The following is a 69,236-nucleotide window of genomic DNA, read 5'->3' as shown; positions in this document are numbered from 1 at the left end:
TATGGTTACGTACGTTAAACTAAATTATATGGTAAATATTATTTACATTGAAAAAATCAACTAAATGAACTGAAGGGACCCAGAAAACTGAACTAGAAATGTCTTCACAAAATGCAGTAACTTCTGTGCCTGTTTGAAATATGCTCAACTAATGTTTAATTGTCTTAATACTAAATTTCTAAATGCTGAATGTCTAACAACAATTGGGCTCAAGAAACTAAGACAATCACGATACTGTCAACACAAGTTTTCACCTTTGAGATTTTAAGACCCAACTATCTAACTGACCACATGTGCAAGCTGTCCCCTGTCTCTATCCCATGTGGATCCCGTGCATTTTTTGATATGCATGCCTTTTTAGCGTTTGGGTGTCACGTTATGATATGTACATGAACAGTTTCAAACATGGATGCATTTTGGCGAATCCTTCTGAACATATCCCCTCCATGATAACATACTGTTTATCATGAGACAACATTTTTAACTAACAAAACCATTTTACATTTCAGATTATTTACAACCTGAGAATGTTCACTGAAATTTGTCATGATTCTTTATTCACCATTCCATTCTAATGGGATTAAAGATTTGGTGGGATTGTCTGGTGAATTTCGTCCTTCCCACCTGACATCCACCACTCCTGACGCGACCATCTGCACCAGGATGAGTTCCAAATAACCTTCAAGTGGCCAACATCCTCGCGTTGAGTTTCGGGCGACACTACAATTACAACATCACCAACTTGATAATTCTGCTGGACTTGCACCATTTTCGGCGCAGATTTAATGTTGGTGAACCACTCACGCATCCATCTTCTCCAAAAGTGTCTGAGAAGTTCTTGAATGCGGCGCCAACGTTCCTTTGGGTTGTATGGAGAACAATCAATGTCAGGGAGCCAAACTTCCTCCAAGCAATCCATGAAGGAAATGACTTGGCGTGGGGAACATTGTCATCTGGATGAGAGCTCTGATAAGTCAGAGGTCTTGAATTGAGAAGATCCTCCGCACCAATAAATGCAGTCATAAGCTCCTCATCTGAAAGGTCTCCTTTGCTAAAATTCCACATATGGCTCGCTTTGCTGATTTGATAAGGATTAGTGTACCTCCACCAAAATGAGGAGCTGAAGGTGGATTGAATTTCCAATTGATACCTCTGTTAGCCAAGAACCCTTCACCTTATCAAAGTCCAGATTGCTTTGAACCAATGCTTTTAGTTCTTTGCAGCTTTAACAAAGTTGGTGCCATTGTCTGAAAGTACCTCTTTAGGTATTCCTCGTCGACTTGTCATTCGAAAGAATGCGTTAGAAAAGAATCTGCATCCAAGCCAAAAGCAATTTCTAGGTGGACTGCCCTTGTTGTGAAGGCAAGTAAATAAACATAAATATCTCTTTGTACGACGTTTGCCTCTCCCTTGAGATGGTAATGAAGGGACCAGCAAAGAATCTACAGCTACTTGTTCAAAAAGCTTTGGACGATCTTACTCGAACCTTGGGAAGATTTGCCATTATCTGAGTAGATTTGGCTTGGTGTACCTCCGTTTACACCAGGCACATTCACGTTCCCACTCGGGGATCTCCTCACGAGCAGAGATTACCCAAAATCTAGCTGCCAAAGCTGCCAAAAGTGCCATTGGTGCCCAAATGACAATTCTTTTCATGGTGGTGTTTGACAATCAACTTTGTTGTCCAGTGTCTCCTTGGAAGGATGATGGGACATCGCGGCTTCATAAGGCATATCATCAGAAAACTGCAGTCTCCCACTTGATCTAATCAGACCATTTTTCATCAAACGAAATGGTTTGAGACTGAGTAACTTGCTTTTTGCTGATACAGACCTTCCCTTTGACAAAGCTGCATACTCATCAGGAAATGATTGTTTCTGACAATCTAACAAAATCAGAGTCTCTGCATCCTGTAATTCCTCAACATCTAATTCTCCAAATGTTCTTTTGGGAGCTGGTCAAACGAACATTGTTGAGGAATCTACATGTCCAAGCCATTATGCGGCAAAGTCTCTTCCAGTCTGAAAAATTGGAAGAGTCTAATTTCGAATTTGATCTGTCAATCTCTGTCAAAAACGTAATAGAGACAGGCAAACTGGGTAGTTTGCTTTCAGAAGTTTCAGTGTTGTGAAACCTTTCTGGTTGTTCAGGCCATTCATCTTCACAATGGCTAATGAAATCTGGTCCATTTTGCCAAGTTTTGCTGTTCAAAAATTGAAGTATTGAACCTCTAGAGAGACATCTGCTGGGTTGATACTTGTTGGAATATATTTCCACTGGGAAGGCATTGTGTTCTCATGAATAAAACCAACCCGATTAGCAACAAATTGCTTAAAGCATCTGCTTTGGTTTCTTATCCAACTCAGGACGTTCTGGCTATCTGACCAGAAGACCATAGATGATAGCTCACATTTCAAAGCATCAGCCACTGCCAAAGCCAACTTAACTCAAGAACAGCTGCTAGTAGTTCCATTCGTGGTATGCTAAGAGCTTTTAAAGGTGCTACTCGACCTTTTGAAGCAACAAGATGACCACAAATGTTTTTTCGTTTGCATCAACACTATACACCACAGCCATATGCTTTCTCTGAGGCATCGACAAAAACATGAAATTTTACATCATCAATGTTGTTTCTTGTCAAGATGCACCTTTGAATGATAAAGATGTCAAGTCTTTCATTTCATCGCGTACCACTGACAACATCTGCTGTCAATGTCTTGGTCAAGGCTTTGATCCCAATCAACACCCAGTAGCCACATATCTTGCAACAGCATTTTGCTCGGACAGTAAAAGGAGCAAAGAAGGCCTAAAGGTCAAACACAGCCGAGCTGTCTCTCTAAGAAACTTCTCTTTGTAAATGATTGCACTTCTGTAGTGCTACTTTGAGCAAATCTGAAAAGATCCCGTTCAGGATCCCAAATAAGACCCAGTGTCTTTAGTTGAGGCAGCTTGACATGCAAATATTGACTTCTTTGAGTCTATCTTCAATAGGAATGTTTTCCATGACAATCAAGCAATTGGATACCCATTTTCTTGCGTGCATGCCTGCCAAATTCCAAAGTTCCATGAGTTCGTGATACAGTTTGACCCACGCTTTGCTATCTGTCCAACTGAATCTAAACTATCATCCATGTACGTTGAGGCATTAACAGTCTCTGTTGCAAGAGGAAACTCAGTTACATGATGTTTTGTATGTCTCTGTTACATACTGAGCTAAGAATGGTGAACAGTTCATTCCGAAAATGACCCTAGAAAATTCGTGATACATCGTGGTGGTCTACTTTTATCTTTTCGCCAAAGAAACCTACAGAATTTTCGATCTTCTTCCGAAATTTCAATCTGCAAATACATTTCGCAATGTAATGTCGCAATAATTATACTGCATGTTTACTAAATCTAAGCAAATGGCGTGAACAAATCGTTTTGTAGTTTTGGCCCAGCGTGTATAACATCATTCAATGACACACCTTTCTTTTTTGCAGAAGCATCAAAGACTATTCTAACTTTTGTTGTATCCCTATCAAGCTTTACTACAGGGAAATGAGGTAAGTACCATTGTGTTTCAGCTTTCTCTTTTTTCAGACACCTTCCCTGATGTACCCTTTAGCTTCATACTGCTCTATCACATCTGAATAAGCCTCTGCAATAGCCTCATCTTGACTCAATTTCTTCTCGTGTGAATCAAGCGGTTCTTGTGCCATGTTAAAATTGTTATGAAGAGTGTGAACATTGTCACGCCATGGTATACTCACCTGATACCGGCCATTGCTGTAACAAAGACTGTTTTCTACAGATTTTACTACCTTTTCATCCTCAATGCTGATATTTTTTACCTGGATGTGGAAGTGAGTCAACCTCCCAAAATGTATGCATAAGTTCTTCTAAAGAACTCTCTTGTTTATCTTCATTTCTTTGGACAAAGAAGGAGTTCGATGTTGATCCAGCTAACTGATTTATGCTGCCAATGCAACACCAACCCAGTGGCGTATGTCTGGCTATAGGCTCACCTGGACGTCCGCTGACGTCTTTTGGGGAACAATGCAGGACTGCATAATCAACGCCTATCAAAATATCTACCTTTGGACGTGAAGGGAGTTTTGGAAATGGTATGTCGTTCAAGTGAGGGTAATGTGTTTTGTACTGCTGTACAATCAATCACTTCTAATGAACCAGTGACCTTGGAAGCTGTCAAGCCTGTCATCATCATGTCAACAGAGCCATCAACACTCTCCAAACCAAACTCAACTAAACAAATATCAAAGGTTTGTTTCCGGTTGTTTAACACATTAACACATACCTTTTCCTGAGTTCCATGAAGACCTAATTCTGCAGCTATGTCATCGTTGATGTATGTCTGCGTACTTGCATCATCTAACAATGCATTTACAGTTATTCTTCTGTTACCATTCTTCAGTACAACTGGAATTGTTCTCAAAGCACAGAAATGCCGATTTACATTGCTGGTTGACATGGTGACAGTATCCTGTTTTTGATCACTCTCCTTTTTAAGCAAAGTACTGTCGTTGTTTTCCAATATTTGATCATATGACTTTCTATTGAAAGCATGCAACAAATGATGATGGTTAGCTTTACATCCATCAATACCACAAGTCTCATTCATACTGCATGCTTTCCCTACATGATTTGGCCCCAAACAACGAAAAACAGAGTCTTAGTTGTTTGGCCTTAGCCAAACGACTGGCAACATCTAAATTTTTAATTTCATACAGTTTTGTGCAGTATGATTTGTGCCCTGGCATATGTGACAACGAAAGGTGACAACCTTTGGATCAGCACCAAAGAATGAATCAGATTTTGACCAACCCCTTATTCTCAGATCGTGACTTGTCAGATAATCCATGTTTTGTTTCACTGGCAATTGTGAAAAACTCAAATTCCTGCAACACCCATTCCCTGAGGGTTTCAACAGACTCTTGTCTTTGTTGTTCAAAATGAACCGTTGGTACTGCACGAGCATCGACTCAGTCATCTTTGCTTTAAAATTTCATACAAACAGCCGTCACTGAGTTCCTCCACCTTGTCATTTTCCCTAAGGTTAACAACCACAACATCTAACATGTCTGCAAATCTCTCAAAGTCTTTAATCTTACCTGGACGTATTGGTCTGAAATTTGCAATTTCCTCCAGCTGCAAAGATATCTGCCTACGTTTACCCCCATACTTTCTGTCAAGTTTTCCAGGGCAATATTATAAGCAGAAGAACTATGACCTAATTTTGAGATGAGTTGTGCTGCTTCACCTGACAAATACTGTTTTAATTGGAGGAGTTTGTACTCATTTGTGACAGGTGCACTGTCTACACATGCTATAAATGCAGCACGCCAACTGTCATACATCTGAACCTTACCTGAGAAAGTCGGGATAGAAAACCCGCTTTAATTGACGCCATAAGTCCTGCCCAATCTGTGGATCTCTTGTTGCCAATACCTACTTCTTGGTCTAATTGAACAGGAGCAGAGGTATTCTCGTGAGTTACTTTTGTGGTTTTTACATTTGCAGTATCTACATTGTTTAATACAGACTGACTGCCTTGCTTCACTTGCTTTGAAACTGCTTTATCCTTGAACAAGTTTGTAACACCTGAATAGCCACTGTGTGACGACGCAGTAGAACTAAAAGTGTTGTTTAAAAACACTTGCGCTTTAGTAACCACTTCATCAATCGTCTCAATTGTGTCTATTTCTTTGTTTGTTTCTCTTACAGTTTTCAAGTTCTCCAGCTGAGTGGTAGACAAGTGCTAGGTCACAGATAATGTTTTACGACTTTACTTTGTAATGAACAAACCTGATCTATTGCTCCTCTAATAGTCTTGCGACTGGGATACTCTTGTTCCAACAAATCTGACAATTTGTTTGTTGCCTTCTGTTAAAGCCGTTTTGAGCAGCCCTTTTTTCTTTTTAAGGTCGGCTATCTTTGAATCAGATTCAAGTTTACTAACTGGCACTTCTTCTTTGACTAAAGACATTGCTATATTGTTTCACAACCTAATGTGCTATGTGATCTAAACACCTAAATATACGGGCTAAAATGAGTTTCAAACCACGCTCTGCTACCAAAAATGTAGCGGAGGAATGCACAGTGGAAGTCTTTATTGAAAAAATAGACTAAAAGGAAACACACCAAACTAAACGAACTGAAAGGGTCCTAGAAAAACTATGTGCAAGTAAAATTAAACTGGGTGGCTTTAGGTAGTATTTCAACCTTAGGCCAAAACTAAATTATGGTAAATATTATTTACATTGAAAATCAACTAAATGGAACTGAAGGGACCCAGAAAACTGAACTAGAAATGTCTTCACAAAATGCAGTAAATTTCAGGCCTGTTTGAAATATGCTCAACTAATGTTTAATTGTCTTAATACTAAATTTCTAAATGCTGAATGTCTAACAATTGGGCTCAAGAAACTAAGACAATCACGATACTGTCAACACAAGTTTTCACCTTGAGATTTTAAGACCCAACTAACTAACTGACCACATGTGTTTGTCCCCTGTCCTATCCCATGTGGATCCCGTGCATTTTTTGATATGCATGCCTTTTGGTGCGTTTGGGTGTCACGTTATGATATGTACATGAACAGTTTCAAACATGGATGCATTTTGGCGAATCCCTTCTGAACAACTACATTTCATGAGTTTATTCATATTTTTATGTATTTTATTTGGAAAGGAAATATTATAATTTTATCCTCTGAAGCAAAAAAGAAGTATCTATATATTCTTACCATGTTAAAGGTTGGTGCTGTCAACGAGATGTCGCTGTTAGTCGTTCACACGCAGAGGAGTGTGTTGGCAGAGCCTCGATTCAGCGACGCGCATATTTATCAAGTACATGCGCAGATGGGCGGGCTGGTTTTAGAGGAAGGCGTGGCTTCGGCTGACCAATCAGAGCCTCGAAATCATGTTTACACCTGTTCGAGTGATGACGGTGGCAAAACATTTTAATATGATCATCAAATACCATTTCGGTCATCTTGTGAAACAAAACCTCCAATTTAATGACTTGTTACTTGGTTAGATTCAGTTTGAAATGTTTTAACATTTAACTTTTAAACTAAAATTTATCAAATGGTGAGAATTTATGGATGTAATAATAATAATAATAATAATAATACTTTATTGCCCAAGAAGGGAATTTGTCTTGCGTTAACTTGTATATGTCAACTTGTATATTATGAGGAACACAACGTTTCTAACTCCTTAACCAGGTAATTTCTCACCTTTGTGTGTTTGACTTCTAACTACTGTTCAAAGCTTAGAACAAAGTAGAAGGTGCAGTCGCCGGGAAACGTCACCGACAGTTGTGCCCGTTGGTCGAGCCAGGATCCGCTTTTTCTGGATTCTCATCCAACAATTATAAGTTAACGTCTGAAATTGTCCGGATTAAGAAGGTTCCATTGTTTGTGTGTACTAGTCAACAACAGTGAACAATTAAAACCTAAACACGACCTAAAACTAAATTTTAGCTATTGGCAGTGGTGTTTTTTATGTTTTTCACGTAGTCACCACGATCTAAAGTTACATTACATTCTTGTGAAGTTTCACTTGTCATCTCCCTACAGGTTTATCCCAGCACGGACAGGGGAAGAAAACAATTAAATTAGCAGTCGGCAGCCAATCGGTCGGCAATGAGAGTGTGTGAGTGAGTTTAGTTTTACGCCGCTTTCAGCAATATGTCCGGGGCATACACCAGAAATGGGTTTCATGCATTGTTTCCATGTGGGGAATTTAACCCGGGTCTTCAGCTTTAACCATTAGTCTACCCCACCGCCCGGGGGATGTGAAATACAGAAACAAAAAATGTAGTCCTACACGCTTGCATGGGTGGCATTGTCATCTTGGAATCCGCAGTTGGGTTTGCAGGGAATAGTCCTTTTGCCAGAAGTTTATGCTCGTGGGTTCGAATCCCATTTCCCCCTGATCATGTTTATATGTCTGTCAAACCCATAACCTTTCCTGGTGGGTTTCGCTAAATTTGGTTGTTTAACGCCGCAGTTAGCAATATGCCAGGTAACCCGGCCGGCCTTCAAACCAGTGATCAACAGCATGAGCATCGACCTACGCAACTGGGATACGATCACATGTGAGTGAGTGAGTTCAGTTTTACGCTCAGCAATATTCCAGCTATATGGCGGCGGTCTGTAAATAATCGAGTCTGGACCAGACAATCCAGTGATCAACAGCATAAGCATCGATCTACGCAAATTGGATACGATGACATGTGTCAACCAAGTCAGCGAGCCTGTCCACCCGATCCCGTTAGTTGCCTCTTACGACAAGCATGGGTTGCTAAAGATGAATTCTAACCTGGATCTTCACGGGTATTTTCACTAAATATAGTGACATAAGTCTAAGACCTATTGCACTCATGATCTATTTATATTAAGCGAATGAGTGGGTGAGTGAGTTTAGTTTTAAGCCGCTTTAGCATAATTTCAGCGATATCATGGCGGGGGACACCAGAAGTGGTCTTCACACATTGTACCCATGCGGAGAATCGAACCGGGGACTTCGGTGTGACGGCCGAACGCTTTAAGCACTGGGCTACTTTTCACACACACACACACACACACACACACACACACACACACACACACACACACACACACACACACACACACACACACACACACACACACACACACACACACACACACACACACACACACACACACACACACACACACCTAGGATTCGAACCCAAGACTAGTGAAGCAACAACACCCACCGCTGAGCCATCGATCTGCCTATAGACACCAAGAACTAGAGAAGTGTTTCATGACAGTGATGATAAGCTGAATAATTTTTCTGAGCACATTTAATGTGCTTTGGATGAAGGGTGTCTCAGGACGCCGACCTGCGGTTTCCTTTGAAGGTTAGGTTCTGATTAGGCGTAATTAGGGTTGCGGATAATCTACTCTAGATGTTTTGATAAGGTGAACTCGTTGCACTAGGTCAACATATCGCAGCGGAACGCAATGGAACCACCACAACTCAGAGAACCAACAATCACCTGGAAGGATGGCATTCACGTCAGCAAGGCTCACCCAAACATCTTCCAGATCGTGCCGATCCTGTCACGAGAACAGACCAACACGGAAACCAAGCTGGTCCAGTACGCTGCTGGCCAGAAGCGTCCGTCCATTAAATACAGGGACCTAGAGCGACGACTGGATGACATCCGTCACCAGCTCAGACAAGGAACAGTGTCCGTGAGACAGTTTGCTGATTCAGCATTCAACCTGTTGCATTTGGGTTAAAATCTGTGGATGAAACCGGACGAAGACCATTCTCTCAAATGATGCACTAAAGCTCAAAATGTCAAAATCTCGACTCAAAAGCTATTTCGAAAAAAAAAATGTGGAGGGTTGAAACCGGATGAAGGAATACTAAATGCCGTGTGTCTGTTTTCCAAGAAGACATCTAAATGTTTCTGCACCTAAACTGAAAGGTCGCAGTGCAGTAAAGGTTTGAATAAGCTTAACAATAGGAGCTTTGTTCACGTTAAGTTCTTGGAGAATCCTCGACGAGGAGAACAATACGACAATGCGCATGCGAGACAAAGTACTGACCCGGAAGACAAATAGTGAGTTCCAATGGTGTCGTTGAATATGTCCCTGAATAGCAAACAGATGGGGCAGCATAGATATCATTCAACTGATATTAGCTCGAAGGCATCTGACGAATATTTGATTAAACAGAGGGTGCGTGAATGTTGAAGTATATCTCTTTTTTAAGTGTACTATCAAACATGAATGATCAAAGCAACGCTTGCTTCTGATACACACACGGGTGTATGTCCAATGTATAATACTAACTTGTACAGCACAGGAAAATACTGTTCAACTTAGCAAGAAGTGAAACCGTTTGCACATTTTTTACATAGATGTACCCGGAAGAAAGGTCATTATTGACGAATCCGAACACAGCAATGACCATCCTAAAGGTGTGTTGATAAACACTTATCGCATTCCTTCCAATGGAATATTGACACAAGAATTTATAACCTCCCCGAACCTTTGTCTTTTTTCAAACAGGATTCCAAGCACTCATCCTAAAATCCGCTCAGGCAACAGATAAAGCATACTTGCTCAATAAAACCTCTTATTGCTAAATACTTGTCATGTGGACTGTTTGGCAAAATTAAAATTAAAACGTTGAACTGAGTATTTGTTAAATTATTAAATATGTAAACAAACGATTGCAAACCAGGTTACAAATATTAGCAAGCATGGATAGAGTTTCAAAATTTAAACGTAACTTTTAAATGTGATATTATGTCAGAAAAATTAATAATGTTTGCCTCCTTGAACGTATTTACACTTGTTGTGAGCCTAGTGTGAGCTGTTTGCAGACTAAAGATTGGTGCGGTGACCTTATGGATATAGCGTTCTCTCGTCACTCCGAGGGCCTTAGGTTTGACTCCCCAAGTGTGAGTGGTATTCATTGTAGAACGTAAATCGTAAAATTGCATTACACTGTATCTGTCGGCAGTCTATAGTAATTGTGTGACGATTCATCGATACGCATTGATGCATCGATCCATCGCCCGCCGATACAGTGAATCGATACAAAGTTTTACATTGTCGTATATCCCGATACGATATTTGGAATGGTCCACGATACATCGATGTTTAACTTTGAATATTGCCGACCCGTGAAGATCCGGGTAGAATAGGTCTTCAGCAACCCATGCTTCCCACAAAAGGCGACTATGCTTGTCGTAAGAGGCGACTAACGGGATTGGGTGGTCAGGCTCGCTGACTTGGTTGACACATGTCATCGGTTCCCTATTGCGTAGATCGATGCTTATGCTGTTGATCACTGGATTGTCTGGTCCAGACTCGATTATTTACAGACCGCCGCCATATAGCTGGAATATTGCTGAGCGTAAAACAGAACTCACTCACTCACTCACATGTGATCGTATCCCAGTAGCGTAGGTCGATGCTCATGCTGTTGGTCACTGGTTTGCAGGCCGGGTTACCTGGCATATTGCTAAATGCGGCGTTAAAAACAGCCTAATTTAGTGAAACCCAGCAGGAAAGGTATTGGTTTGACAGACATATAAACATGATCAGGGGAAAATGGGATTCGAACCCACGAGCATAAACCTCTGGCAAAAGGACTATTCCCTGCAAACCCAAATGCGGAGTCAACATTGAAAAACGCTGGCAAAATTTGACGAAATACTTTAAAATGGTTTTGTTTTGATCTTAAGGTGTTTATAGTTGGTGTTAGAATTAAAGATTTTAGTATCGTGATACGTATCGTATCGCCACCCGTATTCGGGATTCGTATCGTATCGCAGCTGTAGTGCACAATACTTTGGAAATATACCGTCATGACTAAAATTTGTGTATCGTGATGCATCGTATCTCAGGTTGTATGCCAATACCAGCACTAGTAAAAGGGGGGAAGCTGTGAGCTGGTATAAATATTCGGACCGGGAGTAAAGGCATATCTGGAAGCTTCTAGAACATCCAGAATAGTAATGCGTTGTGACCCAGAGAGTTAGAAAAGGTTCCGAACAGAAACTTCCGGAAGCTGTGCATATCTTTTCACAGCGGGAACACGAGTATTCTCTCGGTAAAATTAATTCCTCTATGCTTGAAAAAGACAATATGACACTTGGACAGTTGGAGTGGAATATAAACATTCGTAAAACTATGTGCGCATGCCTGTGAACTTTGAACCCGGAAGACACGTGACACGTATTTTTGTTAAATGTCTGCAGCCGTGGAAGTGGATGTAAACAATGCCCGTCTCTTTACAACACAATCAAGCGGTTTAACCTCAGCTAATGATGGCACACTTGAAAGACCACGTAATCAAAGTCTGCCTATTTACAAACCAATCACGAAAGTGCTCTCGCTCTTCAAACATTTGGCTAATTCGCTCTTCAACCAATCCGAGGAAAAAGGTGTATCCTACCTTTTTTGTTAAACCGGTAGTACCTTTCACATCTTAAAATACCATAGGACAAAATAAACGTACCTCTAATGTGAGTACTGCCTTTTGCTTGGCAGTTCAAAAGGGAATTAAGATTTCTTTGTGATGGACACAAAATAAAAAACGTACCTGGAATGTTGTATTTGTTCACTCGGGATGGCACCCGATCTTGTATTAGATCTTGATAAAGGCCTACGGTTTGATGGTAGTTATGTTGTATATCGAAAGAATAAGGTGCTCATTTTTCACACTTTGGCAGAAAGCGTTGGGTGATATCAAGCCAATCTGTCCCGTTGTGATTGTCTTTATGGTTAAATTGTTTGGGTATTTCCATGATGCTATCGGTACAGATACTGGGTAAGGAAATATACTGACGTATAAAAGTTAGTATACTCAAGGGCCTAGATTTTCGAAGCTCTCTTAGCGTTTAGATAGCCGTAAGTGTCACACATTAACATTAACTTACGACTATCTTAGCGCTAAGAGAGCTTCGAAAATCTAGGCCCTGGAATCTTTATTAAAAAATAAAATATTTTGAAAAACTTTTTGATTTTGACTTACAAGTCACAAACATTGTGTACGTGTTGTCAAGACACCACATATATATCATAGTTACTCAAATGCAACGTTGCAACCGCCTCACTTTCCTCACCAAACGTGGACGATTTAGTCGATGCTGCCGGGTTCATGACTTGCCCCGTAATGACGGAAAGGCCCGGATGCCAACAGCATGCAGTCGTATCATCACTGTAGTCCTGCTGGTGCGGTGTTGATGACGCTAATGTGATCGCCATCTTGCGGGTGAGTCACACTCGTTCTCCTAGTTTTTGGTTTTTTTTATAATATTTTTATTCATTTCAGATAGGTATACAGAGACGGGGAGTACACAACTCCATGTTGGGACTGGTTACATATTGGTGACAGAAAGTTACAAATTTTCAAAGTGAGAGAGTATAGTTACAAGTATACAAAGTCAGGGAAAGCACAACTCCAGCAGCAAACTTCATGGGTTACAGGCATGTTCCAGCTAGTTATACATCGACAATAAAATTACTTATTTCGAAGTATGAAAACATCGGTACATAAAGTCAGGGAGTGAACCACTCAAACAACAGAATCCATGGGTTACAGGCATGTTCTAACTAGTTATATATCAGCAACAAAGTTACTAATTTCGAAGTATGAAAACATAGGTACACAAAGTCAGGGAGTGCATCCCTCCAGCAACAGACTCTCTGGGTTACAGGCATGTAAGAGCTGGTTATACATCAGCAACAAATAGTTCAAATTTTCAAAGTGTGATAATATAGGTATACAAAATCAGGGAGTACACTACTCCAGTAGCAAACTCCATGGATAAGGCACTTGGAGCTGGTTATACCTTGGCAACAACAAATTACAAGTTTTCAGAGTGTGAAAGTATAGGTACATAAGTCGGGGAGTACATGACTGCAGCGACAAGCTCATGGGTTACCTGCTTGTTGAGTAATTAATATTCTTGTCATTGTTCTTCTTATTATTATAGGATATTTATATGATGTTAAAACCTGGTTATCGCTGACAGAAGCGTGATTAATTTCAAAGTGTAAAAGGATGAGTATAAAAAGACAGCGTGCAAACCTCTAACAGTCAACTCATGGGTCGTAGGCATGTTGGAGCTGGTTATTTATTGGCCCAGAGACTTGCAGATTTTCAAAGTTCGAAACAAAGCTATGAGGCCATTTTTTGTGAAATTTGTTAAGCCTGTAGTTTTTCTTAGCTATGTATTTTTCGACAAATACAATATTCTGTATTATTTTCAGAAATCCTGACATTTGCAGCCGTCTGTTGTTTATACTTGAGATATATATGAATCGTTTCCCAGCGAGAATAATGTTGTTAATAAAATCATAGCCAGTGTTAAGTCCCAATAGGATTTTGAAATCTGAGAGTTCAATGTCAATGCTAAAGGTGTTGTTAATAAAAATCCTTAGTTCACTCCAGAACATCTGTACATGTTCACACGATACGAAAACATGGATAATATCTTCTGGTTCTGATTTGCAAAATGTACAAATATTTTTGTCAATCAATTTCATCTTCAACAATTCTTTTTTAGTATATATAATCTTGTGGATGAATCTAAATTGAAAATCCAATAATTTAACATCCCGAGTACACTTTCTATAGTTTGTAAAAACAATACTCCAAGGCAATGTAATCTGAGTCATACTTTCCCACTTCTTACACACCTCAGGTAGCTCACATGTTTTAATCAATTTGTCATAGAACCTTCTACAACCTTTTGAAGGTGTAATAAGTTCATAAGTTCTCCTAGTTGGGACTGTGACGTCATGGGAGGCAGGGATGGGATGGAGCTGAGGCCGTTGCAGGTGATGGAGGTGGTGATGCAGGTATTTCCGGTCTGACACTGGTCAGCAGAAGACGGAAAGACTGTGTCAAGTTGCGTGAATGAAATGAAAGAAAGAACAAGTGCCTACAGATCCTACAAACAGTCGGGGCGGTGGGGTAGCCTAGTGGTTAAAGCGTTGGCTCGTCACGCCGAAGACCCGGGTTCGAATCCCACCATGGGTACAATGTGTGAAGCCGATTTCTGGTGTCCCCGCCGTGATGTTGCTGGAATATTGCTAAAAGCGGCGTAAAACCAGACTCAGTCAGTCAGTACAAACAGTCATGACGTTATGTCAGTGTCTTCCTTAAGCCATGGGACGTGTAGTAGCCTAGTGGTCACCCGAAAACCCGGATTCGATTCCCCACATGGATACTTTGTGTGAAGCCCATTTCTTTTGTCCCCCGTCGTGATATTGCTGGAATAATGATAAAAGCGGCACAAAACTAAACTCGCTCACTCCGCCAGCTAACCTTGTTTGATCGTTCTTTGCTCATCTTGATAAAGGCCTACGGTTTGATGGTAGTTATGCTGTATATCGAAAGAATAAGGTGCTCATTTTTCACACTTTGGCAGAAAGCGTTAGGTGAGATCAAACTAATCTGTCCCTTTGTGATTGTCGTTATGGTTTCATTGTTTGGGTATTTGAAGGTCCATGAAGCTATCGATATGGATTCTGGGAAGCAAATATACCGGGTCAATGGCCGTTACAAATCAAACAAACGAGGAAAGGTTCTCCGAAGGTGATGTACTTGATACGGTCACCATATCCATTGGTTTGGACGTTACGTTTCGAAACCAATAAATAATAATATGCATTTTCCCTTCCCACCACCAAGTCACTGGACTTTACCACCATACCTTTTACGAACATCATACTTTGGCGGGCACACATTATAACCGGGACGATAATGTTACGTCTACAATGTCTGACAGGAATCCAATGAACAGGATCAGATACACACGAGAACGAAATACACTGAACAGCAAAAGAAACGCAAGTTTCGTAAAAATTAAATATCATACAAGTAAGCGTTCATGTTTATGTCTTTTGTCTAAAGACCGCCTCCGTGGTGTAGTGGTTAGAGCGTCCGCCCGGAGAGCGGAAGGTCGCGGGTTCGATCCCCGACCGCGCCATACCAAAATACGTTAAAATACGGTACTTGTTGGTCCCTGCCTGGCGCTCGGCATTTATGGGTACAACAAAGACTGGTCGGCTTGGAGTCAGTATAATGTGTCTGACTTGGGTATTTATGCTTCACTGCGGCATGGTATCTAAGTGGGCAAGCACTATAAAACCAGCTTAAGTCTGGGCTAGTACAGGCAGCCGCACATACACATACACACGCATGCACGTCGTCATATGAGCGAAATATTCTCAAGCACGACGTTAAACCCAATTCACCTCACCTCACCTTCTAGTTAAAAACTTGACAAAAAACAGAGTTGCGTTTCTTTTGCTGTTCAGTATATTTAGATTTCAATAGTAAGCTGAAATAACCCCCAACTGATCGGCACTGCTTTCGTGTTTCAATGTATGATGTATGAAAGTCTATAATACTCAATTAGGCATGAGACAAACATTTCGTCTAAGTTATTGCGATATCATTTAATGTTTAAAAAAACGTGCCTCCGATAAGGTCTACTGTAAACACGTGCTTATTGTTGAGATCCCGTGTATCCGGAAGATCTAGAATGGCCGCGGGGTTCAGACAATCTTGTTGGAAAATCCTGGGAAAAGTAACCATCACAGGTACGAACGACATAACACTGGTTTAAGTATGGATGGTATGTGTTCGCTCACACCCGTTCCTGTCACACAGTATGAAGACTTCATGAATTATAGTTTTAAAAAAACATTTTATGCCTTTGACAATGCGATTAAAAGGCAGATATTTACCTAACGTTTCTTTGAAATTCGTATAATCGCTCCATAAACACATTTGCTGTTTGTGATGTTATCATTCTCGAACAATAAACACGTTCTCGAGAACACGAGACATCACCATGTTCTCCACAACAGACACCCGACTGTCAATGTCCATGGACTTGACCACCCGAGTCATTATCTATACTCTTGACCACTCCAGTCCCTTTCCTTGTTCTTGAACACCCTGGTCATTGTCAATGCTCTTGACCATATCAGTCCCCTTCGCTGTTCTTGAACACCCGAGTCATTGTCTATGCTCTTGACCACACGAGTAAATGTCTATGCTTTGACCCCATGAGTAGAGGTCTATGCTTTGACCACAAGAGTAAATGTCTATGCTCTTGACCACACGAGTAAATGTATATGCTCTTGACCACATGAGTAGATGTTTATGCTCTTCACCACATGAGTACATGTCTATGGCCTTGAACACCCGAGTCATTGTCTATGCTCCTGACTACATGAATAAATTTCTATGCTCTTGACCACACGAGTAAATGTCTATCCTTTGACCACAAGAGTAAATGTCTATGCTCTTGACGACATGAGTACATGTCTATGCTCTTGACCACAAGGGTATATGTTTATGCTCTTCACCACATGAGTAGATGTCTATGCTCTTGACCACATGAGTAGATGTCTATGCTCTCCACCACATGAGTAGATGTCTATGCTCTTAACGACAGGAGTAAATGTCTATGCTCTTGACCACATGAGTAGATGTCTATGCTCTTGACCTCAAGGGTAAATGCCTATGCTCTTGACCACACGAGCAGATGTCTATGCTCTTGACATCAAGTGTAGATGCCTATGCTCTTGACCACATGAGTAAATGTCTATGCTCTTGACCTCAAGAGTAAATGTCTATGCTTTTGACCACATGAGTAAATGTCTATGCTCTTGACCACATGAGCAGATGTCTATGCTCTTGACATCAAGAGTAGATGTATATGCTCTTGACCACATGAGTAAATGTCTATGCTTTGACCACATGAGTTAATGTCTATGCTCTTGACAACATGAGTAGATGTCTATGCTCTTGACCACATGAGTTAATGTCTATGCTCTTGACCTCAAGAGTAAATGTCTATGCTCTTGACAACATGAGTAGATGTCTATGCTCTTGACCACATGAGTAGATGGCTATACTCTTGACCACATGAGTAGATGTCTATGCTCTTGACCACATGAGTACATGTCTATGCTCTTGACCACATTAGTAGATGTCTATGCTCTCCACCACATGAGTAGATGTCTATGCCCTTGAAATCAAGAGTAGATGCCTATGCTCTTGACCACATGAGTAAATGTCTATGCTCTTGACCACATGAGTAAATGTCTATGCTCTTGACCTCAAGAGTAAATGTCTATGCTCTTGACCACATGAGTAGATGTTTATGTTCTTGACCACATGATTAGATGTCTATGCTCTTGACCACATGAGTACATGTCTATGCTCTTAACCTCAATAGTAAATGTCTATGCTCTTGATCACATGAGTAAATGTCTATGCTCTTGACCACATGAGTAGATATCTATGCTCTTGACCTCACGAGTAATTGTCTATGCTCTTGACCACACGAGCAGATGTCTATGCTCTTGACCTCAAGAGTAAATGTCTATGCTCTTGACCACATGAGTTAATGTCTTTGCTCTTGACATCAAGAGTAAATGTCTATGCTCTTGACCACATTAGTAGATGTCTATGCTCTTGACCACATGAGTAGATGTCTATGCTCTGGACATCAAGATTAGATGCCTATGCTCTTGATCACATGAATAAATGTCTATGCTCTTGACCTGATGAGTAAACGTATATGCTCTTGACCACATGAGTAGATGTCTATGCTCTTGACCACAAGAGTAAATGTCTATGCTCTTGACCACATGAGTAAATGTCTATGCTCTTGACCACATGAGTACATGTCTATGCTCTTGACCATATGAGTAGATATCTATGCTCTTGACTAAATGAGTAAATGTCTATGCTCTTGACCACATCAGTCCCTTTCGCTGTTCTTGATCACACCAGTCATTGTCTATGCTCTTGACCACATCAGTCCCCTTCGCTGTTCTTGAACACCCGAGTCATTGTATATGCTCTTGACCACACGAGTAAATGTCTATGCTCTTGACCACATGAGTAGATGTTTATGCTCTTCACCACATGAGTACATGTCTATGGACTTGAACACCCGAGTCATTGTCTATGCTCCTGTCCACATGAATAAATTTCTATGCTCTTGACCACACGAGTAAATGTCTATGCTTTGACCACAAGAGTAAATGTCTATGCTCTTGACCACATGAGTAGATGTCTATGCTCTTGACCACATGAGTAGATGTCTATGCTCTTGACCACATGAGTAGATGTCTATGCTCTTGACCACATGAGTACATGTCTATGCTCTTGACCTCAAGAGTAAATGTCTATGCTCTTGACCACATGAGTAAATGTCTATGCTCTCCACCACATGAGTATATGATGCTCCTGATGCTCTTGACATCAAGAGTAGATGCCTATGCTCTTGACCACATGAGTAAATGTCTATGCTCTTGACCACATGAGTAAATGTCTATGCTCTTGACCTCAAGAGTAAATGTCTATGCTCTTGACCACATGAGTAGATGTTTATGCTCTTGACCACATGAGTAGATGTCTATGCTCTTGACCACATGAGTAGATGTCTATGCTCTTGACCACATGAGTAGATGTCTATGCTCTTGACCTCAATAGTAAATGTCTATTCTCTTGACCACATGAGTAGATATCTATGCTCTTGACCTCACGAGTAAATGTCTATGCTCTTGACCACACGAGCAGATGTCTATGCTCTTGACCTCAAGAGTAAATGTCTATGCTCTTGACCACATGGGTTAATGTCTATGCTCTTGACATCAAGAGTAAATGTCTATGCTCTTGACCACATTAGTAGATGTCTATGCTCTTGACCACATGAGTAGATGTCTATGCTCTGGACATCAAGATTAGATGCCTATGCTCTTGACCACATGAGTAGATGTCTATGCTCTTGACCACATGAGTAGATGTCTATGCTCTGGACATCAAGATTAGATGCCTATGCTCTTGACCACATGAGTAAATGTCTATGCTCTTGACCACATGAGTAGATGTCTATGCTCTTGACCACATGAGTAGATGTCTATGCTCTTGACCACATGAGTAGATGTCTATGCTCTTGACCACATGAGTACATGTCTATGCTCTTGACCTCAAGAGTAAATGTCTATGCTCTTGACAACATGAGTAGATGTCTATGCTCTTGACCACATGAGTTAATGTCTATGCTCTTGACAACATGAGTAGATGTCTATGCTCTTGACCACATGAGTTAATGTCTATGCTCTTGACCTCAAGAGTAAATGTCTATGCTCTTGACAACATGAGTAGATGTCTATGCTCTTGACCACATGAGTAGATGGCTATACTCTTGACCACATGAGTAGATGTCTATGCTCTTGACCACATGAGTACATGTCTATGCTCTTGACCACATGAGTAGATGTCTATGCTCTCCACCACATGAGTAGATGTCTATGCCCTTGAAATCAAGAGTAGATGCCTATGCTCTTGACCACATGAGTAAATGTCTATGCTCTTGACCACATGAGTAAATGTCTATGCTCTTGACCTCAAGAGTAAATGTCTATGCTCTTGACCACATGAGTAGATGTTTATGTTCTTGACCACATGATTAGATGTCTATGCTCTTGACCACATGAGTACATGTCTATGCTCTTAACCTCAATAGTAAATGTCTATGCTCTTGATCACATGAGTAAATGTCTATGCTCTTGACCACATGAGTAGATATCTATGCTCTTGACCTCACGAGTAATTGTCTATGCTCTTGACCACACGAGCAGATGTCTATGCTCTTGACCTCAAGAGTAAATGTCTATGCTCTTGACCACATGAGTTAATGTCTATGCTCTTGACATCAAGAGTAAATGTCTATGCTCTTGACCACATTAGTAGATGTCTATGCTCTTGACCACATGAGTAGATGTCTATGCTCTGGACATCAAGATTAGATGCCTATGCTCTTGATCACATGAATAAATGTCTATGCTCTTGACCTGATGAGTAAATGTATATGCTCTTGACCACATGAGTAGATGTCTATGCTCTTGACCACAAGAGTAAATGTCTATGCTCTTGACCACATGAGTAAATGTCTATGCTCTTGACCACATGAGTACATGTCTATGCTCTTGACCATATGAGTAGATATCTATGCTCTTGACTAAATGAGTAAATGTCTATGCTCTTGACCACATCAGTCCCTTTCGCTGTTCTTGATCACACCAGTCATTGTCTATGCTCTTGGCCACATCAGTCCCCTTCGCTGTTCTTGAACACCCGAGTCATTGTATATGCTCTTGACCACACGAGTAAATGTCTATGCTCTTGACCACATGAGTAGATGTTTATGCTCTTCACCACATGAGTACATGTCTATGGACTTGAACACCCGAGTCATTGTCTATGCTCCTGTCCACATGAATAAATTTCTATGCTCTTGACCACACGAGTAAATGTCTATGCTTTGACCACAAGAGTAAATGTCTATGCTCTTGACCACATGAGTAGATGTCTATGCTCTTGACCACATGAGTAGATGTCTATGCTCTTGACCACATGAGTAGATGTCTATGCTCTTGACCACATGAGTACATGTCTATGCTCTTGACCTCAAGAGTAAATGTCTATGCTCTTGACCACATGAGTAAATGTCTATGCTCTCCACCACATGAGTAAATGACTATGCTCTTGACATCAAGAGTAGATGCCTATGCTCTTGACCACATGAGTAAATGTCTATGCTCTTGACCACATGAGTAAATGTCTATGCTCTTGACCTCAAGAGTAAATGTCTATGCTCTTGACCACATGAGTAGATGTTTATGCTCTTGACCACATGAGTAGATGTCTATGCTCTTGACCACATGAGTAGATGTCTATGCTCTTGACCACATGAGTAGATGTCTATGCTCTTGACCTCAATAGTAAATGTCTATTCTCTTGACCACATGAGTAGATATCTATGCTCTTGACCTCACGAGTAAATGTCTATGCTCTTGACCACACGAGCAGATGTCTATGCTCTTGACCTCAAGAGTAAATGTCTATGCTCTTGACCACATGGGTTAATGTCTATGCTCTTGACATCAAGAGTAAATGTCTATGCTCTTGACCACATTAGTAGATGTCTATGCTCTTGACCACATGAGTAGATGTCTATGCTCTGGACATCAAGATTAGATGCCTATGCTCTTGACCACATGAGTAAATGTCTATGCTCTTGACCACATGAGTAGATGTCTATGCTCTTGACCACATGAGTAGATGTCTATGCTCTTGACCACATGAGTAGATGTCTATGCTCTTGACCACATGAGTACATGTCTATGCTCTTGACCTCAAGAGTAAATGTCTATGCTCTTGACCACATGAGTAAATGTCTATGCTCTTGACCACATGAGTAGATATCTATGCTCTTGACTAAATGAGTAAATGTCTATGCTCTTGACCACATCAGTCCCTTTCGCTGTTCTTGATCACACCAGTCATTGTCTATGCTCTTGGCCACCTCAGTCCCCTTCGCTGTTCTTGAAAACCCGAGTCATTGTCTATGCTCTTGACCACACGAGTAAATGTCTATGCTCTTGACCACATGAGTAGATGTTTATGCTCTTCACCACATGAGTACATGTCTATGGCCTTGAACACCCGAGTCATTGTCTATGCTCCTGTCCACATGAATAAATTTCTATGCTCTTGACCACACGAGTAAATGTCTATGCTTTGACCACAAGAGTAAATGTTTATGCTCTTGACGACATGAGTAGATGTCTATGCTCTTGACCACATGAGTAAATGTCTATGCTCTTGACCACATGAGTAAATGTCTATGCTCTTGACCTCACGAGTAAATGTCTATGCTCTCCACCACATGAGTAGATGTCTATGCTCTTGACCACATGAGTAGATGTCTCTGCTCTTGACCACATGAGTAGATGTCTCTGCTCTTGACCGCGTCACTGTCCATGATCTGGACCATGTTGTGACACGCATAATGGCTAGTTTGGTTTTTGTTTGTCCCCGACAGACGTGTCTTGACAATCTTTACGCCGTAGTTGATTTGAAAAGGAAAACACGAAAAACTAAATTTGTAAAACGACGAGTATCAAGGAAAACGTAAATCAGCCGTTACCGTTAAACTAGATGACAGAAACTGTGTTTGTCACCACAATTAAACAGCCTCTATATATTGTGCAAATATGTACATGTATAATTGTATGACATAACTTTAAGTTCTGTTTTGTATCACATTGAGTGAATTGTTGTCATAATGCATAGATGAAATATTAACAATTTTACATGTGAACACCTTACTCATTGGATACATGTACGTACACTACTGCAGGTACGGACACAGCTGTTTACAATATAGGTGTAGGTACATTCCAGTACATCGGGTGTTCACAAGATACGTGTATGTAAACTCTACTGCAGGAACGGACACAGCTGTTTACAATATAGGTGTAGGTACATTCCAGTACACCGGGTGTTCACAAGATACGTGTACGTACTCTTTACTGCAGGAACGGACACAGCTGTTTACAATATAGGTGTTCGTACATTCCAGTACATCGGGTGTTCACAAGATACGTGTACGTACACTCTACTACAGGAACGGACACAGCTGTTTACAATCTAGGTGTACGTACATTCCAGTACACCGTGTGTTCACAAGATACGTGTATGTAAACTCTACTGCAGGAACGGACACAGCTGTTTACAATATAGGTGTACGTACATTCCAATACATCGGGTGTTCACAAGATACGTGTACGTACTATCTACTACAGGAACGGACACAGCTTTTCATTATATTCTGTTTTGTATCACGTTGTGTGGTGAATTGTTGTCATAATGAATGGATGAAATATTAACAATGAGTACATGTGAACACCTTACTCATTGGACACGCTGTATTACGAGAATGACATCAGGTGTTCACAAGATACGTGTACGTACAAACCTGTAGGAATGGACACAGCTGTTTACAGTAAAGGTGTACGTATATTTCAGTACAATCATAAATAAAAGGGAATAGGGTAGGATCCAGGAATTTTCGGGGTGGTGGGGGTGGGGGTGGGGGTGGTGTAACTACTTTAACAGTAACTACTTTTATAATTCTGAAAAGGTAAACTACGTCCTTTCGTGGAGTACACTTTAAAAAGTTAAAAGTTATAGAAGTAATCATACGGACTTTCATGGTCTGCTTCCGTATGAAGAAGTACTATCAGTCCTGCAACAATTTAACACATTCATAAACTCAAAGGGATTCACTCGCATCAATACACGATTTGGCAACAACTGCAAACGTCATCAAAACTTAGTAAAAAGGAAGTAATGAAACTAACGGACTCATTTTAAGAAAATTTCCCCTGTTAACTCAAATGCCTGGTTATGACTGAAAGATAGGTACGGGTACTCGAGGTTGTGGTGTTTGCCGAGGGCGGCGGGCCGTGAGATCACATGTACACAGTTTACATACATAAATATTCTACGCAATCCCTGTGTAGGTCGTTGGTATAAACCAGGAAGTTAGACGTTGTGGATGAAGATGGCACGATATCTGACAATGCCTGTGTACTCGTTATTGAACGACGAGCGTGAAGCACTCATTGACATTGAATAGTTGAAGCAGCGCGAAAATAGTTACAGCAACGAGAATATATAATCTTAACAGCAAGAAAATAGTTGACCAATTCGAATTACCGTGTGTTTTATTGTAAATAAACAACGAGCATGTGGAATGATCTTATCTGTTTATGAACTCGATTTTGTTTCTACAAAATCCGTTTCAAACATAAATATTTTGAAAGTTTTCTACAGTATCTACATGAAAAAATACTGTCGACACGAATCATACTAATCTAACATGTTGAATAATTTTAAATGGCTCTATGGTGCAAACAAAGATAAAATTTGTATTCTCTATCGAATACCAGGCAGAAAGTCATTTTAAAGATAGTAAAGAAAAAAGCCGAAAAAAAGAATGCCTCGAAGCCACTCATGACGTGAATGACCACCCATCAAGGCCGTGGAAGCACGTGACCGCTAGTGAACGATCAGGGTACAACAGCTCTGCCCTGACGTATGAGATTGACAGTTTGACAGCTGCGTGTACCCATATATAACGTCGGGTTTATATGTGAGCCGTGCGTCTTCACAGAGATTGTGATCCTATACTGGTGTGTCGGCTACAACACCCAAAATGGTATGTTTTCACTTTTTTTACAATATCCGTTTATTATTTTCCTTATGTGTCTTAAATATCAGGACTACATATGAATCTTTGTTTTAATTACCACTCTTCAAAACCATTGATGTACGTACATGTCAACTTTAGGGTTGTAATTTTCCTACCCACATAGCGTTAGTCTCGTGTAAAAGATACAAGCACAAAAAATCCTTAGTAAAACATACAACCATTGTTAGTTGTTAGCACAAACAGCCACACATTACACATACGCACGAACGCACGAACGCACAAACGCCCGCACATACATAGCCTGAACAAGCAGCATCATTCACCTGAAAGAGCAAGACTTACCTCCGAAAAATCGTGTTCAACAATAAAGAAGAAGTTGATATCCAAAATACTTCATAGTTCATCTCCTTAAATGCCGTTTAAAGAAATGGGGCGGTGTGATAGCCTAGTGGTTAAAGCGTTCACGCCGACGATCCGGGTTCGATTCCCCATATGGGCACAATGTGTGAAGCCCATTTATGGCATCCCCTGGCGTAATATTGCTGGAATATTGCTAAAAGCGGCATAAAGCCCAACTCACTCACTCACTCACGTTAAAGACGTAAAAACATCAATACGTTTTGTTTTTAAGTGTATTTTTACGAATCATTTTTCACAGATGTCCTCAGGCAACCTCGTGCTCCTACTGTGTGTCTGTCTGTGTGTCCAGTTGGCAGCTGGCCAGGTCGCGTGTCCACCCGGATGCAGATGCACCACCTCCAACAACAACATGAACTGCCAGCGCCTCTCCATCTTTCCCACTTACATTCCCCTCCTACATAACCACGGCCTATTTCTATTATTCAAACTTCAGGGAGATCCCCAGCGGAAGATTCTATGGAAGCCCCAATCTGAAATCTATAAGATTTAGTTATGGATCCCTGGGCACAATACAGAGCTGCGCGTTCTCCGATATCCAAGCTTCAGTGTCCTTCACCCGAGTAAACATCACCAACATCAGGGGAGGCGCCTTTAGCAACCTGGACAAAAAACATCTACCGTCAAATCACATTTTCCTATTCCAACATCACCACCATCGATTCCTACGCATTCCACAACCTGACTGGTTTGAACTCACTTACCTTCAGCTATGCCAAGATCTTCACCATCCAACCGTATGCTTTTAAGGACATCATCTACAGTCGGTCCTTGAGGATTCAGTACACCAACATCACAAATCTTCAGAGCTACGCCTTTGATCTACCTTCCAACAGCATCCAATCGTCCCAGATCTCCAGAGGCTCCGTCATGAACATCGGCTGCAACACCCTTGAGGAACTGACGTTGGTGCAGTACCTGACAACGCCGTGCAACTGTGACAACGTCGAGCTGTACAGACGCGGAACCAGGTTCTCCGGCAGACAGCACTGCTTTGCCCCCAACCAGACCCAGAACCTCACCCCAGGCAGCATCAACCGCTGTCAGCGTCCTGATGTCAGTGTGCCGAGTGCGTGCCCCGGGAGTTTCAATAATGTTGACACTGGCGCCACACCGACCGTCAGAGTGAGTATATTTTCGTGCCGTTCACGAATGTTTTGGTAGGTGTCAAATGTAAATGGTTAAGTTGCTGTTATATCCTTCGAGTGACGTCATACTATAGTTTTATGAGGAGAAGCATATTCCAGTTATGTTCTATATAAAGACGCAATTTCTCAAGAACACTCAGACTGTAGACAGTCATTGTCTCGGGAACAGTCTGTAAATACTCCTTCTGTCCCAGGGAGCTCCACAGACCATCCCTTTGTCCCAGGGATGGGCAAAAGAAAGTCCCCATGTCTCGGGAACAGTCTGTAGATACTCCTTCTGTCCCAGGGAACTCCACAGAACATCCCTTTGTCCCAGGCATAGGTAAAAGAAAGTCCTCATGTCTCGGGAACAGTCTGTAGAGATCCCTTCTGTCCCAGGGAGCTCCACAGAACATCCCTTTGTCCCAGGCATAGGCAAAAGAAAGTCATCATGTATCGGGAACAGTCTGTAGAGATCCCTTCTGTCCCAGGGAGCTCCACAGAACATCCCTTTGTCCCAGGGATAAGCAAAAGAAAGTCCTCATGTCTCGGGAACAGTCTGTAGACATCCCTTCCCCCCCAGGGAACTCCACAGAACATCCCTTTGTCCGAGGGATAGACTAAAGAAAGTCCTTTTGTCTCGGGAACAGTCTGTATACATTCTTTTTGTCTCAGGGAACTCCACATAACATCCCTATGTCCCAGGGATAGACTAAAGAAAGTCCTTTTGTCTCGGGAACAGTCTGTAGACATTCTTTTTGTCTCAGGGAGACTCCACAGAACATCCCTATGTCCCAGGGATAGGCAAAAGAAAGTCCTCATCTCTCGGGAACAGTCTGTAGATACTCCTTCTATCCGAGGGAACTCCACAGACCATCCCTATGTCCCAGGCATAGGCAAAAGAAAGACCCCATGTCTCGGGAACAGTCTGTAGATACTCCTTCTGTCCCAGGGAACTTCACAGACCATCCTTATGTCCCAGGGATAGGCAAATGAAAGTTCTCATGTCTCGGGAACAGTCTGTAGATATCCCTTCTGTCCCAGGGAACTCCACAGAACATCCCTTTGTCCCAGGGACAGGCAAAAGAAAGTCCTCATGTCTCGGGAACAGTCTGTAGATACTCCTTCTGTCCCAGGGAACTTCACAGACCATCCCCATGTCCGAGGGATAGGCAAAAGAAAGTCCCCATGTCTCGGGAACAGTCTGTAGATATCCCTTCTGTCCCAGAGAACTCCACAGAACATCCCTTTGTCCCAGGGATAGGCAAAAGAAAGTCCTCATGTCTCGGGAACAGTCTGTAGGGATCCCTTCTGTCCCAGGGAGCTCCACAGAACATCCCTTTGTCCCAGGGATAGGCAAAAGAAAGTCCTCATGTCTCGGGAACAGTCTGTAGAGATCCCTTCTGTCCCAGGGAACTCCACAGAGCATCCCTATGTCCGAGGGATAGGCAAAAGAAAGACACCATGTCTTGGGAACAGTCTGTAGATACTCCTTCTATCCCAGGGAACTCCACAGACCATCCCTATGTCCGAGGGATAGGCAAATGAAAGTTCTCATGTCTCGGGAACAGTCTGTAGATATCCCTTCTGTCCCAGGGAACTCCACAGAACATCCCTTTGTCCCAGGGACAGGCAAAAGAAAGTCCTCATGTCTCGGGAACAGTCTGTAGATACTCCTTCTGTCCCAGGGAACTTCACAGACCAACCCCATGTCCCAGGGATAGGCAAAAGAAAGTCCCCATGTCTCGGGAACAGTCTGTAGATATCCCTTCTGTCCCAGAGAACTCCACAGAACACCCCTTTGTCCCAGGGATAGGCAAAAGAAAGTCCCCGTGTCTCGGGAACAGTCTGTAGGGATCCCTTCTGTCCCAGGGAGCTCCACAGAACATCCCTTTGTCCCAGGGATAGGCAAAAGAAAGTCCTCATGTCTCGGAACAGTCTGTAGATACTCCTTCTGTCCCAGGGAACTTCACAGACCATCCCCATGTCCGAGGGATAGGCAAAGAAAGTCCCCATGTCTCGGGAACAGTCTGTAGATATCCCTTCTGTCCAAGGGAACTCCACAGAACATCCCTTTGTCCCAGGGATAGACAAAAGAAAGTCCCCATGTCTCGGAAACAGTCTGTAGGGATCCCTTCTGTCCCAGGGAGCTCCACAGAACATCCCTTTGTCCCAGGGATAGGCAAAAGAAAGTCCTCATGTCTCGGGAACAGTCTGTAGAGATCCCTTCTGTCCCAGGGAACTCCACAGAGCATCCCCATGTCCGAGGGATAGGCAAAAGAAAGTCCTCATGTCTCGGGAACAGTCTGTAGATATTCCTTCTGTCCCAGGGAGCTCCACAGAACATCAATATGTCCGAGGGATAGGCTAAAGAAAGTCCTTTTGTCTCGGGAACAGTCTGTAGACATTCTTTTTGTCTCAGGGACCTCCACAGAACATCCCTATGTCCCAGGGATAGACTTAAGAAAGTCCCCATGTCTCGGGAACAGTCTGTAGACATTAATTCTGTCTCAGGGATCTCCACAGAACACCCCTATGTCTCAGGGATAGACTAAAAGAAAGTCCTTATGTCTCGGGAACAGTCTGTAGACATTCTCATTGTCTCAGGGAACTCCACAGAACATCCCTTTGTCCCAGGGATAGGCAAACGAAAGTCCCCATGTCTCGGGAACAGTCTGTAGATATTCCTTCTGTCCCAGGCAACTCCACAGAACATCCCTATGTCCCAGGGATAGGCAAAGAAAAGTCCTTCTGTTTCGGGAACAGTCTGTAGACATCCCTTCTGTCCCAGGGAACTCCACAGAACATCCCTTTGTCCGAGGGATAGACTAAAGAAAGTCCCCATGTCTCGGGAACAGTCTGTATACATTCTTTTTGTCTCAGGGACCTCCACAGAACATCCCTATGTCCCAGGGATAGACTAAAGAAAGTCCCCATGTCTCGGGAACAGTCTGTAGACATTCCTTCTGTCCCAGGGAGCTCCACAGAACACCCCTATGTCCCAGGGATAGACTAAAGAAAGTCCTTATGTCTCGGGAACAGTCTGTAGACATTCTTTTTGTCTCAGGGAACTCCACAGAACATCCCTTTGTCCCAGGGATAGGCAAAAGAAAGACACCATGTCTTGGGAACAGTCTGTAGATACTCCTTCTATCCCAGGGAACTCCACAGACCATCCCTATGTCCGAGGGATAGGCAAATGAAAGTTCTCATGTCTCGGGAACAGTCTGTAGATATCCCTTCTGTCCCAGGGAACTTCACAGAACATCCCTTTGTCCCAGGGACAGGCAAAAGAAAGTCCTCATGTCTCGGGAACAGTCTGTAGATACTCCTTCTGTCCCAGGGAACTTCACAGACCAACCCCATGTCCGAGGGATAGGCAAAAGAAAGTCCCCATGTCTCGGGAACAGTCTGTAGATATCCCTTCTGTCCCAGAGAACTCCACAGAACACCCCTTTGTCCCAGGGATAGGCAAAAGAAAGTCCCCGTGTCTCGGGAACAGTCTGTAGGGATCCCTTCTGTCCCAGGGAGCTCCACAGAACATCCCTTTGTCCCAGGGATAGGCAAAAGAAAGTCCTCATGTCTCGGGAACAGTCTGTAGATACTCCTTCTGTCCCAGGGAACTTCACAGACCATCCCCATGTCCGAGGGATAGGCAAAAGAAAGTCCCCATGTCTCGGGAACAGTCTGTAGATATCCCTTCTGTCCAAGGGAACTCCACAGAACATCCCTTTGTCCCAGGGATAGGCAAAAGAAAGTCCCCATGTCTCGGAAACAGTCTGTAGGGATCCCTTCTGTCCCAGGGAGCTCCACAGAACATCCCTTTGTCCCAGGGATAGGCAAAAGAAAGTCCTCATGTCTCGGGAACAGTCTGTAGAGATCCCTTCTGTCCCAGGGAACTCCACAGAGCATCCCCATGTCCGAGGGATAGGCAAAAGAAAGTCCTCATGTCTCGGGAACAGTCTGTAGATATTCCTTCTGTCCCAGGGAGCTCCACAGAACATCAATATGTCCGAGGGATAGGCTAAAGAAAGTCCTTTTGTCTCGGGAACAGTCTGTAGACATTCTTTTTGTCTCAGGGACCTCCACAGAACATCCCTATGTCCCAGGGATAGACTTAAGAAAGTCCCCATGTCTCGGGAACAGTCTGTAGACATTAATTCTGTCTCAGGGATCTCCACAGAACACCCCTATATCTCAGGGATAGACTAAAGAAAGTCCTTATGTCTCGGGAACAGTCTGTAGACATTCTCATTGTCTCAGGGAACTCCACAGAACATCCCTTTGTCCCAGGGATAGGCAAACGAAAGTCCCCATGTCTCGGGAACAGTCTGTAGATATTCCTTCTGTCCCAGGCAACTCCACAGAACATCCCTATGTCCCAGGGATAGGCAAAAGAAAGTCCTTCTGTTTCGGGAACAGTCTGTAGACATCCCTTCTGTCCCAGGGAACTCCACAGAACATCCCTTTGTCCGAGGGATAGACTAAAGAAAGTCCCCATGTCTCGGGAACAGTCTGTATACATTCTTTTTGTCTCAGGGACCTCCACAGAACATCCCTATGTCCCAGGGATAGACTAAAGAAAGTCCCCATGTCTCGGGAACAGTCTGTAGACATTCCTTCTGTCCCAGGGAGCTCCACAGAACACCCCTATGTCCCAGGGATAGACTAAAGAAAGTCCTTATGTCTCCTGGAACAGTCTGTAGACATTCTTTTTGTCTCAGGGAACTCCACAGAACATCCCTTTGTCCCAGGGATAGGCAAAAGAAAGTCCTCATGTCTCGGGAACAGTCTGTAGATACTCCATCTGTCCCAGGGAACTCCACAGAACATCCCTTTGTCCGAGGGATAGGCAAAAGAAAGTCCCCATGTCTCGGTAACAGTCTGTAGATACTCCTTCTATCCCAGGGAACTCCACAGACCATCCCTATATCCGAGGGATAGGCAAATGAAAGTCCTCATGTCTCGGGAACAGTCTGTAGATATCCCTTCTGTCCCAGGGAGCTCCACAGAACATCCCTTTGTCCCAGGGATAGGCATGGAAAGTCCTCATGTCTCGGGAACAGTCTGTAGATACTCCATCTGCCCCAGGGAACTCCACAGACCATCCCTTTGTCCGAGGGATAGGCAAAAGAAAGTCCTCATGTCTCGGGAACAGTCTGTAGATACTCCTTCTATTCCAGGGAACTCCACAGACCATCCCTATGTCTGAGGGATAGGCAAATGAAAGTCCTCATGTCTCGGGAACAGTCTGTAGATATCCCTTCTGTCCCAGGGAACTCCACAGAACATCCCTTTGTCCCAGGGATAGGCAAAAGAAAGTCATCATGTCTCGGGAACAGTCTGTAGATACTCCTTCTGTCCCAGGGAACTTCACAGACCATCCCTATGTCCCAGGGATAGGCAAAAGAAAGTCCCCATGTCTCGGAAACAGTCTGTAGATATCCCTTCTGTCCCAGGGAACTCCACAGAACATCCCTTTGTCCCAGGCATAGGCAAAAGAAAGTCCTCATGTCTCGGGAACAGTCTGTAGAGATCCCTTCTGTCCCAGGGAGCTCCACAGAACATCCCTTTGTCCCAGGGATAGGCAAAAGAAAGTCCTCATGTCTCGGGAACAGTCTGTAGATACTCCTTCTGTCCCAGGGAACTCCACAGAACATCCCTATGTCCCAGGGATAGGCTAAAGAAAGTCCTTTTGTCTCGGGAACAGTCTGTAGACATTCTTTTTGTCTCAGGGACCTCCACAGAACATCCCTTTGTCCCAGGCATAGGCAAAAGAAAGTCCTCATGTATCGGGAACAGTCTGTAGATATCCCTTCTGTCCCAGGGAGTTCCACAGAACATCCCTTTGTCCCAGGGATAGGCAAAAGAAAGTCCTCATGTCTCGGGAACAGTCTGTAGACATCCCTTCTGTCCCAGGGAACTCCACAGAACATCCCTTTGTCCCAGGGATAGGCAAAAGAAAGTCCTCATGTCTCGGGAACAGTCTGTAGATATTCCTTCTGTCCCAGGGAACTCCACAGAACATCCCTATGTGCCAGGGATAGGCTAAAGAAAGTCCTTTTGTCTCGGGAACAGTCTGTAGACATTCTTTTTGTCTCAGGGACCTCCACAGAACATCCCTATGTCCCAGGGATAGACTAAAGAAAGTCCTTTTGTCTCGGGAACAGTCTGTAGACATTCCTTCTGTCCCAGGGAGCTCCACAGAAGACCCCTATGTCCCAGGGATAGACTAAAGAAAGTCCTCATGTCTCGGGAACAGTCTGTAGACATTCTTATTGTCTCAGGGAACTCCACAGAACATCCCTTTGTCCCAGGTATAGGCTAAAGAAAGTCCCCATGTCTCGGGAGCAGTCTGTAGATACTCCTTCTGTCCCAGGGAACTCCACAGACCATCCCTTTGTCCGAGGGATAGGCAAATGAAAGTCCTCATGTCTCGGGAACAGTCTGTAGATATCCCTTCTGTCCCAGGGAAATCCACAGAACATCCCTTTGTCCCAGGGATAGGCAAAAGAAAGTCCTCATGTCTCGGGAACAGTCTGTAGATATTCCTTCTCTCCCAGGGAACTCCACAGAGCATCAATATGTCCCAGGGATAGGCTAAAGAAAGTCCTTTTGTCTCGGGAACAGTCTGTAGACATTCTTTTTGTCTCAGGGACCTCCACAGAACATCCCTGTGTCCCAGGGATAGACTAGACAAAGTCCCCATGTCTCGGGAACAGTCTGTAGACATTCCTTCTGTCCCAGGGAACTCCACAGAACACCCCTATGTCTCAGGGATAGACTAAAGAAAGTCCTCATGTCTCGGGAACAGTCTGTAGACATTCTTATTGTCTCAGGGAACTCCACAGAACATCCCTTTGTCCCAGGTATAGGCTAAAGAAAGTCCCCATGTCTCGGGAACAGTCTGTAGATACTCCTTCTGTCCCAGGGAACTCCACAGACCATCCCTATGTCCGAGGGATAGGCAAAAGAAAGTCCCCATGTCTCGGGAACAGTCTGTAGAGATCCCTTCTGTCCCATGGAACTCCACAGAACATCCCTTTGTCCCAGGGATAGGCAAAAGAAAGTCCTCATGTCTCGAGAACAGTCTGTAGACATTCCTTCTGTCCCAGGGAACTCCACAGAACACCCCTATGTCCCAGGGATAGACTAAAGAAGGTCCTTATGTCTCGGGGACAGTCTGTAGACATTCTTTTTGTCTCAGGGAGCTCAACAGAACATCCCTTTGTCCCAGGGATAGGCTAAAGAAAGTCCTTCTGTTTCGGGAACAGTCTGTAGATACTCCTTCTGTCCCAGGGAACTCCACAGAACATCCCTTTGTCCCAGGGATAGGCTAAAGAAAGTCCTTTTGTCTCGGGAACAGTCCCAGGGAGACTGTGTAGAAAGTCCAGGGATAGGCTAAGCTAGTCCCGCTGCCTCACAAACAGTAAGCAGCAAGTCCTTCTGTCCAAGGATGCTTTGTAAAGAGACCCTCTGGCCAAGTGATAGGGTACGAAAACGTCCCAGCGTCTCAAGAATAGTCTGTAGAAGTGCTCCTGTCACTGGAATATTCTGTGAAGAGTCTGTCTGTCACAGGGACATTGACCATGTCGCTCGTTAGATGTAATTTCCATTAGAACACACTGTCCGAAAAATTATAAAGAGAAACATCAAATCAGTAGGGCTGTAACGAGGCATCGAACTATCGGTGGATTGCAATTGTTGAGTCTCCGATAGCACTTAATCGAGGGTAGAAACGAAAACTGTGACTATAGATAATTGGCTTTCGTTGATAAACGTGCAGCGCAAAATAGAGGATGTTTGGGTGCAGACTTGCTGCTTCATTGAGGTCATGTGCTAACTGTTTACTTGATCTGGGTTTCAAGTTTCTTGTCAGTTATTAAAAGAGACTGAAACGACTTCAACTTGTTCTCATTTCACATAAACCATACATTTATTTAGAAAATGACTTCAATTGAGACAATTCAATGATAAAAAAAGCTATTGCAATGGTATTGCAATAGTTGGTCGCTATCGCAATGGTTGTTTCCCTTTCAGTAAACCCCTTGACAATTAAGGAATCGATACTCTATGTTTTTTTCACATGTAAATATTTTAACTAGGGCTACCAATGTATTTCACTGTTCTGATTCTTTCAGCCTCCTATCCCAACAAGTGGCAACTGCACCCGTGAACAGATCCGCCTCCAGTTGGCCAATCAAAACTACAGGGAGGCGCTGGCCTGCTTCCGGTTCAACTTCGACATGTCGGACAACAACCTCAGCTTCAAATTCGACATGTTCCTTAATTGAAGTAGGGCTTAATCTTTGGCCTGTTTCATAAACGTATCATGCTGATATGAAGAAACAATAAATATAAAACAATAAATATGAATTTGGTTGTGTTTTGTCAACTTGTAATACAAAACAGTGCAGCAGGAGAAGCAGTAGCAGTAGCAGCAGCAGCAGCAGAAGCAATAGTAGCTGCAGTAGTTGTACAAGCTGTAGTAGTAGTGAGGAATCGAACCCGGGTCTTCGGTGTGACGATCGAACGCTTTAACCACGCCCCCCACTCCCCCAGCTACATGGTGGCAGTGTGTAAATAATCGATTTGGGTGATCCTCATTTTTATTGTTTTACGACAAGCAGGAGAGACGTCTCCTAAACAGTATTGGTGGGTGGGTGGGTGAGTGAGTGAGTAACGCCAAGAAACCCTGTACGTGAAACGCTGGGCTGTGTGCTAGAGTGAGTGAGTTTAGTTTTACACAGCACTCAGCAATATTCCTGATATATGGCGGCGGCCTGTAGATAATCGAGTCAGGATCAGACAATCCAGTGATCAACAGCATGAGCACCGATCTACGATACGATGACAGCGAGCCTGACCACCCGATCCCGTTAGTCGCCACTTACGAGAAGCATGGGTTAGTCATTAATTCTAACCCGGATCTTTACGGTGCTGTGCACTAAAAATTTGCCAATGACATGTGATTGTTTTCAAATTAATGGAAAAAAACAACTAGGCTTCATTAACAAAGAGGCAAATAAAAATAGCACATGTTAAGAAAAGTTCCTTAGAAATAATAGAACTAAGAGTGTCATCATAATGTTTAGTGTGTTGACAAACGTGACACATCGAGACATACAGACAAAAGTTCAAACAGCACTAGCAAACATCAGCTGTATAGACCAGACACCCTAAAAATGAAAATGACATGACCTCCTCGCGCGCCTAAGACACAGCTGGTCATTTTGTTCTCGTGCTCCTTATCAAGTTCATAAAGGAAGCTTGCGGAATCGCATTCCATTCCTTCTACTAGAGCTCTGTGGAGTCCTGGGAGATCCACTGGTGCTGGGTGACGTTTGTACGAGTTCATCTCAGGCATGGTTAATTGGGTTGAGGTCTGGCGAGCATGCTGACTACTCCATTCACTCTACACCCTGCTGCCTAAGGAATTCCGTGACAATCTTGGCCCTATGAGGCCTAGCGTTGTCGTCTTGCTGTATAGAAGGTCGACCATGAAAAACCATGCATAGCTTGCAACAATGGTACTGCTATAGGAGCCAGAATCTCGTCCCGATAACGCTGTCCAATACGATTACTGTCGACCACGTGCAGTGGAGTACGTCCGGTAGGCGTTATCCCTGCCCAAACCATGACCGACCCAACCCCCCCAAACACACACCTGTGTTGCCTAAGTTGACGTTTTCAGTAAGAATAGGGTCATAAGAGATGCAAGACGTTTACACAACGGCTCTCTTGTGTTGCCTAAGTTGACGTTTTCAGTAAGAATAGGGTCATGAGAGATGCAAGACATTTACATGACGGCTCTCTTGCTTCCAACTGAGTGTTTTCTCGGACGATCTTGCGGACTTGTTTTGGAGATTTTACGTGCGCTGTCCACAGTTTTTAGGTAATGAAATTATTAACAGCAACGAGTTTCAGAACAATATATTGACATACAACTAATCAATTTTAAACTTCAACGCTGTGATTACATTTCACTTCACTTGGAATGATTCAGTCTGACGTTTCTAAGGTCCTTCATATTTGCTCAACGTATTCGTTTTAACATTCTTCGGTTTGCTGGAGATATTTTGTTCAACTATTTTGGGACTTATTATAACTGAACTTAAATGTTATTTATTTAATTGCCTATTCAGGAAGTGAGTGAGTGAGTTTGGGTTTACGCCGCTTTTAGCAATATTCCAGCAATGTCACGACAGGGGACACCATTCATTGACTTCACATATTGCACCCATGTGGGGATCGAACCTGGGTCTTCAGCGTCACGAGCAAACGCTTTAACCACTAGGCTACTTATTCAGGAAGTAAAACTCCCATTTACAAATTGACAAGTGCTTGACAACGACATTAGAATCTATGTTGAAACGTCGCCTATACAGAATAAAGAAGTTGTATATCCATAAGAATAGTCCTCATTCTTCATTTACCCAACTTCTAGTATGCCAAAAAGCCAATCAAAGAAGTGATTGATTGACTGAATGGTTGGTTCGTTAGTTGGTTAGATTGGTTGGTTGGTTGATTGGTTGATTGGTTGGTTGATTATTGGTTGGTTGGTTGGTTGATTGGTTGATTGGTTTGGTTGGTTGCTTTAATTTCGGTTGACTGGTTAAATTTGGTTGATTGGTTGGTTGGTTGGTTGATTGGTTGGCTGGCTGGCTGGCTGGTTGGTTGGTTGGTTGGTTGATTGTTTGTTTTGGTTGATTGGTTGGTTGGCTGGCTGGTTTGATTTGTTTGTTTTGTTTGCTGGTTTGGTTTGTTTTGTTGGTTGGTTGGTTGGTTGATAGGTTGGTGGGTTGATTGATCAACTATTAAAGCTATATGACGGCGATATGATAATCGGAGAGTCTGAACCAGTGATGCAGAGGGGCGTAAACAGCGGGTTTATTTCTGTTTGATCAATGTAATTAATTATATCATGACACTGTGATCAGTCGGGCTGTAGCTAGTTATTGACTACATGTATGAAAACGCTACTGCATCACAAGTGCCCGAATGTTTTGAACTCAATAAAATGACATCTAAATCCATACCATACGTTGTTATGACACATGTGTATGAAGTTTCCTTACAAAATTACCACCAATAGTGAGTGAGTTGGGTTTTACGCCCCCTTTTAGCAATATGTCAACAATATGACGGCAGGAGGACACCAGAAAAGGGCTTCTCACATTGCACACATGCGGGGAATCGAACAAACAATTTTACACAAGAGTAAGAACATAAGATAACACAGTTCACGACTGCCTCTTGAAGGAGTCACAGTTGTTTACCAAGCAAATGGGGAGATAGTTTTGAAAGAAATTATTGTGCAATGACTTTCTCTCTCTTTCGTCAATGTCGCAAATTTAAACACTTCGGTGTAAGTTATGTCCCTTTGACCTACGGATTTTGATATTGAAAACTTTGGTGGTTCGTCGAAAATATATAAGTTTTTTGTTGTTTATTCTTTAACACAAGGGGCTGTAAGGGTAGCGTAGTGGTTAATGCGTTCCCTCGTCACGCCGAAGACACGGGTTCGATTCCATACATGGGTACAATGTTTGAAGCCCTTTCTGGTGTTCCTCAGCTGCGTTACTGCTGGAATATTGCTAAAAGCGGCGTAAAATCATACTCATTCACTCATTGTTCAACAAAAACTCATGATTTTTGTTTATTTTCAAAATCAGCAGATTCGTAAATCATGCAAATACACATATAGATCCCAATGTAGCATTAACATTCATTTTGAAGCTAAGGGGCAAAGGAAGAATAACTATAAAATTTGATGTTATAAAAATATTGCAAATGTTATTTTTAACGTACTAAGCTGAAAACCTCAAGAGAAAACTTAAGGTCTCAAACAAAACTGTGATGCCACTATCAAATACATCACCATCGGATTACCATGTCTTGTTTTGCTTCAATTGTAGCCACCACCAAACATAGAAGTGTAGCTTTCTTTATTCCGCCAGTTAAGTTTTTCCGTGACAAGGCTCACTTTAAAGACAGCAAATATTTGTGATAACTATTCAGAAACAATGTTAGTTTACATAACTTGTTTGTTTCTCTGTTGATTAATGCCAACTCAGCAATATTCAAGCCATATGGCGGCGGACTGTAAATAATCGAGTCTGGGCCAGACAATCCAGTGATCAACATCACGAGCATCGGTCTACGTACTTGGGATACGATGACATATGTTAACCAAGTCAGCAAGCCTGACCACCCGATCCCCTTTAGTGACCTCTTTATGACAGGGTATGAGTAGCTGAAGACCAATTTCGTCACCCGGATCTTCACGGGTCTAGTTTACACAATCCAAGGCACCAGCTAATTACAACGACTGGACCTAACATGGAATCGTTGAGCATGTACCTCAAAGAGTGGGTATGTTGGATATATTGGCGCCGCCCTTATGACTACAAACCCGTGAAGATCCGGGTTAGGATTTGTCTTCAGCAACCCGACTACTCGTAAGAGGAGACAAACGGGATCGGGTGGTCAGGTTCGCTGACTTGGTTGACTTATCCCATTTGGGTAGAACGATGCTCATGCTGTTGATCACTGAATCCGATTTCCGATTTGAATTTTAAAACACCCAAGGGATTTTTGTTCAACCCATAACTTGACCACAATTGAATGGATTGTTTTCAAATTTGGGGATCAACCACTATATCTATAGGAGTGATACAGTGCAAAGTTGTATTTTGATATTTTTAATTTATTACAAATTATCACAAATTTCATTTCTTAAACTCGGAAAAACGTCCCTTAAATCTATTCAAACAATAACTTGACCATCAGTTCATGGATTGTTTCAACATTTCAGTAATGGATTCTTTGTTTATAGGAAAGGTGCAGTGCAATACAGATTTTGAGTTCGTCAAGAATAAACATTTGTAATTGTTGTACAGCTGAGGTTGGGCGTCACGGGTCGGTGGTATAAGTGAGGCTTTATTTTTTGGCCTGTTGCTACGTTAAGCAAGGTCCACTAATACCCCGACCGTAACTTCAAACTTCAGCTGAACAACAATTACAAATGTTTATTATTGATAAAACTCCTGTATTATTGATTATTCTTGACAACAATACAATTGGTATTAGTGAACCTGTTTGGGCTTGTTGCTGCGTTAAGGAAGCGGTAGGGCAGCCATGGTTGGCCCGTCGCGCCGAAGACTCGGGTTCGCTTCCCTCATGGATACAATGTATGAATCCCATTTCTGGTGTCCCCCGCCGTGATATTGCTGGAATATTGCTTTCAAAGCGTGAATCTAAATCCCACCGAATAGCTACCACGATACCTTCTCGTCAATGTACGAAATACGCTGGCGGGTTACGTGGGAGCGTGAAAACCTGTCGTGAACTGGTCAGCGACAGCTTCCAAGCACCATTCACTGATTCTGTGACAAAATTCTGATTTTCTTGCTCCACAAGTTAGCTCTAAAGACAAACTTTGCATCGGTGTGCTCATACAATATTTTTCTAACGTGTAAGGGGTGGTGGGTGGGGTAGCCTATTGGTTAAAGCGTTCGCCCGTCACGCCGAGGACCCGGGTTCGATTCTAACATCTGAGCGACGGTTTTCAGACGACCCTTGTATGAATCCCTGTCGTTTGTGACGCAGTGCGGTAGACATTATGTTAAATAGTTCGTTCGTCTCGCCGAAAGCCTGGTTTCGATTCCCACATGTATACATTTTGTAAAGCCATTTCCTGGTGTTTACCGCCGTGATATCTCTGGAATATTACCAAATCGGCATAAAACACAATTCCTTACTCCGATGACACCAGTACCCTAAACAGACGACCTATGACAAAATATATTTTTGTTGTGTATTTGTATACATTTTGTCGGGTTTCAGTTATTGGTGTTTAGTAGCCTAGATGGTTAAAAGCGTTTCACTCGTTTGTTTCGCCAGGGAGAGCCCCGGTTCGTCTACCTCTCCCATGGGTACAATGTGTTAAAGACCATTTCTGGTGTCCCCGCCTATGATATTGCTGGAATATTGCTAAAACCGGCGTAAAACCTAAACTCACTCACTCACTCACTGTATTTGTTTTCATTTGGACAAATCGAAAGCGATGAAGCCAAATTGTTTCAAAAACTGACATCTGATTTGTTCAAAAACAACTTTATTCATATTGTAGAGTTCAACGTTCGCTCAGGCTACACAAGAATTTGGCTCTGGAATAGATGGCGCTGTGCAGTCATCTCTACGCTTGCCGGAAATGCGTCCTTTGGATTCCTTGACTGGCTGAAGTGGACGGACGAAGCCGAGGGAGACCGAAGAAAAACTTTGGATGAGAGGCACCATATGCATCACAGTCACACCTGAGCGTGACATACGATACAGTCTTCAGACCTTCCAGCGCCTTGCAGCCCACGTTCATGATGGATCCCTCGGAAGAGCGCAAGGTGGAGGAGAGGGACGTCGTCTCCAGTGAGGGCAGAAAGCGTAGCCGTTGAGGTTGGTGACGTTGTTGTGTAGAAATAGAAAGGTCTGCTGCTAGATATCCTGCTGAAGGCGTACCCTTGATGGTGGAGAGATGTTGTTGGATTGAATGCTGATGGACGCGAGGTTTGACAATCTGTAGAAAGCGTGGGATGAGATCTGCCAATCTGTCCATTGTTGGATTGAAATCCTCCGGCAACATTTTGTGTAGGTGTTGGAAGGCTCCCCTGATGCGATGTTACCGATCCGAACTCTGGAGATTGAAATTGTCTTTGCGGGAATTCCGCTGAAGCGCATCTAGCAATGGAACTGATATTGCCACTGCTGATCGTGGTCAACTGCAACCTGGGCATTGCTCTGGAAGGCGTTCGGAGGTATATTGCTGTTGATGTTGTTGAGACGGAGGAGTTGTGACGTCGGGGAAGGAGGAGGAAGGTGGGAATGGGGTGGAGACCGTTGCAGGTGACGCTGGTGCTGCTACAGGAACATCCGGTCGGACACTGGGCTGAACACAGACTGACAGCCAGCAACAGCAGTGAAGACGGAGAGCCTGGGGAAAATACATTTGAAATTCTTAGATATCAACGGAAGGATAACCTAATCAACAAATATAATTACAGCGCGAGGATCCAAAAGAGACAGTGCGAAACACATTACGAGGTCTGATCTGCGGTGATCAGGCCTCGGTTAGATAAATGGCATTGCTTGATCCGTGGTGTCAACACCTGCTTCGTTATGGAGTCTCGTCGTATGTTAGTACGAACACAGGCTCACTAGATCATTGGTCTTTGTGCCACGTAACATGCGAGGTAGTCAGTATTGCCCTCGGTTTGATAAATGACATTGTGATCCCGTGGTGTCACTCATAATTGTTCACTCTAGTTCGTTGCTAGGAGTTTATTCGGTCAGAATCATTACGTCTGTGGGTCATTGCGTCACTAGATTGTTCCCTACGATCTAGATCGTTATGTCACCGTATCATTACGTCGGTGATTCATTACTCACTTCTTGCGTGGATCGCTACTTCATCTGTTTATTGCGTAGGTCTGTGGGTCATGGATCATTACATCATTGCGTCAGGAGTTTGTGCGTCAACATTGTGTCAGAGTAAATCAATTGGTTCAGCAGCGTATCATAGCTAATTGGGTCATTGCGTACTGAGTTGTACCGTCACTGGATCCTCCGTTCCTTGACGTGGATCATAACCTCAGTAAATATGTTGAGATCAAGTGGATCATGATGTTGCTGTAGGACTTTGCGTCCGTGGATCGGTCTAAATCACACGAAATCCTTTCGGATTGATGGATCATTACCTCAGCCAGGTCTTTGCGTCATTGGATCGTTGCATGGCCTGCGAGTCAGCCTTCCTGAGATGGATCAAAACACCTCAGTATTCTCCTTGTGTCAGTAGATCATTACGTCACGAGATCCTATTCCCTGGCGGGTCATTACACTCAGTAGGTCATGTGTCAGTGGATCGTTAAGTCACGAGATCCTTCACTGAGTGGGTCATTTACTTCAGTAGGTCTTTGTGTCAGTGGATCGTTTAAATTACGAGATCCTTCACTGAGTGGATCATGGTACGTCTCAGTAGGTCCTTGTGTCAGTAGATCATTAAGTCACGAGATCCTTCGCGGGTGGGTCATTACCTCAGTAGGTCCTTTGTGTCATTGGATCGTTACGTCCCGCAGGGATCCTTCCTGAGCGGGTCATTACCTCCCGTGGGTCCTTGTACGTCAGTAGATCATTAAGTCACGAGATCCTTCACTGGGTGGGTCATTACCTTGGCCGGGTCATTGTGTCAGTAGATCATTAAGTCCGAGAGATCCTTCTGGGTGGGTCGTCATTACCTCCAATTGGGTCCCTTGTGTCAGTAGAGATCATTAAGTCACGAGATCGTTCACTCGAGTGGGTCATTTCCACCTCAGTAGGTCGCTTGTGACAGCAGATCATTAAGTCACGCGAGATCCTTCTACTGGAGTGGGTCATTACCTCAGTAGGTCCTTGTGTCATTGGACCGTTACGTCAATGAGATCCTTCACTGAGTGGGGTCATTTACCTCAGTAGGTCCTTGCTTTATGTCAGTAGATCATTGTCGCCAGGATGATTCACTGACTGGGTGGTCATTACCTCAGGCGTCCTTGTGTCAGATAGTCGTTACGTCACGAGATCTTTCCTTTGAGTAGATCATTTGCGTCAGTAGACCATTGCGTCAGTGGAACGCATATTTGCGGTCATATTTTGGGATTACACGTTTCTCAGTAAAGTACAGATAGATGGTACTTTTCCAACTGAGTTCTCGGGATTCGAACCCACACATTCAGTTATATGGTACCGAATCGCCAGCACACAAAGAAGACAGCGATCCAGCCCACCTCCGCCCTCGCATTTCAAGAGAAAGTGTAATTCCGGCTATGACACGTTAAAGATGGTACTTGTTGTTATTCCCACCTGTCCCTCGACGATATTTCTTCTTTCTTTCTTTATTTGCTGTTATACGCCACACTCGGATATAGTTCAGCTATGACGACGCTCTGTCTATAATCGAGTCTGGACCAGGCGGAATCCAGTGATCGACACATCATGAAAATCGATCTATTCATTGGAGGAACGATGGCATGTGTCAACCAATTTAGCGAGCCTGACCACCCAATCCGCGTTGGTCTCCTCTTTTTATGACAAGCATTGGTTGCTGAACCCGAATCTTCACGGGTCCGCTCGACGTAGGGGCATAGAACACGATGTGGTCAGTTATATGTGCCCATGAATGGGGTATCCACTACAGACTAGTACGAACATACGAACATCCCTTACATACACGCACGCACGCACGCGTTCATTCACGTTCACGTTTCTTGAACGCCGTATTCCAAGCCCGTTTCACCCACTTCACCACACATACCATCAATCCTGCCAATGCCCCTCCACACACACACACACACACACACACTCCCCCAATATATTGCCAAAGTTCTGAAAATGTCATTAAAATTTAAACAAAAGATTCATTTGACTCAAAATGATAAATAACAGTTACTAAATCGTAACAAATGGTTAAAAAGAAAAAACATAGTTAAAAATGTAAACAAAAAATAAAATAATTATTTCACTGAATGATTTAGCCGTCACCTTATTATACGGACGGTTCCCGATTATAATAAAACGTGAACGAGGTTCAGTCAGTGATAAGGGCATTTCATGCTGACTTTCATCATTCAGGAAAAGTATTCCACTTAGCAAATATACGAATAGATACCAACAACTAAATTTCATGAATTTATTCTTTTTACATGTATTTTATTTGGAAAGGAAATATCATAATTTTATCCTCTGAAGAAAAAAAGTATCTATATATTCTTACCATGTTGAGGGTTGGTGCTGTCAACGAAGATGTCGCTGTTAGTCGTTCACACGCAGAGGAGTGTGTTGTCAGAGCCCTCGGTCAGCGACGCGCATATTTATCAAGTACATGCGCAGATGGGCTGGCTGGTTTTAGAGGAAGGCGCGGCTGATGACGGATGACCAATCAGAGGCCATCCTCCCTCAATCATGTTTTACGCCTGTTCGAGTGGATGACGGTGGCAAAACATTTTAATATGATCAGCTCAAATACCTTGTCATTTCGGCCATCTTGTGAAAACCCTCCAATTTAATGACTTGTTACTTGGTTAGATCTCTAGTTTGGAATGTTTTACCGGACACTTAACTGTTAAAGAAGGCTAAAATTTATTAAAAAGTGGGGTGAGAATTTATGGATGTAATAATAATAATAATAATAATGACTCTATTATCACCCGAACCCTCGCTGCTGCAAGAAGGGAATCATATCTTGCACGTTAACTTGTATATGTCAACTTGTATATTATGAGGGAACACAACGTTTCTTACTCCTTAACCAGGTAAATTCTCACCTTTGTGTGTTTGACTTCTAACTACTGTTCAAAGCTTAGAACAAAATTAGAAGTGCAGTCGCGGGGAAACGTTATCGACAGTTGTGACCGTTGGTCGAGCCAGGATCCGCTATTTCTGGATTCGATTCCAACAATTATAAAGTTAACGTCTGAAATTGTCCGGATTAAGAAGGTTCCATTGTTTATGTGTTCTAGTCAACAACGGTGAGCAACTAAAACCTAAACACCACCTAAAACAACAAAACTTTAGCTATGGACAGTGGTGTTTTTATGTGTTTTCACGTAGTCACCACGATCTAAAGTTACATTACATTCTTGTGAAGTTTCACTTGTCATCTCCCTACAGGTTTATCCCAGCACGGACAGGGGAAGAAAACAATTAAATTAGCAGTCGGCAGCCAATCGGTCGGTGGCAATGAGAGTGAGTGAGGAGTTTAGTTTTTACGCCGCTTTCAGCAATATGTCCGGGGCATATACCAGAAATGGGTTTCATGCATTGTATCCATGTGGGGAATTTAACCCGGGTCTTCAGCTTTAACCATTAGTCTACCCCACCGCCCGGGGGATGTGAAATACAGAAACAAAAAATGTAGTCCTACACGCTTGCATGGGTGGCATTGTCATCTTGGAATCCGCAGTTGGGTTTGCAGGAATAGTCCTTTGCCAGAAGTTTATGCTCGTGGGTTCGAATCCCATTTTCCCCTGGATCATGTTTATATGTCTGTCAAACCCATAACCTTTCCTGGGGGTTTCCTTACAAATTTGGTTGTTTAACGCCGCATTTAGCAATATGCCAGGTAACCCGGCCGGCCTTCAAACCAGTGGTCAACAGCATGAGCATCGACCTACGCAACTGGGATACGATCACATGTGAGTGAGTGAGTGAGTTCTGTTTTACGCTCAGCAATATTCCAGCTATATGGCGGCGGTCTTTAAATAATCGAATCTGGACCAGACAAGCCAGTGATCAACAGCATAAGCATCGATCTACGCAAATGGGATACGATGACATAACGATGAATTCTAACCTGATCTTCACGAGTATTTTCACTAAATATAGTGACATAAGTCTAAGACATATTGCACTTCATGATCTATTTATATTAAGTGAATGAGTGGGTGAGTGAGTTTAGTTTTAAGCCGCTTTTAGCATAATTTCAGCGATATCATGGCGGGGACACCAGAAATGGTCTTCACACATTGTACCCATGCGGAGAATCGAACTGGGACTTCTCGTGTGACGACCGAACGCTTTAAGCAGTGGGCTACTTCAATAATAATAATAATAACACACGCACACACACACACAGACCTAGGATTCGAACCCAAGACTAGTGAAGCAACAACACCCACCGCTGAGCCACCGATCTGCCTATAGACACCAAGAACTAGGAGAAGTGTTTCATGACAGTGATGATAAGCTGAATAATTTTTTCTGAGCACATTTGATGTGCTTTGATGAAGGACCTGCGGTTTCCTTTGAACGTTAGGGTTCTGATTAGGCGTAATTAGGGTTGCGGATAATCTCCTCTAGATGTTTTGATAAGGTGAACTCGTCGCACTAGGGTCAACATATCGTAGTGGAACGCAATGGAACCACCCACAACTCAGAGAACCAACAATCACCTGGAAGGGTGGCATTCACGCTCAGCAAGGCTCACAAACATCTTCCAGATCGTGCCGATCCTGTCACGAGAACAGACCAACACGGAAAACAAGCTGGTCCAGTACGCTGCTCGCCAGAAGCGTCCGTCCAAGAAGAAGAAATACAGGGACCTAGAGATGACGACTGGATGACATCCGTCACCAGCTCAGACAAGGAACACCGTGAGACAGTTTGCTGATTCAGCATTCCACCTGTTGCATTTGCGTTAAAATCTGTGGATGAAGCCGGATGAAGACCATTCTCTCAAATGATGCACTAAAGCTCAAAATGTCAAAATCTCGACTCAAAAGCTATTTCGAAAAATGTGGAGGGTTGAAACCGGATAAAGGAATACTAAATGCCGAGTGTCTGTTCCAAATGTTTCTGGGGCGGTGGGCAGCCTAATGGTTAAAGCGTTGGCTCGTCACGCCGAAGACCCGGGTTCGAATCCCCACATGGGTACAATGTGTGAAGCCCATTTCTGGTGTTCCCCGCCGTGATGTTGCTGGAATATTGCTAAAAGCGGCGTAAAACCAAACTCAGTCAGTCAGTCAGTCTAAATGTTTCTGCACCTAAACTGAAAGGTCGCAGTGCAGTAAAGGTTTTGAATAGCTTAACAATAGGGAGCTTTGTTCACGTTAAGTTCTTGGAGAATCCTCGACGAGGAGAACAATACGACAATGCGCATGCGTGACAGTACTGACCCGGAAGACAAATAGTGAGTTCCAATGGTGTCGTTGAATATGTCCCTGAATAGCAAACAGATGGGGCAGCATAGATATCATTCAACTGATATTAGCTCGAAGGCATCTGACGAATATTTGATTAAACAGGGGGTGCGTGAATGTTGAAGTATATCTCTTTTTTAAGTGTACTATCAAACATGAATGATCAAAGCAACGCTTGCTTCTGATACACACACGGGTGTATGTCCAATGTATAATACTAACTTGTACAGCACAGGAAAATACTGTTCAACTTAGCAAGAAGTGAAACCGTTTGCACATTTTTTACATAGATGTACCCGGAAGAAAGGTCATTATTGACGAATCCGAAGACAGCAATGACCATCCTAAAGGTGTGTTGATAAACACTTATCGCATTCCTTCCAATGGAATATTGACACAAGAATTTATAACCTCGCCCGAACCTTTGTCTTTTTTCAAACAGGATTCCAAGCACTCATCCTAAAATCCGCTCAGGCAACAGATAAAGCATACTTGCTCAATAAAACCTCTTATTGCTAAATACTTGTCATGTGGACTGTTTGGCAAAATTAAAATTAAAACGTTGAACTGAGTATTTGTTAAATTATTAAACATGTAAACAAACGATTGCAAACCAGGTTACAAAAAACCTCTTATTGCTAAATACTTGTCATGTGGACTGTTTGTCAAAATTAAAATTAAAACGTTGAACTGAGTATTTGTTAAATTATTAAATATGTAAACAAACGATTGCAAACCAGGTTACAAATATTAGCAAGCATGGATAGGCTTTCAAAATTTAAACGTAACTTTTAAATGTGATATTATGTCAGAAAAATTAATTATGTTTGTCTCCTTGAACTTATTTGCACTTGTTGTGAGCCTAGTGTGAGCTGTTTGCAGACTAAAGATTGGTGCGGTGGCCTTGTGGATATAGCGTTCTCTCGTCACTCCGAGGGCCTTAGGTTTGACTCCCCAAGTGTGAGTGGTATTCATTGTAGAACGTAAATCGTAAAATTGCATTACACTGTATCTGTCGGCAGTCTATAGTAGTTGTGTGACGATTCATCGATACGCATTGATGCATCGATCCATCGCCCGCCGATACAGTGAATCGATACAAAGTTTTACATTGTCGTATATCCCGATACGATATTTCAAATGGGCCACGATACATCGATGTTTAACTTTGAATATGCCGACCCGTGAAGATCCGGGTAGAATAGGTCTTCAGCAACCCATGCTACCCCCAAAAGGCGACTCTGCTTGTCGTAAGAGGCGACTAACGGGATCGGATGGTCAGGCTCGCTGACTTGGTTGACACATGTCATCGGTTCCCAATTGCGCAGATCGATGCTCATGCTGTTGATCACTGGATTGTCTGGTCCAGACTCGATTATTTACAGACCGCCGCCATATAGCTGGAATATTGCTGAGCGTAAAACTGAACTCACTCACTTACTTGTGATCGTATCCCAGTTGCGTAGGTCGATGCTCATGCTGTTGGTCACTGGTTTGCAGGCCGGGTTACCTGGCATATTGCTAACTGCGGCGTTAAACAACCACATTAAGCGAAACCCACCAGGAAAGGTATGGGTTTGACAGACATATAAACATGATCAGGGGGAAATGGGATTCGAACCCACGAGCATAAACTTCTGGCAAAAGGACTATTCCCTGCAAACCCAACTGCGGAGTCAACATTGAAAAACGCTGGCAGAAATTGACGCAATACTTTAAAATGGTTTTGTTTTGATCTTAAGGTGTTTATAGTTGGTGTTAGAATTAAAGATTTTAGTATCGTGATACGTATCGTATCGCAGCTTTAATGCACAATACTTTGGAAATATACCGTCATGACTAAAATTTGTGTATCGTGATGTATCGTATCTCAGGTTGTATGCCAGTACCAGCACTAGTAAAAAGGGGAAAGCTGTGAGCTGGTATAAATATTCGGACCGGAAGTAAAGGCATATCTGGAAGCTTCTAGAACATCCCGAATAGTAATGGGTTGTGACCCAGAGAGTTAGAAAAGGATCCGAACAGAAACTTCCGGAAGCTGTGCATATCTTTTCACAGCGGGAACACGAGTATTCTCTCGGTAAAATTAATTCCTCTATGCTTCAAAGAGACAATATGACACTTGGACAGTTGGAGTGAAATATAAACATTCGTAAAACTATGTGCGCATGCCTGTGAACTTTGAACCCGGAAGACACGTGGCACGTTTTTGGGGTAAATGTCTGCAGCCGTGAAAGTGGATCTAAACAATGCCCGTCTCTTTACAACACAATCAAGCGGTTTAACCTCAGCTAATGATGGCACACTTGAAAGACCAGGTAATCAAAGTCTGCCTATTTAGAAAACAATCACGAAAGTGCTCTCGCTCTTCAAACATTTGGCTAATTCGCTCTTCAAGCAATCAGAGGAAAAAGGTGTATCCTACTTTTTTGTTAAACCGGTAGTTTCTTGCACACCTTAAAATACCATAGGACAAAATAAATGTACCTCTAATGTGAGTACTGCCTTTTGCTTGGCAGTTCAAAAGGGAATTAAGATTTCTTTGTGGTAGACACAAAGTAAAACACGTACCTGGAATCTTGTATTTGTTCACTCGTGATAGCACCCGATTTTGTATTAGATCTTGATAAAGGCCTACGGTTTGATGGTAGTTATGTTGTATATCGAAAGAATAAGGTGCTCATTTTTCACACTTTGGCAGAAAGCGTTGGGTGAGATCAAGCCAATCTGTCCCGTTGTGATTGTCTTTATGGTTAAATTGTTTGGGTATTTCCATGATGCTATCGATACAGATTCTGGGTAAGGAAATATACTGACGTATAAAAGTTAGTATACTCCAGGGCCTAGATTTTCAATGGTCTCTTAGCGCTTAGATAGCCGTAAGTGTCATACATTAACATTAACTTACGACTATCTTAGCGCTAAGAGAGCTTCGAAAATCCAGGCCCTGGAATCTTTTTTAAAAAATCAAATATTTTGAAAACCTTTTTGATTTTGACTTACAAGTCACAAACATTGTGTACGTGTTGTCAAGACACCACATATATCATAGTTACTCAAATGCAACGTTGCAACCGCCTCACTTTCCTCGCCAAACGTAGACGATTTAGTCGATGCTGCCGGGTTCATGACTTGCCCCGTAATGGTGGAAAGGCCCGGATGCCAACAGCATGCAGTCGTATCATCACTGTAGTCCTGCTGGTGCGGTGTTGTTGACGCTAATGTGATCGCCATCTTGCGGGTGAGTCACACTCGTTCTCCTAAATGGGACTGTCAGAACACAAGCTGCTGATGATGTTGAGTCGGCGGGATGTGACGTCATGGGGGGCAGGGATGGGATGGAGGTGAGGCCGTTGCAGGTGATGGAGGTGGCGGTGCAGGTAGTTCCGGTCTGACACTGATCAGCAGAAGACGGAAAGACTGTGTCAAATTGCGTGAATGAAATGAAAGAAAGAACAAGTGCCTACAGATCCTACAAACAGTCATGACGTTATGCCAGTGTCTTCCTTAAGCCATGGGTCGTGTAGCAGCCTAGTGGTCACCCGAAAACCCGGATTCGATTCCCCACATGGATACTTTGTGTGAAGCCCATTTATTTTGTCCCCCGTCGTGATATTGCTGGAATAATGATAATAGCGGCACAAAACTAAACTCGCTCACTCCGCCAGGTAACCTTGTTTGATCGTTCTTTGTTCATCTTGATAAAGGCCTACGGTTTGATGGTAGTTATGTTGTATATCGAAAGAATACGGTGCTGATTTTTCACACTTGGCAGAAAGCGTTGGGTGAGATCAAACTAATCTGTCCCTTTGTGATTGTCGTTATGGTTTCATTGTTTGGGTATTTGAAGGTCCATGATGCTATCGATACGGATTCTGGGTAAGGAAATATACCGGGTCAATGGCCTTTACAAATCAAACAAACGAGGAAAGGTTCTCCGAAAGTGATGTACTTGATACGGTCACCATATCTGTGGTTTGGACGTTACGTTTCGAAATCAATAAATAATAATATGCATTTTCCCTTCCCACCACCAAGTCACTGAACTTTACCACCATACCTTTTACGAACATCATACTTTGGCGGGCACACATTATAACCGGGACGATAATGTTACATCTACAATGTCTGACAGGAATCCAATGAACAGGATCAGATACACATGAGAACGAAATATACTGAACAGCAAAAGAAACGCAAGCTTCGTAAAAATTAAATATCATAAAAGTAAGCGTTCATGTTTATGTCTTTTGTCTAAAGCCCGGCTCCGTGGTGTTGTGGTTAGAGCGTCCGCCCGGAGAGCGGAAGGTCGCGGGTTCGATCCCCGACCGCGTCATACCAAAAGACGTTAAAATATGGTACTTGTTGGTCCCTGCCTGGCGCTAGGCATTTATGGGTACAACAAAGACTGGTCAGCTCGGAGTCAGTATAATGTGTCTGACTTGGGTATTTATGCCTCACTGCGGCATGGTATCTAAGTGGGCAAGCACTATAAAACTAGCTTCAGTCTGGGCTAGTACAGGCAGCCGCACATACACATACACACGCATGTACGTCGTCATATGAGCGAAATATTCTCAAGCACGACGTTAAACCCAATTCACCTCACCTCACCTTCTAGCTAAAAACTTGACAAAAAACAGAGTTGCGTTTCTTTTGCTGTTCAGTATATTTAGATTTCAATAGTAACCTGAAATAACCCCCAACGGATCGGGACTGCTTTCATGTTTCAATGTATGATGTATGAAAGTCTATAATACTCAATTAGGCATGAGACAAACATTTCGTCTAAGTTATTGCGATATCATTTAATGTTTAGAAAACGTGCCTCTGATAAGGTCTACTGTAAACACGTGCTTATTGTTGAGATCCCGTGTATCCGGAAGATCTAGAATGGCCGCGGGGTTCAGACAATCTTGTTGGAAAATCCTGGGAAAAGTAACCATCACAGGTACGAACGACATAACACTGGTTTAAAAGTATGGATGGTATGTGTTCGCTCACACCCGTTCCTGTCACACAGTATGAAGACTTCATGAATTATAGTTTTAAAAAAACATTTTATGCCTTTGACAATGCGATTAAAAGGCAGATATTTACCTAACGTTTCCTTTGAAATTCGTATAATCGCTCCATAAACACATTTGCTGTTTGTGATGTTATCATTCTAGAACAATAAACACGTTCTCGAGAACACGAGACATCACCATGTTCTCCACAACAGACACCTGACTGTCAATGTCCTTGGACTTGACCACCTCGAGTCATTATCTATGCTCTTGACCACTCCAGTCCCTTTCCTTGTTCTTGAACACCCCAGTCATTGTCAATGCTCTTGACCATATCAGTCCCCTTCGCTGTTCTTGAACACCCTGAGTCATTGTCTATGCTCTTGACCACACGAGTAAATGTCTATGCTTTGACCCCATGAGTAGAGGTCTATGCTTTGACCACAAGAGTAAATGTCTATGCTCTTGACCACACGAGTAAATGTATATGCTCTTGACCACATGAGTAGATGTTTATGCTCTTCACCACATGAGTAGTACATGTCTATGGCCTTGAACACCCGAGTCATTGTCTATGCTCCTGACCACATGAATAAATTTCTATGCTCTTGACCACATGAGTAAATGTCTATCCTTTGACCACATGAGTAAATGTCTATGCTCTTGACGACATGAGTACATGTCTATGCTCTTGACCACAAGGGTATATGTCTATGCTCTTGACCACATGAGTAGATGTCTATGCTCTTGACCACATGAGTAGATGTCTATGCTCTCCACCACATGAGTAGATGTCTATGCTCTGGACGACAGGAGTAAATGTCTATGCTCTTGACCACATGAGTAGATGTCTGCGCTCTTGACCTCAAGGAGTAAATGCCTATGCTCTTGACCACACGAGTAGATGTCTATGCTCTTGACCACAAGTGTAGATGCCTATGCTCTTGACCACATGAGTAAATGTCTATGCTCTTGACCACAAGAGTAAATGTCTATGCTCTTGACCACATGAGTAAATGTCTATGCTCTTGACCACATGAGTGTCAGATGTCTATGCTCTTGACATCAAGCTCTTGACCACATGTATATGCTCTTGACCACATGAGTAAATGTCTATGCTCTTGACCTCAAGAGCAAATGTCTATGCTCTTGACCACATGAGTCCCTTTGTCTATGCTCTTGACCACATGAGTAGATGTCTATGCTTTCCACCACATGAGTAAATGTCTATGCCCTTGAAATCAAAGAGTAGATGCCTATGCTCTTGACCACATGAGTAAATGTCTATGCCTTGATCACATGAGTAAATGTCTATGCTCTTGACCACAAGAGTAAATGTCTATGCTCTTGACCACATGAGTAGATGTTTATGCTCTTGGACCACATGAGTAGATGTCTATGCTCTTGACCACATGAGTAGATGTCTATGCTCTTGACCACATGAGTAGATGTCTATGCTCTTGACCTCAATAGTAAATGTCTATTCTCTTGACCACATGAGTAGATATCTATGCTCTTGACCTCACGAGTAGATGTCTATGCTCTTGACCACATGCGAGCAGATGTCTATGCTCTTGACCTCAAGAGTAAATGTCTATGCCTTGACCACATGGGTTAATGTCTATGCCCTTGACATCACATGAGTAAATGTCTATGCTCTTGACCACATTAGTAGATGTCTATGCTCTTGACCACATGAGTAGATGTCTATGCTCTGGACATCAAGATTAGATGCCTCATGCTCTTGACCACATGAGTAAATGTCTATGCTCTTGACCACATGAGTAGATGTCTATGCTCTTGACCACATGAGTAGATGTCTATGCTCTTGACCACATGAGTAGATGTCTATGCTCTTGACCACATGAGTACATGTCTATGCTCTTTGACCTCAAGAGTAAATGTCTATGCTCTTGACCACATGAGTAAATGTCTATGCTCTTGACCACATGAGTAGATATCTATGCTCTTGACTAAATGAGTAAATGTCTATGCTCTTGACCACATCAGTCCCTTTCGCTGTTCTTGATCACACCAGTCATTGTCTATGTTTTGGCCACCTCAGTCCCCTTCGCTGTTCTTGAAAACCCGAGTCATTGTCTATGCTCTTGACCACACGAGTAAATGTCTATGCTCTTGACCACATGAGTAGATGTTTATGCTCTTCACCACATGAGTACATGTCTATGGCCTTGAACTCATGAGTCATTGTCTATGCTCCTGTCCACATGAATAAATTTTCTATGCTCTTGACCACATGAGTAGATGTCTAGTAAACATGTCTATGCTTTGACCACAAAGAGTAAATGTTTATGCCTTGACTGACATGAGTAGATGTCTATGCTCTTGACCACATGAGTAAATGTCTATGCTCTTGACCAGATGAGTAAATGTCTATGCTCTTGACCTCACGAGTAAATGTCTATGCTCTCCACTACATGAGTAGATGTCTATGCTCTTGACCACATGAGTAGATGTCTATGCTCTTGACCACATGAGTACATGTCTATCCTCTTGACCTCAAGAGTAAATGTCTATGCTCTTGACCACATGAGTAAATGTCTATGCTCTTGACCACAGGAGTAGATATCTATGCTCTTGACTAAATGAGTAAATGTCTCTGCTCTTTTGACCACATCAGTCCTTTTCTGTTGTTCTTGATCACACCAGTCATTGTCTATGCTCTTGGCCACATCAGTCCTTCTTCAAAACGTTCTTGAACACCCGAGTCATTGTCTATGCTCTTGACCTCACGAGTAAATGTATATGCTCCTGACCACATGAGTAGATGTTTATGCTCTTCACCACATGAGTACATGTCTATGGCCTTGAACACCCGAGTCATTGTCTATGCTCCTGACCACATGAATAAATTTCTATGCTCTTGCCACACGAGTAAATGTCTATGCTTTGACCACAAGAGTAAATGTTTATGCTCTTGACGACATGAGTAGATGTCTATGCTCTTGACCACATGAGTAAATGTCTATGCTCTTGACCACATGAGTAAATGTCTATGCTCTTGACCTCACGAGTAAATGTCTATGCTCTCCACCACATGAGTAGATGTCTATGCTCTTGACCACATGAGTAGATGTCTCTGCTCTTGACCGCGTCACTGTCCATGATCTGGACCATGTTGTGATCAGACACGCATAATGGCTAGTTTGGTTTTGTTTGTCCCCGACAGACGTGTCTTGACAATCTTTACGCCGTAGTTGATTTTGAAAAGGAAACACGAACAACTAAATTTGTAAAACGACGAGTATCAAGGAAAACGTAAATCAGCCGTAACTGTTAAACTAGATGATGACAGAAACTGTGTTTGTCACCACAATTAAACAGCCTCTATATATTGTGCAACATGTACATGTATAATTGTATGACATAACTTTAAGTTCTGTTTTGTATCACATTGAGTGAATTGTTGTCATAATGCATAGATGAAATATTAACAATTTTACATGTGAACACCTTTACTATTGGATACATGTACGTACACTACTGCAGGTACGGACACAGCCGTTTACAATATAGGTGTAGGTACATTCCAGTACATCGGGTGTTCACAAGATACGTGTATGTAAACTCTACTGCAGGAACGGACACAGCTGTTTACAATATAGGTGTAGGTACACTATAGATCGATCTACTACAGGAACGGACACAGCTGTTTACAATATAGGTGTAGGTACATTCCAGTACACCGGGTGTTCACAAGATACGTGTACGTACTCTTTACTGCAGGAACGGACACAGCTGTTTACTAATATAGGTGTTCGTACATTCCAGTACATCGGGTGTTCACAAGATACGTGTACGTACACTCTACTACAGGAACGGGACACAGCTGTTGATAACTAGGTGTACGTACATTCCAGTACACCGTGTGTTCACAAGATACGTATGTAAACTCTACTGCAGGAAACGGACAAAGCTGTTTACAATAGGTGTACGTACATTCCAGTACATCGGGTGTCACAAGATACGTGTACGTACCATTCTACTACAGGAACGGGACACAGCTTCTTTTCATTATATTCTGTTTTGTATCACGTTGTGTGTGAATTGTTGTCATAATGAATGGATGAAATATTAACAATGAGTACATGTGAACACCTTACCTTATTGGACACGCTGTATTACGAGAATGACATCAGGTGTTCACAAGATACGTATGCACAAAACCTGTAGGAATGGACACAGCTGTTTACAGTAAAGGTGTACGTATATTTCAGTACAATCATAAATAAAAGGAATAGGGTAGGATCCAGGAATTTTCGGGTGGTGGTGGGGGTAGTGGTGGTGTAACTACTTTAACAGTAACTACTTTTATAATTCTGAAAAGGTAAACTACGTCCTTTCGAGCAATACACTTTAAAAGTTAAAAGTTATAGAAGTAATCATACGGACTTTCATGGTCTGCTTCCGTATGAAGAAGTACTATCAGTCCTGCAACAATTTAACACATTCATAAACTCAAAGGGATTCACTCGCATCAATACACGATTTGGCAACAACTGCAAACGTCATCAAAACTTAGTAAAAAGGAAGTAATGAAACTAACGGACTCATTTTAAGAAAATTTCCCCTGTTAACTCAAATGCCTGGTTATGACTGAAAGATAGGTACGGGTACTCGAGGTTGTGGTGTTTGCCGAGGGCGGCGGGCCGTGAGATCACATGTACACAGTTTACATACATAAATATTCTACGCAATCCCTGTGTAGGTCGTTGGTATAAACCAGGAAGTTAGACGTTGTGGATGAAGATGGCACGATATCTGACAATGCCTGTGTACTCGTTATTGAACGACGAGCGTGAAGCACTCACATTGAATAGTTGAAGCAGCGCGAAAATAGTTACAGCAACGAGAATATATAATCTTAACAGCAAGAAAATAGTTGACCAATTCGAATTACCGTGTGTTTTATTGTAAATAAACAACGAGCATGTGGAATGATCTTATCTGTTTATGAACTCGATTTTGTTTCTACAAAATCCGTTTCAAAACATAAATATTTTGAAAGTTTTCTACAGTATCTACATGAAAAAAATACTGTCGACACGAATCATACTAATCTAACATGTTGAATAATTTTAAATGGCTCTATGGTGCAAACAAAGATAAAATTTGTATTCTCTATCGAATACCAGGCAGAAAGTCATTTTTAAAGATAGTAAAGAAAAAAAGCCGAAAGAATGCCTCGAAGCCACTCATGACGTGAATGACCACCCATCAAGGCCGTGGAAGCACGTGACCGCTAGTGAACGATCAGGGTACAACAGCTCTGCCCTGACGTATGAGATTGACAGTTTGACAGCTGCGTGTACCCATATATAACGTCGGGTTTATATGTGAGCCGTGCGTCTTCACAGAGATTGTGATCCTATACTGGTGTGTCGGCTACAACACCCAAAATGGTATGTTTTCACTTTTTTTACAATATCCGTTTATTATTTTCCTTATGTGTCTTAAATATCAGGACTACATATGAATCTTTGTTTTAATTACCACTCTTCAAAACCATTGATGTACGTACATGTCAACTTTAGGGTTGTAATTTTCCTACCCACATAGCGTTAGTCTCGTGTAAAAGATACAAGCACAAAAAAATCCTTAGTAAAACATACAACCATTGTTAGTTGTTAGCACAAACAGCCACACATACACACACGCACGAACGCACGAACGCACAAACGCCCGCACATACATAGCCTGAACAAGCAGCATCATTCACCTGAAAGAGCAAGACTTACCTCCGAAAAATCGTGTTCAACAATAAAGAAGAAGTTGATATCCAAAATACTTCATAGTTCATCTCCTTAAATGCCGTTTAAAGAAATGGGGCGGTGTGATAGCCTAGTGGTTAAAGCGTTCACGCCGACGATCCGGGTTCGATTCCCCATATGGGCACAATGTGTGAAGCCCATTTATGGCATCCCCTGGCGTAATATTGCTGGAATATTGCTAAAAGCGGCATAAAGCCCAACTCACTCACTCACTCACGTTAAAGACGTAAAAAACATCAATACGTTTTGTTTTTAAGTGTATTTTTACGAATCATTTTTCACAGATGTCCTCAGGCAACCTCGTGCTCCTACTGTGTGTCTGTCTGTGTGTCCAGTTGGCAGCTGGCCAGGTCGCGTGTCCACCCGGATGCAGATGCACCACCTCCAACAACAACATGAACTGCCAGCGCCTCTCCATCTTTCCCACTTACATTCCCTCCTACATAACCACGGCCTATTTCTATTATTCAAACTTCAGGGAGATCCCCAGCGGAAGATTCCATGGAAGCCCCAATCTGAAATCTATAAGATTTAGTTATGGATCCCTGGGCACAATACAGAGCTGCGCGTTCTCCGATATCCAAGCTTCAGTGTCCTTCACCCGAGTAAACATCACCAACATCAGGGGAGGCGCCTTTAGCAACCTGGACAAAAACATCTACCGTCAAATCACATTTTCCTATTCCAACATCACCACCATCGATTCCTACGCATTCCACAACCTGACTGGTTTGAACTCACTTACCTTCAGCTATGCCAAGATCTTCACCATCCAACCGTATGCTTTTAAGGACATCATCTACAGTCGGTCCTTGAGGATTCAGTACACCAACATCACAAATCTTCAGAGCTACGCCTTTGATCTACCTTCCAACAGCATCCAATCGTCCCAGATCTCCAGAGGCTCCGTCATGAACATCGGCTGCAACACCCTTGAGGAACTGACGTTGGTGCAGTACCTGACAACGCCGTGCAACTGTGACAACGTCGAGCTGTACAGACGCGGAACCAGGTTCTCCGGCAGACAGCACTGCTTTGCCCCCAACCAGACCCAGAACCTCACCCCAGGCAGCATCAACCGCTGTCAGCGTCCTGATGTCAGTGTGCCGAGTGCGTGCCCCGGGAGTTTCAATAATGTTGACACTGGCGCCACACCGACCGTCAGAGTGAGTATATTTTCGTGCCTTTCACGAATGTTTTGGTAGCTGTCAAATGTAAATGGTTAAGTTGCTGTTATATCCTTCGAGTGACGTCATACTATAGTTTTATGAGGAGAAGCATATTCCAGTTATGTTCTATATAAAGACGCAATTTCTCAAGAACACTCAGACTGTAGACAGTCATTGTCTCGGGAACAGTCTGTAAATACTCCTTCTGTCCCAGGGAGCTCCACAGACCATCCCTTTGTCCCAGGGATGGGCAAAAGAAAGTCCCCATGTCTCGGGAACAGTCTGTAGATACTCCTTCTGTCCCAGGGAACTCCACAGAACATCCCTTTGTCCCAGGCATAGGTAAAAGAAAGTCCTCATGTCTCGGGAACAGTCTGTAGAGATCCCTTCTGTCCCAGGGAGCTCCACAGAACATCCCTTTGTCCCAGGCATAGGCAAAAGAAAGTCATCATGTATCGGGAACAGTCTGTAGAGATCCCTTCTGTCCCAGGGAGCTCCACAGAACATCCCTTTTGTCCCAGGGATAGGCAAAGAAAGTCCCCATGTCTCGGGAACAGTCTGTAGACATCCCTTCCCCCACAGGGAACTCCACAGAACATCCCTTTGTCCGAGGGATAGACTAAAGAAAGTCCTTTTGTCTCGGGAACAGTCTGTATACATTCTTTTTGTCTCAGGGAACTCCACATAACATCCCTATGTCCCAGGGATAGACTAAAGAAAGTCCTTTTGTCTCGGGAACAGTCTGTAGACATTCTTTTTGTCTCAGGGAGACTCCACAGAACATCCCTATGTCCCAGGGATAGGCAAAGAAAGTCCTCATCTCTCGGAAACAGTCTGTAGATACTCCTTCTATCCGAGGGAACTCCACAGACCATCCCTATGTCCCAGGCATAGGCAAAAGAAAGACCCCATGTCTTGGGAACAGTCTGTAGATACTCCTTCTGTCCCAGGGAACTTCACAGACCATCCTTATGTCCCAGGGATAGGCAAATGAAAGTTCTCATGTCTCGGGAACAGTCTGTAGATATCCCTTCTGTCCCAGGGAACTCCACAGAACATCCCTTTGTCCCAGGGACAGGCAAAAGAAAGTCCTCATGTCTCGGGAACAGTCTGTAGATACTCCTTCTGTCCCAGGAAACTTCACAGACCATCCCCATGTCCGAGGGATAGGCAAGAGAAAGTCCCCATGTCTCGGGAACAGTCTGTAGATATCCCTTCTGTCCAAGGGAACTCCACAGAACATCAATTTGTCCCAGGGATAGGCAAAAGAAAGTCCCCATGTCTCGGAAACAGTCTGTAGGGATCCCTTCTGTCCCAGGGAGCTCCACAGAACATCCCTTTGTCCCAGGGATAGGCAAAAGAAAGTCCTCATGTCTCGGGAACAGTCTGTAGATATTCCTTCTGTCCCAGGGAGCTCCACAGAACATCAATATGTCCGAGGGATAGGCTAAAGAAAGTCCTTTTGTCTCGGGAACAGTCTGTAGACATTCTTTTTGTCTCAGGGACCTCCACAGAACATCCCTATGTCCCAGGGATAGACTTAAGAAAGTCCCCATGTCTCGGGAACAGTCTGTAGACATTAATTCTGTCTCAGGGATCTCCACAGAACACCCCTATGTCTCAGGGATAGACTAAAGAAAGTCCTTATGTCTCGGGAACAGTCTGTAGACATTCTCATTGTCTCAGGGAACTCCACAGAACATCCCTTTGTCCCAGGGATAGGCAAAAGAAAGTCCCCATGTCTCGGGAACAGCCTTTAGATATCCATTCTGTCCCAGGGAACTCCACAGACCATCCCTTTGTCACAGGGATAGGCAAAAGAAAGTCCTCATGTCTCGGGAACAGTCTGTTGATATTCCTTCTGTCCCAGGGAACTCCACAGACCATCCCCATGTCCGAGGGATAGGCAAAAGAAAGTCCTCATGTCTCGGGAACAGTCTGTAGATAGTCCTTCTGTCCCAGGGAACTCCACAGACCATCCCCATGTCCGAGGGATAGGCAAAAGAAAGTCCTCATGTCTCGGGAACAGTCTGTAGATATCCCTTCTGTCCCAGGTATCTCCACAGAACATCCCTTTGTCCCAGGGATAGGCAAACGAAAGTCCCCATGTCTCGGGAACAGTCTGTAGATATTCCTTCTGTCCCAGGCAACTCCACAGAACATCCCTATGTCCCAGGGATAGGCAAAAGAAAGTCCTTCTGTTTCGGGAACAGTCTGCAGACATCCCTTCTGTCCCAGGGAACTCCACAGAACATCCCTTTGTCCCAGGGATAGACTAAAGAAAGTCCCCATGTCTCGGGAACAGTCTGTATACATTCTTTTTGTCTCAGGGACCTCCACAGAACATCCCTATGTCCCAGGGATAGACTAAAGAAAGTCCCCATGTCTCGGGAACAGTCTGTAGACATTCCTTCTGTCCCAGGGAGCTCCACAGAACACCCCTATGTCCCAGGGATAGACTAAAGAAAGTCCTTATGTCTCGGGAACAGTCTGTAGACATTCTCATTGTCTCAGGGAACTCCACAGAACATCAATTTGTCCCAGGGATAGGCAAAAGAAAGTCCTCATGTCTCGGGAACAGTCTGTAGATACTCCATCTGTCCCAGGGAACTCCACAGAACATCCCTTTGTCCGAGGGATAGGCAAAAGAAAGTCCCCATGTCTCGGGAACAGTCTGTAGATACTCCTTCTATCCCAGGGAACTCCACAGACCATCCCTATATCCGAGGGATAGGCAAATGAAAGTCCTCATGTCTCGGGAACAGTCTGTAGATATCCCTTCTGTCCCAGGGAGCTCCACAGAACATCCCTTTGTCCCAGGGATAGGCATGGAAAGTCCTCATGTCTCGGGAACAGTCTGTAGATACTCCATCTGCCCCAGGGAACTCCACAGACCATCCCTTTGTCCGAGGGATAGGCAGAAGAAAGTCCTCATGTCTCGGGAACAGTCTGTAGATACTCCTTCTATTCCAGGGAACTCCACAGACCATCCCTATGTCTGAGGGATAGGCAAATGAAAGTCCTCATGTCTCGGGAACAGTCTGTAGATATCCCTTCTGTCCCAGGGAACTCCACAGAACATCCCTTTGTCCCAGGGATAGGCAAAAGAATTTAATCATGTCTCGGGAACAGTCTGTAGATACTCCTTCTGTCCCAGGGAACTTCACAGACCATCCCTATGTCCGAGGGATAGGCAAAAGAAAGTCCCCATGTCTCGGAAACAGTCTGTAGATATCCCTTCTGTCCCAGGGAACTCCACAGAACATCCCTTTGTCCCAGGCATAGGCAAAAGAAAGTCCTCATGTCTCGGGAACAGTCTGTAGAGATCCCTTCTGTCCCAGGGAGCTCCACAGAACATCCCTTTGTCCCAGGGATAGGCAAAGAAAGTCCTCATGTCTCGGGAACAGTCTGTAGATACTCCTTCTGTCCCAGGAACTCCACAGAACATCCCTATGTCTCAGGGATAGGCTAAAGAAAGTCCTTTTGTCTCGGGAACAGTCTGTAGACATTCTTTTTTTGTCTCAGGGACCTCCACAGAACATCCCTTTGTCCCAGGCATAGGCAAAAGAAAGTCCTCATGTATCGGGAACAGTCTGTAGATATCCCTTCTGTCCCAGGGAGCTCCACAGAACATCCCTTTGTCCCAGGGATAGGCAAAAGAAAGTCCTCATGTCTCGGGAACAGTCTGTAGACATCCCTTCTGTCCCAGGGAACTCCACAGAACATCCCTTTGTCCGAGGGATAGGCAAAAGAAAGTCCTCATGTCTCGGGAACAGTCTGTAGATATTCCTTCTGTCCCAGGGAACTCCACAGAACATCCCTATGTCCCAGGGATAGGCTAAAGAAAGTCCTTTTGTCTCGGGAACAGTCTGTAGACATTCTTTTTGTCTCAGGGACCTCCACAGAACATCCCTATGTCCCAGGGATAGACTAAAGAAAGTCCCCATGTCTCGGGAACAGTCTGTAGACATTCCTTCTGTCCCAGGGAGCTCCACAGAAGACCCCTATGTCCCAGGGATAGACTAAGGAAAGTCCTCATGTCTCGGGAACAGTCTGTAGACATTCTTATTGTCTCAGGGAACTCCACAGAACATCCCTTTGTCCCAGGTATAGGCTAAAGAAAGTCCCCATGTCTCGGGAGCAGTCTGTAGATACTCCTTCTGTCCCAGGGAACTCCACAGAACATCCCTTTGTCCGAGGGATAGGCAAATGAAAGTCCTCATGTCTCGGGAACAGTCTGTAGATATCCCTTCTGTCCCAGGGAAATCCACAGAACATCCCTTTGTCCCAGGGATAGGCAAAAGAAAGTCCTCATGTCTCGGGAACAGTCTGTAGACATCCCTTCCCCCCCAGGGAACTCCACAGAACATCCCTTTGTCCGAGGGATAGACTAAAGAAAGTCCTTTTGTCTCGGGAACAGTCTGTATACATTCTTTTTGTCTCAGGGAACTCCACATAACATCCCTATGTCCCAGGGATAGACTAAAGAAAGTCCTTTTGTCTCGGGAACAGTCTGTAGACATTCTTTTTGTCTCAGGGAGACTCCACAGAACATCCCTATGTCCCAGGGATAGGCAAAAGAAAGTCCTCATCTCTCGGGAACAGTCTGTAGATACTCCTTCTATCCGAGGGAACTCCACAGACCATCCCTATGTCCCAGGCATAGGCAAAAGAAAGACCCCATGTCTTGGGAACAGTCTGTAGATACTCCTTCTGTCCCAGGGAACTTCACAGACCATCCTTATGTCCCAGGGATAGGCAAATGAAAGTTCTCATGTCTCGGGAACAGTCTGTAGATATCCCTTCTGTCCCAGGGAACTCCACAGAACATCCCTTTGTCCCAGGGACAGGCAAAAGAAAGTCCTCATGTCTCGGGAACAGTCTGTAGATACTCCTTCTGTCCCAGGAAACTTCACAGACCATCCCCATGTCCGAGGGATAGGCAAGAGAAAGTCCCCATGTCTCGGGAACAGTCTGTAGATATCCCTTCTGTCCAAGGGAACTCCACAGAACATCAATTTGTCCCAGGGATAGGCAAAAGAAAGTCCCCATGTCTCGGAAACAGTCTGTAGGGATCCCTTCTGTCCCAGGGAGCTCCACAGAACATCCCTTTGTCCCAGGGATAGGCAAAAGAAAGTCCTCATGTCTCGGGAACAGTCTGTAGAGATCCCTTCTGTCCCAGGGAACTCCACAGAGCATCCCTTTGTCCGAGGGATAGACTAAAGAAAGTCCTTTTGTCTCGGGAACAGTCTGTATACATTCTTTTTGTCTCAGGGAACTCCACATAACATCCCTATGTCCCAGGGATAGACTAAAGAAAGTCCTTTTGTCTCGGGAACAGTCTGTAGACATTCTTTTTGTCTCAGGGAGACTCCACAGAACATCCCTATGTCCCAGGGATAGGCAAAAGAAAGTCCTCATCTCTCGGGAACAGTCTGTAGATACTCCTTCTATCCCAGGGAACTCCACAGACCATCCCTATGTCCCAGGCATAGGCAAAAGAAAGACCCCATGTCTTGGGAACAGTCTGTAGATACTCCTTCTGTCCCAGGGAACTTCACAGACCATCCTTATGTCCCAGGGATAGGCAAATGAAAGTTCTCATGTCTCGGGAACAGTCTGTAGATATCCCTTCTGTCCCAGGGAACTCCACAGAACATCCCTTTGTCCCAGGGACAGGCAAAAGAAAGTCCTCATGTCTCGGGAACAGTCTGTAGATACTCCTTCTGTCCCAGGAAACTTCACAGACCATCCCCATGTCCGAGGGATAGGCAAGAGAAAGTCCCCATGTCTCGGGAACAGTCTGTAGATATCCCTTCTGTCCAAGGGAACTCCACAGAACATCAATTTGTCCCAGGGATAGGCAAAAGAAAGTCCCCATGTCTCGGAAACAGTCTGTAGGGATCCCTTCTGTCCCAGGGAGCTCCACAGAACATCCCTTTGTCCCAGGGATAGGCAAAAGAAAGTCCTCATGTCTCGGGAACAGTCTGTAGAGATCCCTTCTGTCCCAGGGACCTCCACAGAGCATCCCTTTGTCCGAGGAATAGGCAAAAGAAAGTCCTCATGTCTCGGGAACAGTCTGTAGATATTCCTTCTGTCCCAGGGAGCTCCACAGAACATCAATATGTCCGAGGGATAGGCTAAAGAAAGTCCTTTTGTCTCGGGAACAGTCTGTAGACATTCTTTTTGTCTCAGGGACCTCCACAGAACATCCCTATGTCCCAGGGATAGACTTAAGAAAGTCCCCATGTCTCGGGAACAGTCTGTAGACATTAATTCTGTCTCAGGGATCTCCACAGAACACCCCTATGTCTCAGGGATAGACTAAAGAAAGTCCTTATGTCTCGGGAACAGTCTGTAGACATTCTCATTGTCTCAGGGAACTCCACAGAACATCCCTTTGTCCCAGGGATAGGCAAAAAAGTCCCCATGTCTCGAGACAGCCTTTAGATATCCATTCTGTCCCAGGGAATCCACAGACCATCCCTTTGTCACAGGGATAGGCAAAAGAAAGTCCTCATGTCTCGGGAACAGTCTGTTGATATTCCTTCTGTCCCAGGGAACTCCACAGACCATCCCCATGTCTGAGGGATAGGCAAAAGAAAGTCCTCATGTCTCGGGAACAGTCTGTAGATAGTCCTTCTGTCCCAGGGAACTCCACAGACCATCCCCATGTCCGAGGGATAGGCAAAAGAAAGTCCTCATGTCTCGGGAACAGTCTGTAGATATCCCTTCTGTCCCAGGTATCTCCACAGAACATCCCTTTGTCCCAGGGATAGGCAAACGAAAGTCCCCATGTCTCGGGAACAGTCTGTAGATATTCCTTCTGTCCCAGGCAACTCCACAGAACATCCCTATGTCCCAGGGATAGGCAAAAGAAAGTCCTTCTGTTTCGGGAACAGTCTGCAGACATCCCTTCTGTCCCAGGGAACTCCACAGAACATCCCTTTGTCCGAGGGATAGACTAAAGAAAGTCCCCATGTCTCGGGAACAGTCTGTATACATTCTTTTTGTCTCAGGGACCTCCACAGAACATCCCTATGTCCCAGGGATAGACTAAAGAAAGTCCCCATGTCTCGGGAACAGTCTGTAGACATTCCTTCTGTCCCAGGGAGCTCCACAGAACACCCCTATGTCCCAGGGATAGACTAAAGAAAGTCCTTATGTCTTGGGAACAGTCTGTAGACATTCTTTTTGTCTCAGGGAACTCCACAGAACATCCCTTTGTCCCAGGGATAGGCAAAAGAAAGTCCTCATGTCTCGGGAACAGTCTGTAGATACTCCATCTGTCCCAGGGAACTCCACAGAACATCCCTTTGTCCGAGGGATAGGCAAAAGAAAGTCCCCATGTCTCGGGAACAGTCTGTAGATACTCCTTCTATCCCAGGGAACTCCACAGACCATCCCTATATCCGAGGGATAGGCAAATGAAAGTCCTCATGTCTCGGGAACAGTCTGTAGATATCCCTTCTGTCCCAGGGAGCTCCACAGAACATCCCTTTGTCCCAGGGATAGGCATGGAAAGTCCTCATGTCTCGGGAACAGTCTGTAGATACTCCATCTGCCCCAGGGAACTCCACAGACCATCCCTTTGTCCGAGGGATAGGCAAAAGAAAGTCCTCATGTCTCGGGAACAGTCTGTAGATACTCCTTCTATTCCAGGGAATTCCACAGACCATCCCTATGTCTGAGGGATAGGCAAATGAAAGTCCTCATGTCTCGGGAACAGTCTGTAGATATCCCTTCTGTCCCAGGGAACTCCACAGAACATCCCTTTGTCCCAGGGATAGGCAAAAGAAAGTCATCATGTCTCGGGAACAGTCTGTAGATACTCCTTCTGTCCCAGGGAACTTCACAGACCATCCCTATGTCCGAGGGATAGGCAAAAGAAAGTCCCCATGTCTCGGAAACAGTCTGTAGATATCCCTTCTGTCCCAGGGAACTCCACAGAACATCCCTTTGTCCCAGGCATAGGCAAAAGAAAGTCCTCATGTCTCGGGAACAGTCTGTAGAGATCCCTTCTGTCCCAGGGAGCTCCACAGAACATCCCTTTGCCCCAGGGATAGGCAAAAGAAAGTCCTCATGTCTCGGGAACAGTCTGTAGATACTCCTTCTGTCCCAGGGAACTCCACAGAACATCCCTTTGTCCCAGGGATAGGCAAAAGAAAGTCCTCATGTCTCGGGAACAGTCTGTAGAGATCCCTTCTGTCCCAGGGAGCTCCACAGAACATCCCTTTGCCCCAGGGATAGGCAAAAGAAAGTCCTCATGTCTCGGGAACAGTCTGTAGATACTCCTTCTGTCCCAGGGAACTCCACAGAACATCCCTTTGTCCCAGGGATAGGCAAAAGAAAGTCCTCATGTCTCGGGAACAGTCTGTAGATACTCCATCTGTCCCAGGGAACTCCACAGAACATCCCTTTGTCCGAGGGATAGGCAAAAGAAAGTCCCCATGTCTCGGGAACAGTCTGTAGATACTCCTTCTATCCCAGGGAACTCCACAGACCATCCCTATATCCGAGGGATAGGCAAATGAAAGTCCTCATGTCTCGGGAACAGTCTGTAGATATCCCTTCTGTCCCAGGGAGCTCCACAGAACATCCCTTTGTCCCAGGGATAGGCATGGAAAGTCCTCATGTCTCGGGAACAGTCTGTAGATACTCCATCTGCCCCAGGGAACTCCACAGACCATCCCTTTGTCCGAGGGATAGGCAAAAGAAAGTCCTCATGTCTCGGGAACAGTCTGTAGATACTCCTTCTATTCCAGGGAACTCCACAGACCATCCCTATGTCTGAGGGATAGGCAAATGAAAGTCCTCATGTCTCGGGAACAGTCTGTAGATATCCCTTCTGTCCCAGGGAACTCCACAGAACATCCCTTTGTCCCAGGGATAGGCAAAGAAAGTCATCATGTCTCGGGAACAGTCTGTAGATACTCCTTCTGTCCCAGGGAACTTCACAGACCATCCCTATGTCCGAGGGATAGGCAAAAGAAAGTCCCCATGTCTCGGAAACAGTCTGTAGAGATCCCTTCTGTCCCAGGGAACTCCACAGAACATCCCTTTGTCCCAGGCATAGGCAAAAGAAAGTCCTCATGTCTCGGGAACAGTCTGTAGAGATCCCTTCTGTCCCAGGGAGCTCCACAGAACATCCCTTTGCCCCCAGGGATAGGCAAAAGAAAGTCCTCATGTCTCGGGAACAGTCTGTAGATACTCCTTCTGTCCCAGGGAACTCCACAGAACATCCCTATGTCCCAGGGATAGGCTAAAGAAAGTCCTTTTGTCTCGGGAACAGTCTGTAGACATTCTTTTTGTCTCAGGGACCTCCACAGAACATCCCTTTGTCCCAGGCATAGGCAAAAGAAAGTCCTCATGTATCGGGAACAGTCTGTAGATATCCCTTCTGTCCCAGGGAGCTCCACAGAACATCCCTTTGTCCCAGGGATAGGCAAAAGAAAGTCATCATGTCTCGGGAACAGTCTGTAGACATCCCTTCTGTCCCAGGGAACTCCACAGAACATCCCTTTGTCCGAGGGATAGGCAAAAGAAAGTCCTCATGTCTCGGGAACAGTCTGTAGATATTCCTTCTGTCCCAGGGAACTCCACAGAACATCCCTATGTCCGAGGGATAGGCTAAAGAAAGTCCTTTTGTCTCGGGAACAGTCTGTAGACATTCTTTTTGTCTCAGGGAACTCCACAGAACATCCCTATGTCCCAGGGATAGACTAAAGAAAGTCCCCATGTCTCGGGAACAGTCTGTAGACATTCCTTCTGTCCCAGGGAGCTCCACAGAAGACCCCTATGTCCCAGGGATAGACTAAAGAAAGTCCTCATGTCTCGGGAACAGTCTGTAGACATTCTTATTGTCTCAGGGAACTCCACAGAACATCCCTTTGTCCCAGGTATAGGCTAAAGAAAGTCCCCATGTCTCGGGAGCAGTCTGTAGATACTCCTTCTGTCCCAGGGAACTCCACAGACCATCCCTTTGTCCGAGGGATAGGCAAATGAAAGTCCTCATGTCTCGGGAACAGTCTGTAGATATCCCTTCTGTCCCAGGGAAATCCACAGAACATCCCTTTGTCCCAGGGATAGGCAAAAGAAAGTCCTCATGTCTCGGGAACAGTCTGTAGATATTCCTTCTCTCCCAGGGAACTCCACAGAGCATCAATATGTCCCAGGGATAGGCTAAAGAAAGTCCTTTTGTCTCGGGAACAGTCTGTTGACATTCTTTTTGTCTCAGGGACCTCCACAGAACATCCCTGTGTCCCAGGGATAGACTAGACAAAGTCCCCATGTCTCGGGAACAGTCTGTAGACATTCTTATTGTCTCAGGGAACTCCACAGAACATCCCTTTGTCCCAGGTATAGGCTAAAGAAAGTCCCCATGTCTCGGGAGCAGTC

General features: G+C 43.7%; 2 protein-coding genes across 2 annotated transcripts in view; both read left to right on the top strand.

Moving 5' to 3' along the window:
- The first annotated feature begins 25,477 nt into the window (after window positions 1–25,477).
- Window positions 25,478–34,509, top strand: LOC124261305. The gene is made up of 2 exons (XM_046695613.1): window positions 25,478–26,143; window positions 34,287–34,509. The coding sequence occupies exons 1-2, from the start codon at window positions 25,889–25,891 to the stop codon at window positions 34,437–34,439; spliced, it is 408 nt and encodes a 135-aa protein (XP_046551569.1). The 5' UTR covers window positions 25,478–25,888; the 3' UTR covers window positions 34,440–34,509.
- A 22,704-nt stretch (window positions 34,510–57,213) lies between these two features.
- The window catches only part of LOC124261304, a 14,032-nt gene continuing 2,009 nt past the window's right edge, over window positions 57,214–69,236 (top strand). The window contains exons 1-2 of the mRNA XM_046695612.1: window positions 57,214–57,300; window positions 57,954–58,835. Coding sequence (XP_046551568.1) covers window positions 57,298–57,300; window positions 57,954–58,835 — 885 coding nt within the window. The 5' untranslated portion in view covers window positions 57,214–57,297. The remainder of the gene's footprint in view (window positions 57,301–57,953; window positions 58,836–69,236) is intronic.

Source organism: Haliotis rubra, unplaced genomic scaffold (assembly GCF_003918875.1).
Source record: "Haliotis rubra isolate DU_JTF1 unplaced genomic scaffold, ASM391887v1 Scf795, whole genome shotgun sequence".
Lineage (NCBI taxonomy): Eukaryota > Metazoa > Mollusca > Gastropoda > Lepetellida > Haliotidae > Haliotis > Haliotis rubra.
Note: the sequence above shows the minus strand (reverse complement) of the source record. Positions and strands in the feature narration are given on the sequence as shown.

Excerpts from the sequence above, each read along its gene's own strand:
- LOC124261305 (XM_046695613.1), top strand. The coding sequence starts at position 25,889 with ATGAACATCGGCTGCAACACCCTTGAGGAACTGACGTTGGTGCAGTAC. Across the intron at positions 26,144-34,286 it reads GCGCCACACCGACCGTCAGA|CCTCCTATCCCAACAAGTGG; the intron begins GTGAGTATATTT and ends TGATTCTTTCAG.